Genomic DNA, 72089 nt, shown 5'->3' on the forward strand with positions numbered 1-72089 from the left:
CTAGTCTTTTCCCTCATTCTCACATGGCATTATCCATCCCCTCACTCAGGTCTCTGCTCAAATATTACCTGCTAAGAAAGGCCTTCCCTGACCACCTTATCGTCAATGCACCATCTTCTACTCATCATTTTTAATGCTTTACTCTGCTTTGCTTCTACCACTTATCCCTACCTGACAGCACATTATCTATATTTTTTTGGTTGGTTTATCTCCCACGTTAGGATGAGGGTATCCTACTAAGATACTGCTCTGAATCATGTGCTCTGTACAATCCCTGGCCCAGTGAAAGCCCTCATCCAATATATGTGGATGATTGTCTGGATGTCTGAGCCTAGACCCATGTTCTTTCCACTGTACCACTCATGGCTCCCAAACAGGGCTTGGGGAAGGGAGTACGGTAAAAATAGCAACAATGGGACTTCCCTGGCAGTCCAGTGGTTAAGACTCCATGCTTCCAATGCAGGGGGCGCGGGTTCTAACCCTGGTCAGGGAACTAAGATTCCACATACCCTGCAATGCAGCCAAAAAAAAGGAGGAACAACAAAGGTCAAGGTGGCGCTTTACTAAGAAGTAGGTGTGTGGGTCACGGAGACAAAAATCCCAGAACCTGATGGGGCTGAACAAAGTGGGGGCAGGAGGAGGAACCAGCATTGAGATTTTAGGATTTTAGCCTCTCTGATCTTTCTGCTTCCAAAAAAGATGAAAACCAAACTGACCAACCAGTTCCACAACCCTTAGATCAATGCCTGAACTTGCTCTCATGAACCTCAGGGGAGACAGATTTCACAACTGCCCTACAAAATCCCTTTCCCAAGTCTAATGACCATCAAAATAAGAAATCCCTGCCTTATTACAGGCATTAATTTCTCTTGCTGCAATTTAATCCCATTTCCTCCAAGAAACATACTGTGTAATTGAGAAATAAACAAGGGGGTAAACTGCTATGGAAATCTAACATCATTTACACAACTCAAGAGATTTTCTCCTGGATTGTAATTATGTGTCTCTTCTTAATTCCAGCTACCTCTCAGAAGCTAGCTCTTAGCGCTGAGCTTGGCAATCAACTTCCATAAAGATGCCACTTAGTGTATGTCTTTCCTAAGGGACACTATTGACAGAACCATTAAGAGGAGATATTCCTTGGTGGGAGGAAAGAAAACTCTTTTCTCAAACAATTCATTGCCCCTCTGCTAAAAGCACATTCACTATTCATTTTCACCATACTCAGTGATGTCCTTAGGAGCCCTGGGAGAACACTGGTCTGGCTACAAAACCCGTTCTGGTCTTCAAAAAGAAAGCAGGCTATTCTCCCTCAGCACCACTGAAGATGGATGAAATTCCATCTTCGTGGGTTCATTCCTTTTCAGTTAAACATTGCCCTCTTCAGGTTCTGCCTCTAAAATGTCAACAGCTGAAGATGAGAGAGACAAGTCCTTAATGTCTCAGTGTAATGGGCATGTGTGGCTTCTACTGAATCCTTCAGCCATCCTTCTTCTGATAGCTGCATCCATCTCATACATACATCTCAATTTTCTTGCAGTAACCATCATCAGTTGTATCAGTTAGTTTTTGCTGTAATAACGCTGCATAACAAACAATTACAAAACCTTAGTGTTCACAGAAGTAAGCATTCATTGGTCATAGTCTGGAATAGTGTATGTCTATCTCATCTGGGCTTGCTCACACTTCTGGGGACCACCTGGCTGTTTGGTCTTTCAGGGCAATTGGAGTGATTTGACTCTGTTTCATGTGTCTCTCATATTCCTGATATATTATTCTGTTGATGACAGAAATGCAGGAGAGCATGCAAAACATTCAAGGTCTCTTGAGGTCTTGGCTCAGAAGTGATACATTCTTACCAGCTATTGAATAAATGCAAACTTAAACAAATACAAGGTACTTTTTCCACTATCAAATTGGAAAGATGAAACAAATGTTGAGGCACAGGGTTGGTGAAATGGAATTGAATGTTCTCATATTTGATAGAGAAAGAATCAACTGGTAAATTTCCCCATATGGTGACTTGGCAAATGTTCTGTCCCTTTGATCTGGACACAACACTTCTTGGGGTTTATCCTAAGCAAACAGAGAAGTGTACAAAGATCGGTGTACAAGTGCATCTAGTACAATAAGTAAAAGTTGGAAAAGTTAAATGTCCAACATTAGGAGATTGATGAAACAAAGTATAGTACTTATATGCAATGGAATACCACATACTATATATTATATATGGCATTATAAATGTCAAGAGATATTTACTCTGCAGTTGGGTAAGTATCACACGTTGAATGATTCTACTTTTGTTAAGAAAACACACATATATGTAGATACATAGTCACTGAAAAAAAAGTTTAAAGGAAGTACCAAAATGTTCATTGCAATTATCTATCTCTGGGTGGAGAATTATGAGATATTTTATTTCTTTTTCTTGTCCATATTTTCTCATTTTTCTACAGCGGGCCTGTATTATTCACTTAATTTAAATCTTATTAGAATGTGTCTAGTTGCTCATTCTGCTGAGAGTTGCAAGCTCTCTAGCTTGCAACTTTTTCAGGAGTGTTTTGCCCACAGTGGACTCCAAACTCCCCTGTCCCCTTGACCCGGCTCTGATCACCAAGGCTGGCGTCATAACCATAACCCTCTCCAGTTTCATTATTGCAGTGGGTTTATAACCCTGTAACCATCTAATTCTGGGGTAGGAACTGTAGTGCCAGTGACCCCTGGCTCCCTAGCACCACCTGGAGTGTGTAGCCTGGTGACTACGCTTACGCCAGGGCTGTGGTTCTATTCTGGCTGCAGGAAACTAACCGGGCTCCTTTCTGCAAGAAGCAAAGTGAGCAGTGCCTTCCCAGCCCCAGAGCTGCCACTGACTATACCTTGGGAACAGGAGCCCTGTACAGAATGCACCAAGGAGCTCATTACTCAAATATGCCCAGTGGCAAACCATTTGCAAAGTGAGCAAGCTGTTTGTAGAGTGAATAATCACTCTAGCATTTGAGTTTCACTCACAAGGAATGTTAACAGCACGTTGTAAACATTACTCATGTTAATATTGTTTTTTCAATCCTTCATCTTCAGAATGAAATGTTCCTTCATCTGTCCCTGATCCAAAACTTATATGTACTTGAAAAAATGTATCTGGTTAGCAACTAATGTTTTTCAATTTGTATTCCAATGTCTGTATTGGCTTTGATTTGGCTTAAAGTCTTGGCTGAGCTCCCAAGACTGTGGGGTGACAGATTCTTTCAGAAACACAACTAGGATGAGCTGAGAGCAAAGATCAAATTTGAGGGTCATATGCTCTTCACTGAGATGTCCCGGGAGGTGACTGGACCTCTTTCTACTCTCCCCCTTCCATCTCTGTATGTTTTAATCCCTTTGACTGCCATTACAAAAATACCACAGACAGGGTAGCTCAAACAATGCACATTTATTTTTCATTATTCTCAAGACTGGGAAGTCCAAGGTCCAAGATCTAAGATCAAAGGCAAGGAAGGAGAGAGGAATCTCCAGGGTCTATTTCGTAAGGGCATCAATCACTTTCATGAAGTCTCTGCCTTCATGACCTAATCACCTCCCAAAGGCTCCACCTCCACATATGATTACATTGGGAATCAGGTTTCAGTATATGAATATGGAGGGGACACAAACATTTAGTCTAAAGCATTGTACCTCTCTGTATGGGATTCAAGGGCCCTAAAGTCCCTGACTAATTTTTGTTTTCTCCATCCATCAATTTGTGACAGCTCTGTATTAATATCTCCCACTAGGACTGGGGACAGTCTATTTCTCCTTGTAATCCTGCCTATTTTTAGGCCTTTTTATTAGGAGCATTAAGGTCATAATTATTATATCTTGATGAATTACACCGTTTGTCATGTAGCATCTTAATGCTTTCACCTTAAAATCTATTTTGTCTATTAGAACATCTCTTATTTTGGGGTTAGCATTTGCATGATATGCTATTTCCATCCCTTATTTTTAACCTTTCTATATTAATTTTATTTATGACTCTTAGACGCAGCAGATAAATGGATTTTAAAACACTGATTTGATTTTTAGTCAACATGATAGTCCCTGCATTTTAATAGGTTAGTTGAATATGTTTACATATGGATTACTAATTTTTAAAATTGTTTACCATGGTTTTCCTGTCAATTTTTTCTCTTTTCCAAACTTCTCTTTTTCCACTGATTTGATTGTTTTACTTCTCTTAACCCCCTGCCCTTTGTTGGTTTGATGGTTACAATATCTGTTTCTATTATTTTAAAGGTTGCTCAAAAAAATTTAACACATATCTTTAATTTTATATATTTTTTAACAAAGTCTGAAGTTCGGGGGTTTTGTACACAATTTCCTTCCTCTAAACCACATGAAATCACCTTCATTGTTGATACTGCTTAGAATTTCACTTCTACCTCTGTTGAGGAGCTAGGAGAGAGGAAGAAAACTGGCGGTAGAGGGTAAGCCCCTGACACTAGGCATACTAATAATACTCATTCACATTTCTTTATTTTACACAATTAAAATCACTTTATTGTATCTTTTATGATTTTTTAGAATATATGTTTATTGTGCAATATTTTCAAACAATACAGAAAAGTAGAAGGGGAAAGTAAAAGTTATCCAAAATACCTCTACATTGCAAGGACTACATTTGGGTAACCATTCACTCATGTATCTCTACATGCATATGTACCATTTCATAAATGGATTTATATATTCACTTTTTAAATCAAATGACTGGTTTCATTGAACTCTTTGAGTTTTGCTTACCTCTCTTTCTCTAATATACACATCTTATGTAGCCAATATATTAACAGCTTACCTAAATATCCCATCCTAGCTTTTTCTTCATTCATTTAATCACAGATTAAAAAGGTGAAAGAAAGAAAGAAAGAAAGAAAGGAAAGAAAGAAAGAAAGAAAGAAAGAAAGAAAGAAAGAAAGAAAGAAAGAAGAAAGAAAGAAAGAAAGAAAAGGAAAAAAAGGAGAGAGGGAGGGAGGAAGGAAGGGAGGAGAGGAGAAAGAAAGAGAGAGAGAAGATGGGCAAGCAGATAAGTATATAAAACTTCAGTCATTGTTTATTTTAAAACTAGGATTATATTACTTACACTTCTCTGAAGTTTGCTTTTCCCACCTTATAATTCATCATGTAAATCCTATGCAGTCAGCTCCAATAGACTTAACTCATTCTTTGTAGGCTTATATTATGGAAATTTTCATGCATACACAAAAGAAATGAGAAAAGTATAATGACCTCTCATATATCTATCACCCAGCTTCAACAATTATCAATATTTACATTTTGCGAATCTTGTTTAATTAATCCTTCCTGTGGTAGGCATAATAATAGCCCCCCAAAGATGTTCACATTCTATCCTCTGAGAATATCTTACCTTACAAGGCAAGAGGGATTTTGCTGGTGTGATTAAGTACACTGAGATGAGGAGATTTTCCTGAATTATCTAGGTGGGCCTAACCTAATTGTGTGAACCCTTAAAATTGAGAATCTTTCTTGACTGTAGTTAGAGAAGGAGATGTAACCAGGGAAGAATGAGTGCAACTTTGCTGGCTTTAAGATACAGGCAGAGGGCCTCGAACCAGGGCCTCTAGAAGCTGGAAAAGGTAGGGAAACAGATTCTCCCCTAGAGCCTCCAGAAAGAAACAGTCCTGCCAGCACCTGGACTTTAGCCTCGTGAGAACTACGTCAGACTGTTAATCTACAGAACTGCAAGATAATAAGTGTGTGGGGATTTTTTTGGCTACTAGGTCTGTGACAATTTGTATAGCAACAATAAAAACCTAATACACCTACCTTTCCTCTTCCTCTCTTCCTCCCTCCCTCCCTCCTTCCCTCTTCCCTTCCATTCTTCCTTTCTTTCTAGTGAGGGTTGCAGTATTTTTTAGCAAATTTCAAATATCATCATATTTTACCTATACATAGTTTACCATATATTTTTAACAGATGAGGATTTAACAAAAAATCACAATACCTAACCCATCTTACAAAACAAACAAGTGTTGAGTATCATCCAATAATAATCTATGTTCAGATTTTCCTTTTTGTCTTTAAAAAAAGTCTTCCTTTATACTTGGTTTGTTTAATCAGGTTCTAAAGAAGGTCCTTAAGTTACATTTCATTGATATTTCTCTTAAGTCACTTTTAATTCATAATAGTTTCCTCTTCTTCCCTTTTAAACAGGCCATTTTTTGAGTAAAGAACTGACTTGCATCACTCCCACTGACATTTCATTAGTTAAAGCAAGTCATGTGGCCAAGTTTTATGCTAATGGGGTGGAGAAGTATAATGCTCTTACGAGGAAGGGGAGCAAATAATGGAGAATAATACAAACTACCACTGTCACTCTCTGATGTGACAAAGAGAGCAGCAACCTTGGTGGGCCAGTTCTGGGGTGTCCTGAGAGTTGTTCCTGGAAACTCAACCTAGACCCTGCTCCTCCAGCCCTCCCAAAGATTGTGTACCTACCTCATCTCCCACAATAACTCACTTTATCCTCAGATTAACTGTAATTGAACTCTGCAGCCACATTACGGATGCATCATGGTTTATTCATTCCACGTTGATAAATAATCATTTTGTTTACAGGTTTTTAGAAAAAAAATTGCAACTAAATATAATGCTGTAACAAAATCCTTTAAGATATATACTCGAATGCTGTATCTTTACTCCTATGGGATAGCTTTTTAAGTGTGGGATTATAGAGCCAGAGAATATAGATCTTCTTCATTATAACAGCTATTTCCATATTTCTTTATAAAAAAGCTAAAATAATTATTCCAACTTTCTTCCTATATATTTACCAGGGGTATGTAATTTGACTGTGTAATATTTTGCCATATGATAGGTGACAAATATTATTTCTTAGGTCCTTTAATTTTCATGTCTCTGACCACTAGTGAAGCTAGGCATTTTTCTTTTTTTTTACATATTTATTGAGGTATAAATTACATACCATAAAATTTACCTATTAGAAAGGTACAATTGAATGATTTTTAGTAAATTTATAGAGTTGTACAACAAACACCATAATCTAATTTTAAAACTTTTTCCTCTCTCCAAAAACTTTCCTCATGCCTGTTTGCAATTAATTTCTGCTCCTTCCTACACCAGCTCCAGGCATCCACTGATCTGCTGTTGCTTTAGGTTTTGCCTTTGATGGCATTTTGTATAAATGGAATCATGTAATGTATAGTCTTTTGTGTCTGGCTTCTTTCACTTAGCATGTACTCAAGGTTCACCTATGTTGTGGTATCCATAAACAGTATTTTCCTTTTTATTGCTAAATATTATTCCCTTGTTTGGATATACCACATACTATTTATCCATTCACCAGTTGATGTACACTTGGATTGTTTCTACTTTGGGCTATTGTAAAAATGCTGCTATGAAAATATGTGTATTTTTTTTTTTTGTGGACATATATTTGCATTTCTCTTTGTTAGATATCTAAGTGGAATTGCAGATATGATAAATTTATGTTTAACTTTTTTAAAAGTGCCAAACTTTTCCAAAGTGGCTGTACCATTGATTTTTCCACCAGCAATGCATGAGGGTCTGTCTCTCCACAACTTTTGATTTAGAGCCATTCTGGCGGGTGGGTAATGATCTCCCATCGTGGTTTTAAATTGCACTTTCGTAATGATTGACGATGTTGAGCGCCTTTTCACATGCTCATCAGCCATTCGTATATTTCCTTTGGTGAAATGTCTACTCAAATCTTTTGCCCGTTTTTAAGTTGGGTTGCTTATCTTCTTATTATTGAGTTATAAGACTTCTTCACATATTTTAATATAAATCATTTATATATATACACACATATATATATAATTTACAAATATTTCTCCCAGCTGTGATTAAGCTGCTGGTGTTCATGCCCCATCCACCCTGGTAGAACCACTTGGGCAACGAAATTTAGATGGAGGGAAATAATGAGGAATAAGAACAGTCCAAGACAAGATGCCCGTCCTCCCTGTTCATACCCGAAGCTCAGCAGGTTTTCCACGAATAAACACTTCTCAAGATGTTGTTTGCCGCTGGTCAATTTCAAGACTTCTAAAATGGTTGTTTGGGCAGTTTTTCCCAATATTTTAATTGTTTTTTGAGGAGAGGATTCACCAATCCCTTCACTCCAACCTGGAAGTTGCTAGGCAACCCTTTTTATGTTTATGACGATTTGGAATTGTCAACAGTCCCAGCAAGTGTCAAGGCTGTGTTCTATTTTCTCAAATTGGGCCTGCGTCCTGCACGGATCCCTGAACCACTCACAGTAGCCAGGGGAATGCAACGCTGTGATTGGCCAGGCCTGAGTGCCCCGCCCACCCCCATCGTCCGGGAGGGAATGAATTCCCACAGCACTTAGCCTGAGTGTCGAGAGGGCTGGTCCTATAAGAGTGAGTTGGGGTAATTTTTCCTTGAAAGGTGTCATGACGCTAGGTGGCAAAAACAGTCACCGTTCACTACAGGCTCCCTTCAGAGTTGTAATTCCTGGGGTGAAGCAGTTACCTCACAGGCCAGGGACCAACACCTCCAACGTCTACCAGGTCCATAGAGACCCCGCTTGACCAGTCAGCCTTGCTGAGTTCTGAATGATCCAGACAGACATAGCCTCCCACGATTCAGGCACAGAAATCTGGCTTCGGATGAGAGCAGATTTCAGTGCCTTCTAAGCTTTCCTCCAGCCGGAAGCCTCAGAACCTAGAGTTCTAAATTTCTTTTTTGCTTTATATTGTATTTCTTCTCATGTTTCCTTGTGCCTTCTTTTCAACAATGTTCTATTTAAACATCCTTTACCTTTCCATCCTAAAAAACTTCCCTGTTCTCTTGTTTGTGTCTGGCATTCTCTGCCGCTCTGTCTCGCTCTCTTTTTCCATCATCAACATCTATTTGTTGAACACCCACAGCAGTCAGGCAGTGTGCACAGCAACATGGGTGCAAAAACAAAGATCTATTAGCTACAAACCCTTGCCTCAAGTTTTACAATGTCTCTGCCAGAAAGAACCTATCATTCATGGCGAAGCTTAACGCAGAAGTATAACATGTAAGTGCACATGAGGGATGCTGAAAGTGCAGCTTCTGCATTCTCCCAAGGCTGGCCTTGCAGACAGACAGCTTAGCTGAAAGCATCTGTAACTACAAGAAGGAATCTAAGCATCAGGATACATTCCTCTTCCCAGGGCTGGAAATTCCTCCCTTCGTCTATTAACACTTCTGAAAAATGCCCGTAACTCGAGAATCACTAGGATGCTGGAGGCCAGGCATTTAGAATGGAAGATGAATTCATTCCAAAAGGTAGGTTGCTTCTTAAGATGGGCAGTATCAACTTAAATGCAAAATGGCAGTTTTGATGTGGTGGCGGAGGGATTCTGGAGCAGGGATCCATGTTGGGGAGGGTGGCTTGCATGGGGCTCTCCGAGGGCATCGTGTGCCTGTGATGCAGGATAAGGTGGGTACAGAGGAAGGATGAGGACCCAGCGGAGGAGGGAACCTCCATGTGTTGATTCCACATTTCTGTGCCAAGGACCACTCAGAATTCCATCCATCTATTATCCCTTGGTTAAGTTTCTTCCTCCTTTCTTTTCCTTTCCCACTCAACTGCCAGTTGGTGGGCAGTAGTTTATATGTGATTTAGAGCTCAGTGACCTAGACAAGGCATTTTGACTTTTGTTGAAGTTTAAAAATTGCGCAATCCCTGTGATCGCTGGTTGCTAATGTCACAGGCTGGTGAGTAACTATAAAGGAAAGCAAAATCTTCCATTCCATCATGGGCTCCTTGCCATCATAGTGAATTATCACAAGAGCAATCCAAGGGCAGAAACACCCCTTTTGGAAGGGGAAAATGGAGAGGATTATTCATGCTATGGAAATTTTGAGATACTGAAAAAATAGACCCTGGAAAAGGGGGGGAATCACACAGTAAGAAGGGAAAAAACACTATCTCACCTTTGAGTGCGAAATTAGTTTACCTTCATTAAGACTCCAATCCCATGAAAACTATAAATATAGCATCTTGATTATTTAAGAGAAAAACACTAATTTTCAAGTTTGTGCTATTTCTAGTGATTCCAATCTGCTGTGCAGGAAGTGTGAGAGTGCTGATAATTAAGGAACACTATGTTAGGCGATGATAACACACCACCTCTGGATCCCAGCTCATGGTACCTTGTAAATGTGACAAAATCAGATTTGATACTGCTAAAATGTCAGAGCTACACATTAGCAATTCTCTTATTTCAGTACAGTTCAGTGATGCTTAACTTCACACTGCAATCCTTGTGTCGGTGTTCCTTGTCATAAATAATGCGAATTCAAGATAATTATTACAAGGAAATATAAAAAACCACAAGCTGAAATCATTTACAAATCACTTCTCCCCCAGCTTCTTGTCACTGACCTGCATAAATTGCACAATTCATAGTCAAGAGAATGAGGAGAGTTGATGGATCTCCTCATGGCCTTCGAGAGTGTGAAACATCAGAAAATGAACTCATGATTGTCTTTGCCCACCCACCCATCCCTAGACCCCTCTGATGACTCCCTAGAAGTCACCCAAGCCCCAACCTGGCTGTATTTCCTTATTCTTCCTCTTCTCATACCAATCTCCTAAATCCTATCAAGTTTACCTACTTCTCCAATCCCAGGTTCTGTTTCAGATCTTCCCCATCTTTTGAAGTCACCTCCTATGTCCAGGTCTGAGCCCTCCACCTGGCTGCCTGCGTGAGGTATCCAAAAAGACAAATCTAACTGTGCCTTGCTTGAAAACCCTGCAGTGGTCCCCTCTACCCCTAAGTTGAGGTTCTAGATCTTTGGCATGCCTACATGGTGCTCGGTGATCTGCTCTGCCCATCCCTCTGACCAGATGTCCCCCACCCCTGCTACCTGCTCCTTGTACTTCCTGCCCAAACCAGAAATACCAAACCATGGAGGGTTCCACACACCCCATGCTGCTCGAGCTGCACCCTTTTGTTCATGCCAGCCTTACCCACTACCTTCACCTAGACAGCTACACTCATCCTTTAAGACTGTGCTGAAGGCATCTCCTCCAGAAAGTCTTCCCTGAGCTCACAAAGAGGAATCAATGTGCTTTCTCAGAATTTCCCATCCCTCTGTCTGTCCCATCATATTGTTTACCTTTCCTTCAGCACTGATGGCTGGGAGGTCCCTCAGGACGGGGACTGGTTCTCATTCATCTTTCTACGCCCAGCACAGAACAGCAGCCCAGGGATGTTGGAGGCATTTTCTGAAATTTGAATCTGATTGTGGGTTTAATTAAATTATTGGTAAAAATTGTGCAAATTCAGATTCTATAAGGGGGGGGGGGAAATCACTTGCTTCAATCCCTGCAATTCCTGTATTAAAGGAGCATGACTGGATTTAAGCATTTATTCAAATAGGTCATAAAATTATAAAATCATGGACTGTGTATTTATCCATCTATAATATATATTGTTCTATGTTCTAGAACTTACATAAAAGTGTCATTCTTTATGTTTTGAGATATATCTTGCTTTTTTCACTCAGTAATGCATTTTTTAGATTTTACATTGAAAATCTAGCTCATTCATTTTCATTGCTGTGATATATTCCATTGTATGACTATATCATGACATGTATGTTCATGATTGTTATATTTTCTTGCTAAATTATTTGATCGATATGTAGGGCTTCTTTTTATCTCTAATAATACTTTCTCCATTAAATTCAATTTTCTCTTATACTGGAAACGCCACATAGCTTTCTTTCCTTTGATTTGTGTTCGTAGATATAGCTTGCCCCTCTCTTTATTTGCAAATATTCACTATGATTTTGTATTAGGGATGTTTTAATGAGAAACAAAAAGCTTGATTTTTATTATTTGTAATCAATCCGTTGTTTTTTCTTTTGACAGGTGATTTTAAACTTATGAATGCTGATATATTTAGATTTAGTTATTACCAGGTAATTTTTTTATTTACTTGTTTCTTTCAATTTCCTTTCTTGACTTTCTTGCCTTCTATTAAATTAATAAAATTTTCTTTATTTTTTCCTTTCTCCTCTTAACTGGTTTAAAAGATATAGACTATTTTTTTTACTCTATTGTTGTTTACTTTTTATGTTTTTAATAAAAAATTTATTGAGATACAATTCATATACAATTCACCCATTCAAAATGTACAATTCAGTGGTTTATAATATATCCATGGAGTTGTGCAACCATCACCTTAACGTCCCAATACACTTTAGAACATTTCATCACCCCAAAAAAGGAACCCATACCCATTAGCAGCCACTACCCATTTCCCCCAGATGCCTCCCTCCCAACCCCAAGCAACCCCAATCTACTTTCTTTTTTTTTTTTAATTTATTTTTATTTTTGGCTACATTGGGTCTTCGTTGCTGCGCACGGGCTTTCTCTAGTTGCAGCAAGCAGGGGCTACTCTTCGTTGCAGTACATGGGCTTCTCATTGCCGTGGCTTCTCTTGTTATGGAGCACGGGCTCTAGGCATGTGGGCTTCAGTAGTTGTGGCACGCAGACTCCGTAGTTGTGGCTAGCGGGCTCTAGAGCGCAGGCTCAGTACTTGTGGTGCATGGGCTTAGTTGCTCCGCAGCATGTGGGATCTTCCTGGATCAGGACTTGAACCCATGTCCCCTGCAGTGGCAGGCAGATTCTTAACCACTGCACCACCAGGGAAGTCCCCTGATCTACTTTCTGTCTCCATGGATTTGCCTGTCCTGGACATTTCTTATAAATGGAATCACACAATATGTGGTCTTTTGCGACTGGCTTCTTTTCTTAGTGTAATGTTTTCAAGGTTCATTGATGCTATAGCATGTCAACACTTCATTCCTTTTTATTGCCAGGTAATATTTCATTGTATGGATATGTCCTATTTTATTTATTCCTTGATCAACCAAATATTTGAATTGTTTCCACTTTGGGGCCATTATGAGTAATGTTGCTATAAACATTGAGGTACAAGTTATTGGGCAGACATATGCTTTTATTTCTGGGGTATTTCTAGAAGAGGAATTTGTAGATCATGTGGTAAGTCTATATTTACCCTGTTGAGGAACTGCTGGACTGTTTTCCAAAGTGGTATTTTGCATTCCCACTAACATTGTATGAGGGCTCCAATTTTTCTACATTCTCACAATATTTGTTATCTGATTTTTGATTCTAGGCATCCTAGTGGTTATGAAGTGGTATCTCATTGTGGTTTTGATTTACATTTTCCTGATGGCTAATGTTGTCGAGCATCTTTTCAAGTGCTTTTGGCCAATTGTATATCTTCTTTGGACAAATGTCTATTCAGATCCTTTGCCCATTTTAAATTGGGTTATTTCTCTTTATATTATTGAGTGGTAGGAGTTCTTTATATACTCTAGATACAAGTCCTTTATCATATATATAATTGGCCAAAAATATTCCACCTGTCTGTGGGTTGTCTTTTCATTTTCTTGATGGTGTCCTTTGCAGAACAAAGGTTTTTAAGTTTGATGTTTTTCAATTTACCTATTTTTCTCTTCTGTTGCTTATGCTTTTGGTGTCATATAAGAAACTATTGCCTAATTCAAGGTCACGAAGATTTATACCTATGTTTTCTTCTTTTAATTTTTAAGATGCATACTTAATTATGCCACCATTTCCTTTATTCTTTTTTTTCCTGAAAACCTATTTAACACACTTGAATGTCTCTTAGCTGATTTTTAAATTTTAATCTTCTTATGCTATATTCCAAATTAATTAATGTCTACTACCTTCCAATTTTTCAACTTCCAATCTAAATTTGATTCCTGTTTTAATTTTAATATTCCATGTGCCTATTTTTCCAGGATTTCAAATTGTTCTTTTTCATATCCACTGGTCCTGTTTCATTTGGCCTATTTAATTTCATAAATGTCTATTTTATTCATGGAGGTCATTTCTTTTTCTCTTTGAGGATCCTAAATATGCCTTTTTAAAAGTAATTTTCACATTGTCATTTTTATTTCATCTGGAGTCGATTCAGCTCACAATTATCCACCTTTCTTAGCATTAGATTTTTCTCTTAGGTTTGGGAATTTTTATATACAAACTCACGGGGAGTAAGGAGGTTTATTTTTTTCAACGTCTGTCTCTGAGCTCAAGACACATAATAATTTCTCACAGTCCCCCTCCAATGGTGATATTTTGGGTATTTCCAAACAGTCAGGCAGCAAATGTCAGCTTGGCTGGGACCTCCCTGTGCCTACATCCCTGGGCCTCACCTCCAGTGAAAGGTAGTTTTCATCAGCCATTGCTTCAAGCAGCAGGACTTTATATATCAAGTTTCTTTTTTTTTCTAAATGACAAGAAGACCCAGGCTCAGAGACATTGTGAAGCTAACTCAAGGTCACAAAGCTGAGAAGTTGTGAGAGTGGGATTTAAACCTAGTTCGCTGACTGCAAAGCACACAGAGTGTGCTCTGTGGCTCTGAAGGAGGGTGGGAGCAAGTCATCTTCACATAGCCCTAGGGTCCCAATCAGAGAAACACTCACGGCCCCAGGAAACAGAGGCCTGCCCCTGAGGGTGCTTTCACATAAATATTCTTTAGTTTGAATGAATCACCTACAAACTGGTTGCTACTCCCTTGAGCAGCTTGGTGTGCCCAGGAGACTTTGGAGTGAGTGGGTGAGTGACACGAGTTCCAGTCCCAACTCTGCCACTTACTTTCAGGGTAACTTAGATGATGTTACATCTCTGAGCCTATGCCCTTAGCTGTGAAGTAGGGACAGTAACGCTTATCTTCAGGTCGTAAGAAGGATTCTGCAAGCAGGCTCACAGAGTGGTACTCAGTCATGGTGGTTCATGTTTCCCTTTCTGTGGACGTAGTCAGTTTAGCATAGGGCCCTGAGTATTGCTGGGAGCACACTTCTTTTCCTCCTATCCCTAGAATCTGAAAAAAGCACATGCCTGGAAAATCCAAGGCACAGCACATTAGACTTTAACACACTCCTTGCTATGAGATATATTTCCCTACTCATCAGGACCATGGGGTGGGTAGGAGGGGGTAGTGAAACCGAGCAGGACCCTGTGGGGCTCCTGGACATGGAAACCTTTCTGAGTCTCCGATTTCTTGTTGGTAGGAAAAAGGTTTCAGCCTCCATGACCTTCCCTGAGCTCCAAAGGGCAGATTCAAACAGTTGCTAATCAGGGAAGGAAGGGGATGCAGAGACAAGGGAGGAGCAGCCAAGAAACAATAGTGCAGCCTTGGGGCAGCGTCCTGGTTCTGCCTCATGGGATACACATAACAATGTCTTTGAGCTCTTTACAGAACAAACCCCCCAAATGGAAGATGCAGCATTCTTAATTCCAGAGAAGACCACCTGAGGCCAAATTAAAGGAACCAGAGAAGCTCATCAAGAGATTACCTGAGGCCAACAGGAATAAAGATGCAGACGTAGAGAATGGACTTGAGGACACGGGGAGGGGGAAGGGTAAACTGGGACAAAGTGAGAGAGTGGTATGGACATATATACACTACCAAACGTAAAATAGATAGCTAGTGTGAAGCAGCTGCCTTGCACAGGGAGATCAGCTCAGTGCTTTGTGACCACCTAGAGGGGTGGGATAGGGAGGGTTGGAGGGAGACGCAAGAGGGGGGGGATATGGGGATATATGTATACATATAGCTGATTCACTTTGTTATACAGCAGAAACTAACACACCATTGTAAAGAATTATACTCCAATAAAGATGTTAAAAAAAAAAAAAGAGATTACCTGAGGCCAGATTAAAGGAGTGCAGGCCTTTCACACACCCTAATCTTATCAGCAACCCCACCCTTGAACCATTGTTATAAAACTCCTCACCAAATCCTCCCAAATTGGGACACACACAGTTTTTGAGGCAGGAGTGCTCTGTGTCCCCCTTTGCCTGGCAAAACAATAAATCTATTCTTTTCTACTTCACCCAAAACTCTGTCTCCGAGATTTGATTCGGCACTGGTTAATTTTGGCATCAATAGCAGAGGAAGGCAAGACCCATGAAGGCCCCCATTCTAGTCCTCATAAGAGAATATTTTCCCTTGATAACCTGGAATAGAACAGAGCCTCTGGGAGGCAATAATTCTGGGTGACAGCTCCATAGGCTGGTACAGGCTACGAAGAAAGTCTCAAGAGGATGCTTTTGTTTCAAAGAAAATAGGAGTAAATCAGAGACTTGGGATTTTCCCTGAATAATGCATTTGAGCTTCAATTTTAAACAAGCTTCGACACCAAAACCTCCTTAAAATAAGACTTATGCCTTGGGTGAGGCAAATACTTCTTAGATATCCCCAAAAGCACAGTCTATAAGAGGAAAAAAAATTAATTGGACTTCATCAAGATAAAAACTTCTGGGGGCTTCCCTGGTGGCGCAGTGGTTGAGAGTCTGCCTGCTAGTGCAGGGGACACGGGTTCGAGCCCTGGTCTGGGAAGATCCCACATGCCGCGGAGCAACTAGGCCGTGAGCCACAACTACTGAGCCTGCGCGTCTGGAACCTGTGCTCTGCAACAAGAGAGGCCGCGATAGTAAGAGGCCCATGCACCACGATGAAGAGTGGCCCCCGCTTGCCACAACTAGAGAAAGCCCTCGCACAGAAACGAAGACCCAACACAGCCAAAAATAAATTAATTAATTAATTTAAAAAAAAAGATAAAAACTTCTGATATTGTTAATAGAATGAAAAGAAGCAAAGACTGGGAGAAAATATTTGCAAACCATGTATCTGATAAAAGACATGTATCTGTAATATATAAAGTAAGAAGACAATAAACAATACAACTTTTTTAAAGGGACAAAATGTTTTAACAGGCACTTCACCAAAAGATATACGAATGGCTAAAAAAACACATGAAAATGAACTCAACAGCATTTGTCATTGAGGAAATGCCTATAAAAAGCACAATGAAATATTACCACACATCTATTAAAATGAATAAGCAAAATATATTCACTATGGCAAGTGTTGGTAAGGAACTAGAAGTTTCATACACTGCTACTGGGAATGTAAATAGAAGAATCATTTTGGAAAACACTTTGGAAAGAAGTCAGACTTAACTTACTGTGTGATCCAGCCATTGGACTCTTGGGGATTTATCCAAAAGAAAAGAAAGCATGTGCTCCTACAATGTTCATAGTAGCTTTATTTGTAACAGCTTCAAACTAGAAATGACCCAAAAGCTCATCAACAAGTGAATGGATAACAAATTACGGTGTATCCGTACAATGGAATACCACTCAGCAATAAAATAGAATGAACTTTTGATTCATGCAATATGGAAGACTCTCAAAATAGTTTTTGCTGAGTGTGAGAAGCCATACAAAAAAAAGAGTACATACTGTATGACTCCATTTACATAAAACTCTAGTAAATGTAAATGAATGTGTAATGACAGAATGTAGACTAGTGGTTACCTGGAGCTGGGTGGGCAGGAGGGAGCAGACAAAGCTTTTGGGATTGATCGTGGTCATGCTTTCATGGGTGTATACATATGGCAAGACTTACCAATATTTTACACTTTAAATATATGCAGTTTATTGTCCGTCAATTATATCTCACTAAAGCCCTTAGGAGAAGGAAAAAAGAGGAGGACAAGGAGCCTTGTGTTCAGTGATTCTCAGTGGTGCCCAGTCCTTCCAAGACACTAGCAAAAGTCCCAATATATGGGAATATCTTCTCAAATATGGAAATTCTTACTGGAAACTCAAGATCGCATAGGGTCTTTCAGGGTCTTTATAAGTTTTTGAAAATTGATGCTTAGAAAGTGTTTTTTTACATCGAACTGTTACCCCATCTTTTGGAGTTTTTGATGGAACTTTTTGATTCAAGTCTCCCCTCCATCTTTTTCCAGTCCCGGTCATTTTCCTAATCACCTTGCTGCATGCAGAGTAAGTGTGGAGTCTCAGCTTCCTGGTGGCTGTCATTGCAGACATGCCCTTTCTCATTCCAGCCTGCTCCCTTCAAGTCCGACACTGAAATCTTGTCTCTTCCTGCCCGCTAAGCTTCTGGATGCATTTGGCTTTTTATCTCTATTCTATCCTCTGTCCTCTAACCCATTAATCCTGGTCACCCATGAGGTCCTTGGCACTAGCTGTGGTCATCCAGAATTTAAACACTGACCAGATATACCTGGCACCTCTGTGTAGGGGCTGAGGGCAGAATTGTTGGGAGGTTGTTCTTCAGCTAGATTGTTCTTCAGATTCTCTTCAGCTAGATTGTTCTCTGACCTGCAGATAACATCTCAGTTTCCTTCAGCAAAGTGTAGACATTTCGCTTCCCCAGAGCATCTCCATGGAAATTTTCCTGGCTGGGTTGGGTGCCCTTCTCTCCTCTAGGATCCAATGTTTCCCTTTGCCATTCCACTTACTTGGTTTTCTTTGTATTTTCTTGTCTCTCTCCAATTCATATCCCTTTCCCAAAATGGGAAACTCTGGAGAAAAGGAATTTGTGTCTTAAACATCTACATATTCTCAGAACACAGCATAGATCTAGGCGCATAGGAGACAAACAGGAAACTCTTCATTTAACTTAGAACAGCTATACGAGCAGGACCTGAGTTGATAGGTCACGGAGGCATCTGTTTGTTTCAGCTTCCATTACAAATGTGGTTCCTTGACTTTCGATTTTTATCAGTGTGGTTTGAAAGGAAGCATTGACCCTGTTCTCTGATAAACTTTAAAGAATGTTTAAGCCTTAAAGACATATAAACACTAAAGAAGAATCAATTTATTCTTCCCAGATGAACTCTAACTTGCTTTCCAAATATATTACTTTTCTTAATCTTATCCAGCAACCAGAAAGCTATGTTAGTTACATTCTTTGAAAAGAGAGATGGCCAAGATTCGCATCCCAAGTCTCTGGACAATCTACTTCCCACATGTGCCCGATGGGTCCTCCAAGCAGAAGAGCAGAATGATCACTCCAGGAAACTTCACTTCTGAAAAATGCTGCTTCCCAACTACTCTTCTGCCTGGGGAGTGGGCTAGACAGCGGGAATCATCTGGGACCCCTCCTACCCCTCTGGTCTGAGGTCTATACCAGAGGCCCAACCAATTGGCCTATTCCTGCCCTGATTCCCTCTGGTTCCTGCTTGGATAATGTCCACTGAGCAGGAGGCATTCTCAGACCTGTCTGACCAGTACCCCTAAGAGGTGGACAATGGATGTTGTCCATCTTTCCTCCCTTCCATTTCTGGTCCTAACCCCTTTATCCCACCCTACCTCCCTGGGTGAGAAGGTGATGGCCCCTGATGGCCCTTTATCTTGATGGGTTTTGCCCAGACCTCAGCTCATCAGGAACAGAGCTGAGGGCAGAGATGAGGCCAACAGTGGGAGGGTGATTACAGTTACACATAAAGCAGGGTCACGAAGGAAATCTGAGAAATGGCAGCCCGAGCCCTTATTTCTGATGCCCTCTATCACCACATTTTCTGCAGTGGTAACTCAGGTAGAAAGCAAAAATGACAGTCTGCATGGGAGTAGCCCTGATGCTGAATCCTGAAGAAGAGCCAACACACGTTTGAGGTTTCAGGTTCCAAGGGACTGGATGGTGGTCAACTTCTGTTCCGTGGGACCTGTTTCAATCACTTGGAGGATGTAGGATCCAGTGACAAGGCCTCCTTTCTGGCCAAATCTGCGATGAAGACATCTGACCACCCAGCAGGATGAGCAGGCCCAAGACACCGAGCTGTGAGCTCCCAAAGGCACAGAGAGAGCAGCCTCTGCTCTCAGCACTGAGAGAAAACCACAGTCTCTCACATCCTCCTCCTTACACTCCAATCCTCCACAGATGCAAGACCCTCAGCCTGACCTGCTCATGTGCTAGAGGGACCCACGCCCACAGACATAGATGCAGAGTGAATGAGTACAAGTCAAGAGCATGAGGAGGGACCAGGAAAAAAGCCAGACCTCTTCTCAAGGAGGAGGTTTAGTGAAAGAAACAGAAGAAAAATTAAAGTTCATAGAAACTGCAGAAAGCTGTACAACTAGAAAATAAAAAAGGAATTTGAGGAAAATAAATTTTTTTTTGGCCACGTGGCATGTGGGATCTTAGTTGCCTGACCAGGGATCAAACCCGTGCCCCCTGTAGTGGAAGCACAGGGTCTTAACCACTGGACCACCAGGGAAGTCCTTGGGTAAAATTTTTTTTAATCTGAATTGAAAAATGCACTTGCAGAACTAAGAAATAGAATTGATTCAACTGAAAACTGAATTAGTAATATGAAACATCAAGTAGAAGAACAGTCTTACTACACAAGACCAGAAAATCTAAAGAAAAACAAGTGAAAAGAATAAGAGACACGGTGGATAGATCCAGGAGACCTAAGATGCGAAATGCACAGTTTCAGAAAGAGATAAATGAGCAGACCTAGGAGAAGCAAAAATGTTAAAAAAAAAAAAAAAATGGAAAAACTCTGAGTTGAAAAAGACATACATTTTTAAACAGGAATAATGAAAAAAAAGATATACATTTGAGAAAATTTCTAAACTTTGAGGATAAAGAGATTTGCTTACAGACTTCCAAACATGGCAAGAAGCTTCAACTGCCAGAGAATCAGAGCACAACAGATTTCTCATCTGCAACTTTGGACACTAGAAGACAGTGGAACAATATATATTTAGTTTTTCAAGAAAAGTATTGTGATCCAAGAATCTTACACTGTCCAATAAAATATTCATATGGGAAGAGAAAGATTGATTTTCAGCTCAAGAAGACTCATAATGAATGCCACCCAAGTATATTTCTAAGTAAATTACTTAAGGGAGTACTCTAATTTTTTAAAAAATTAGAAAAAAATCTCAGCATAAAATATTCAAAGAGTAGGAATTAGTAAAAAAAAAAAAAAAAAAAAAAAAATAGAAATGTTAAGTCCCTATTCTGTTCCAGGATAGAGTGGTGAGCAAGACAGAGCCCTGCCCTCCAGGAGCTCCTTTTCAGGTACTCAGTGTTGTGAAGATTTGGTGGAGTGATCTGGAGGACAAGGAACTGACATGTTGGTTCTGCTTTGGCAGAGTTGGGGATGACATTTGAGTTGAGAACTGAATTTAAGGAGGAGGCAACCTTGCATACTTATAGAAGAAGAGCATTCTGAGCAGAAGAAACACAGTCTCTGTGAAGAAAATAACCATGGCATGTTCTGCTCATTCGGAAAGAATGGGTGGCTGGGCATCAGGTACATGGACCGGAATGGAGGAAGAGAAGGTCAGGGAGGAAGTTAGCAGAGACCACCACCAACTCACTGAAATCTAGGTTCTTCTTATTCCAGGAAACGCTGTTAGATCAATCCTCCAATCTCCCGAAAAAGTGTGTGTGATCACGAGAGGTTCCAGCAAGCGCAATATGAACAGAAGTGCTATTCGATTCTGCCTCATAAAATCCACCCATATGCACTCCTCCCTGCTTTTTTCCCTCCTCCAGCTAGTTAGAATGAAAATGACCTCTGGGGTGACTTTGAAAGAGAAACACAAGTTGAAGATGACAGCAGCCTGTATCCCTGAACTTTACCAATCAGTGCTGGTATGTGAGCAAGAAACAAACGTCTCCATGGTTTGTGCCATTGTTGAGTATTGGGTAAATTTGTTTTAGCGGTTAACACACTGTGACCGCCACAGGCAGGCAGGATCTTGTGGGACCATAGTATAGGGTTTAATCTTCTCTCCAAGTGTAATGAGAAGGGCCAGAGGTATAATGGGACTGGGAAGGGGAAGAAGTTCAGGAAGGAAGTGACACAATCAAATTTAGATTCTTGGTTCTAAGGTCAGGGATCAATCAAGAGGCCATTGCCATAGTCTTGGAGAGAGATCACTGTGGCTTGGAGTGGAGCTTTAGAAATTGAGATGCCATGACGTGATTCAATTAAGAGAAATTTTGGAGCTAAAGTTGATAATTTGGATGCAAGATATGTGAGAAAGAGGAATAAGGGATGATTCCTGAGTTTGAGGTAATTTACAGAGATGTGGGCAATTACAGTAGAAAGAAAATTTGAGGAATGGGAAATTCAGATTTCCGTTTGTTCCTGTTAAATCTGAGGTGTCTATTAGACATCCAAGTGATGTGTGAGATATATGAATCTTGCGTTTCACACAGTAAATGAGAAACATCTGTGTCTCTCTTTCTGAAGCCTGTGACTGGGACCTCTTAGGGAGACTGTTGGTAGAGAAGAGTCTGGCATTTAGAGTTCTGGTTGGCAAGGAGGAGCTGGCAGTGAAGACTGAGGTAGGAGAAAGTCTTGCAAAGTGCAGATTCACAGGAACTTGGTGAGATTTTTCCCAGCAATGTTCGGCTGCACTGGTATAAGTGAGGAATAAGCAGATCATTGGTTTTAAGCAATTCAGGGTTTTTCCAATCAAGTATTTAAGCAGAATGCATAAGTTTCCTAGGGCTGCCGTAACAATACGGTGGCTTAAAGCAACAGAAATTTATTCTTTCACAGTTCCAGAGTCTAGAGGTCTGAAATCAAGGGGTGGGCAAGGTTGCATCCTTCTGGAGGCCCTGAAGGAAAATTTACTCTATGCCTCTAACCTAGTTTATGGCAGCTACCTGCAATCCTTGGCAATTCTTGGTTTTCTTAGGCTTGTAGACACATCACTCCAATTTCTGCCCCTATCTCCTAACTCTGTGTTTTTCTGTGTCTGTTTCCTCTTCTCTTGTAAATGGCATCTGTCATTTGATTTAGAACCTGTCTTAATCCAGGATGATCTCATTTCAAGATCCTTAATTACATCAGCAAATCTCCCTTTTTCCAAATAAGGTCACATTTAAAGATTCCAAGTGGGTGTTCCTTTGCGGGGGACCACTAGTCAACTCACTATAAAGTGCAAAGGTCAAGTGAATTAAAAAGATTTGCAAGGGGGCTATAGGGCTGGATCATGGAATCCAAGCTGGATGAGGAGGGAAAGAAGGATAGGAGAGGGTCCTGCAGAGTAAAGACTGGTGAGATCAGAAAGGGGAGTGTTTGAGCAAGAGAATCAGACAAGGGAGCTGGGGAGGTGGGGTGAAAGGGGGGGATGACATCACAATGGCAGACAGAGTTCAGTTATTGATGATGACAGAGTCTGGGGAATGGGCACCTAAGGGAGTGACTGTGGTGGCATCTGAGAACATTCCATTGGAGGAGAGGAGGGCATGGGACTCAGAGAGTGTTGGCTGGGTCACCAACATGGGTGATGAAGCCCTCAGAATGATGATGGGAGTAGAGAAGGGGGATCAGTAAGCCAGGTACCAAAAGCATCAATGAGTGAGGGACAGACAAGGGGTTAGGACAGCAACTAAGAGGACTGAGTAAGTAACAGTTATGGCTAAATCAGGATAGATGAATGTAAGGGATTAAAAGATGTAGGATATTCTATCAAAATGAAAAAACAAATCTGGGAATCAAAATTCCAAAGGATCCCAAGAAAACCCAGGAGTTGGTGGGGGGCGGGAAACAGAGACAATGATGAAGGAGACACATACTAAGAGCTTCATTTTGATGTGGGATGTGCGGCTGGAATTGAATTGAATGCAACTACTAAAAAGTCTTCTCTTGGGAAACTGGGATGGTTAGTATATTGATAAAGAAATACAGATTTGAATATACTCTTCAAAATATATGTATATACCCAATAAAAAATGAAACATCTAGAAAGGCATCCGAATCGCCAGAAGCCAAAATAGTAACTGAAAAAAAAGGTGTATCAATGAAGTAAAAATTGGTTAGGGGAAAAAAACAAAACAAAACAGGAACAAAAAATATATACTAGCACAAAAAGCACACAATAAGATAAAATAAGGCCAAACATGTCCTTTTTCAATTATGGGCAGTGTATTTAATGTCCCTGTTAAAAATAGTGATAAAAAATCATTAGGCAGTCATTAAAAACAATTACTGTGGTGATTATTTCATGGGTGTACAATTGTGCATTTTAAATATGTATAGTTTATTGTAAATCAATTATACTTCAATAAAGCTGTTTTTTAAAAAACAACAAAAACTCTAAGATTGGGTGAAAAAACAAATTCTAATTTTATGTTCTATGCATACACCTAAAAAAGGCAGAGAAATCTTGAAAAGAGGGGTGGCAAGTGCAAACAAATAGAAAATGGGGATGGCAATATTTACATCACATAAAGTGGCTTTTGAGGCTAAAAGTACTGTAAAACAATATAGGTATATTTTAATCATAAAAGGTGAAATCCACAAAGATGTTCTACAGACAAAAAGCTTTAATGCACCAATAACATAACTTTAAAATATATAAAGCACTGACTCCCAGAAATACAATGGAGAGGCAAATCCACAGTCACATTAAGAAACTCTAATACACCTTAATACACTTCTCTCAGAACTTATAAAATCTAGTAGATAAATATGAAATAAATCTGTAGAGGACTTGAATAACAATTAACAAATGACTTAATACACAAAGAGACATGAAACTTATACTCAACAAATAGAAAATGTACAATCTTGTCAAACACCTTAGAACTTTGCTTATATATTAGGACACAAGGTAAACATCAGCTACTTACAAAACAAATAGAAACCATAAAATAAAACTAGAAGATGTCAAGAAAAACTTAGCCCATAAAAAGTAAACAAACAAAAATCCACTTGGAAATTTTGAAGCCTCTTTTCTCAATCATCTTGAATTAAAGAAGAAATCAAAACTGGAATTTTAATTAGAAAAACATGAGAAAAATTACATGTTAAAAACTTATGGGAATCAGCCAAATAGTGATATTTAGTAGAAAATGTGTAACCTTAATGTTATGTTTTAGGAAACAAGGAAATTTTTAAATAATGAATTAAACATCTAATTCAAGAAAATAAAAACAACCCAGAATAAAACGAAATGAGATAGAAGGAAATAAAATTGAAAACAGAAATTGTTGAAACAGAAAACAAAAAGAAAACCCTATGGTCAAAATAATAAAATAAAAAGTTTGTTCTTGGGAAAAAGTTTCAGAAAATGGAGAGGTTATGCCCTTGACAAGAGAAAAGGCAGTAAATCCATCAGGAATGACCAAAAAAAGATAAAATTGCAAACAATAAGAAGGTTTTAAAATGTTAAGACAATGCACTATAATTACTTAGAAAATCTAAAGGTGAATGATTTCTTAAGAAAATATTTTTCTCAAGAAAAGTTCTTAAGAATTACCAAACCTGACTCAAAAAGTAGAAAACCTAAACAGTCCAAAAAAACAGAAAAAGTTGTCACCAAAGATATGTCTCTAAAAAAATGCTTTTATGCAGAAGCAGAAATATAATGTTGTACATATGAAACTTATATAAGGTTATAAATCAATGTTACCTCAATAAAAACAAAAGCAAACCCAGAATATTTCCTGTACCTTACCAAAAAAAAAAAAAAAAAAAAAAGCTCAGCACGTTTATAATTCACAGTGCAGTGGAGGCTGTTTATTAATCCTGGCTCTGCCACTTATTTGTTGTGTCATTTTAGTACGGTTGCCAGCTTTAGCAAACAAAACTACAGTACACCCAATTAAATTTGAATTTCAGACAAACAGCAAATAAATTTTCTGTATAAGGATTCCCATTCGTAAGTTGGAGCTTTTCCCACTTTAGATTCTGCCACCTGTGGCCTCGTTGAGGTGACTTTACTCTTTCAGCCTGTCTCATGTAAAACAGGCATTTAAAGAAGATGGTAAATGTATGTAAGGGTCTATCATACCTCGGGGACTATTCACTTTTTCTTCCACTGAAAGCACTGCTGTGGCAGTCAAGCCTTGGGTGGTTTTGCCTGCATAGGTTTTTCCCCGGGGTGAATTTTTATGTGTGCTCTTCTCTGGTGAGAAATGATAATTAAGACAGAGAAACTTTGCCTAGTTTCTGCCTCTGTCTCCTTTGGTTGCACCGTTTCCCTTGGTGGCCAGCTCTCAGAAACCAGAAGAACACTGCCTGCTCCCCCAGATCGTGCCCCCTCCCCTACAGGACCCTTGCCCTTTGAGCCCACTTTAGTGCCTCAGCCAGGCCTTTCTCCTTCAGCTGCCCAGGTGCCCACACCTGACCCCCTCATCTCCCTCCATTTCCAGCCTACACTGGGGCGTTTCTGCAGGGGTGGAAAGGGTCTACTTGGCCTTGTCTCAGTCTCTGGGTGACAAAGCCATTAGGAGCTGCTCTGATGATGAAGTATCCCCACATCCTCAGCCCCCATCTGCTTCCCCGCGCACTGGCCTCTGCTTCCGCTCACTGGAGCAGCTGGTATACAATCCCAGCGCTCCACACCTTCCTCGGGTGCCTTTTATTTACACTTTACAGGGGCTGCTAAACATTAAGGACTCTACATTAAGGATCGTGGAAGGAAAGGCTTTATTTCTACATCAGCTGAGTTCCTACTATGTGCCAGACACTAGGCTAAGCCTCTTGCCACGTACTTTTCTCATTTAATTTTTGGATTATGTCATTAGAGAGGTGCCAGGATCTCCATTTTACAAATTCAAAAGCACAGGTTCAGAGAGTTTAAGTGTCTTGTCCAGGGTTATGCACAAGTCAGTGGCAGAGCTGGAATTTAAATTCAAGTCTCTTTGACTCTAAGTTTATGACTCTGTCTTTTCCATGACCTCACACTGATTGCCAGCTGTGGAAACTTTGCTTTAATAGGTGTGAGTGTGTGTGTGTGTAAGACTTTTAAAATTCACATAGGTCTGGGTCAATTCTGTTTTCCCCAGCCTCCTGGTATCCTTCTTGCTCTCGGTTATGGGTTTGTGGCTTTGCCTTCCTATCTATTCAATCCCATGGTCAGCCAGCTCAGAAAGCAGCCCATGGACTAAGGAAAAGCAAGGTTGCCACCGTCTCTAGCTGCTGTGGTGAAACAGATCTCAGGATAAAAGCCTGAATCTCCAGGCAGTGTCTTGCCTGAAAGTACGGACCCTTACTGAGGGGGAAGCAGACAGTCTGGGTTGCACCTCAGCCTTGCCCCCTGCTCTCTGCACACATCAGCCCCCAGGGTCATGTTGCCATGCTGACCAGACCCCGAGCCTGTCTCCTCTTTCATTTTATTTCTCCCCCCTCTCCCCCTGCCCCCACCCCACTCTTTCTCTCTAGGGCTGCCATAACAAAGTGCCACGGACTAATTGGCTTAAACAACAGAAAGTAATTTTTTCACAGTTCCGGGGGCTGAAAGTCCAAGATCAAGGTGTCAGCAGGGTTGTTTCTTCTGAGGCCTCTCTCCTTGGCTTGAAGATGACTGTCTTCTCCCAGTGTCTTCACATGGTCTTCCCTTTGTGTGTCTGTGTCCCAGTGTCTTCTTATAAGGTCATTAAACCAATCACACTGGGAACTGGCCCATCCCAGTGACCTCATTGAACTTATTCACCTCTCTAAAGACCCTATCTCCAAATACAGTCACATTCTGTGGTGCTGGGGGTTAGGACTTCAACATACAAAATTTGAAGGACAAAAGGCAGCCCATAACACACTCTATCTCTCTCAGACACACACACAAATACACACCTATTAATACGTAAGACTGAGGCTATGCCTGTCTCACTGGAGATTCCTGTCTCCCAAGTTTTCTCTGGAAGAGAAACTCAGTGCCTCAGCCACTTGCTCCTTATTACTAAGAAGGAGGAGCCATGGGTGCTGGTCAAGGGCTGGGGATGGGGAAGGTTTCCATGAGTGCAGAGGGCTTGAAAGGATGCTAGAGATTTCAGGGAGGGCTGGTGGGCCCGGTGCATTTCTCACTTGTGAGTGTGAAAAGACTGAGAAGAACAAGGTAGGAGAATTGGGACCCATCATTGAGCAGTTTCAAGAACTGGAGTCCACGGTCATGCTCATAGAGTCTTCAAATCCTCAACAAGGGTAATTTTTCAAATTTGTGTTTTCATCGGAATGATCATGTAAGAACATTAACATAAGTACATCCTGAAATATCAAGATGACCACCCAGATGCAAGGGCTGCCATTTCAGTGCCCACGTTGTGTTCGTTTCTACCGTTGTGTTAGTGCCAAAGAACACTATTCTAAGAGCTCAGAGCCAAAGAGAAAAGAACATATTTGAATCTATGCATAAATATAATGTTGATGCAAAGTGAAGTCCAAATAATGGCACAGCGCATGGTATAAAATGGAGTTTAAGTTATTTACTTGTTAGAAGAGAAGAAGAGAATTGAATCATCACACAGCACAATTAAAAACCTGACATTCGGAGGTAGTCCTATATCTTAATCCATCACTCATCATATTAAATTAACAATAATTAATGTTACTGGTTTTTAACCAATTTTAAAAATTGGTTGAATTTGTTAATCAAATTTTTTTAATTGGTTTAAATTTCTTAATTTGTTTTGATTTTTGTTTGTATAGCCTATTGCTATAAGAGTTTGCATCTAGCTTTATGTTTATATGCATTTAAGAAATATATTAGGGCTTCCCTGGTGGCGCAGTGGTTGAGAATCTGCCTGCCAATGCAGGGGACACAGGTTCGAGCCCTGGTCTGGGAAGATCCCACATGCCACGGAGCAACTGGGCCCGTGAGCCACAATTACTGAGCCTGCGCGTCTGGAGCCTGTGCTCCGCAACAAGAGAGGCCACGATGGTGAGAGGCCCGCGCACTGCGATGAAGAGTGGTCCCCACTTGCCACAACTAGAGAAAGCCCTCGCACAGAAACGAAGACCCAATACAGTCATAAATAAATAAATAAATAAATAAATAAAAGAACATGAATTAAAAAAAAAAAAAAATGAAATATATTAAATTTAAGTCCAGACTTATACTTCTAGTTAAGATGAAGTAGATTGTATCAGACTAATTCTCTGGCTAAGAAAAACTGTAAGAGGATTTCCCTGGTGGCGCAGTGGTTAAGAATCCACCTGCCAATGTAGGGGACACAGACGGGTTCGAACCCTGGTCCGGGAAGATCCCACATGCCGAGGAGCAACTAAGCCCGTGTGCCACAACTACTGAGCCTGCGCACCTAGAGCCCGTGCTCCGCAACAAGAGAAGCCACCGCAATGAGAAGCCCGCGCACCGCAACGAAGAGTAGACCCCGCTCACTGCAACTAGAGAAAGCCGACGTGCAGCACCGAAGACCCAACACAGCCCAAAATAAATAAATATATATATATGTATATATATAAAAGAAAAACTGTAAGATAACAATCCAAAAACAGCTGTTTGATGGCATCAGAGAGTAAACAAAGTATACAAGATTTGAGGGAAATGCTTTGTGGTAAGCCCTGCATTCAACAGGGTTTTTCTCCTTGAATCATTTATCAATTCCTGGCTGGGAGCATAGAGGCAGAAAAAAACAAAAACAGTGTTCTAAAGCATCCAGTAGTCTCACTGGGCTGGACAGACACAACTTGCAGTTCAAACTACAAAGAAACCAAGACTTGAACCCCAAGACCCTGGAAAAAGAAGAACCACAGACAGAGAAAGCTAACATTGAACCTGAATTTTCCCTTGAGTCATTTTGATTTCCAAGCTACATTTGGATGAGACACAGTGAAACCAAGTGGAACGTAGTTGCCAAGACAGTAAAAATCTAAATATGGACTGTTGTAGACTCATGGGGCTGGCAAGACCTTCAAACCAAAATTGAAGTTTGGGGCCTGCCGTGAGCGAGGCCCTGGTAAACACTCAGGGCTTCAGGTGAGACCCTAGAAAAGCTATGTCTTAGGAGTAAGGGCAAATCAGAAGCAGAAAAGCCTCCCCTCAGTCAAGGTGATCTTGCCATATCCTATCTGCTTACAAGAAGCTTTATTCTCTTTCTGGTTCTAGCCTGGCGAGAGAAAGTGGTGGCAACATGGAGCTGCTACCCCATAACCTGCTGAGCTCACATGTGTGGAGGGCGGGGCCCCGTGGCTTCTCTCCCCACCTCCAGGCCACCAAGGTCCGTACCAACCCTGAGGAGCTCAACCCCGGCTTTGTGGCGCATATGATACCCAAGTTGGAGTGGGCGACCCTTCTGGATGTGGCCGACACCCCGCATCTGGCTGAGGCGTCCAAAGGGCCAATCCACAGTGTGAGTAGGATGAGAAATTTCTGAGAAAGATACACTACCAACTACAAATGTGTTGGAGGGAACTCTGCCATGTCCAGAGCCTGGGCGTCTGTTCCCTATCAGCGGCAGGATCCTCAATATGATGCTAAGTGATGAGAAAACTGAGACTCAGCTATACCAGGCCCCGGGTTTTCATTCTGTGACCATGTGTATCTTTGTTTATATGTATCTTGTGTTCTGGTTGGATCATGTTCATCCCCAGTCCTTGACCCAGTGACACACCGAACACACATTTTCTTGAGCTCAATATCAATATATATATTTTTTCTCATTAAAGGTTAAAAAAAAAAAAAGAAGGAAGAAGAGGATGATGACAAATACATATTCTTCTCTGAGGAAGAAAACATCAAGTCTCTAAAACTTTTTAAACACAATGTCCAGAATTAGATAAAGAAAATTACCAATCATGTCAGGAAACAAGACCAAATCAGTGAAATCCAAGAGAAAAATAGTCAGTATCAATAGGCCCACAGGTGAGCTAGATATTGAAGTTACTGATAACTTTAAAATAACTATATTATGTTCAAGAATATATATAAAATAGAATACATAAATAGAATATAAATATGAGAATATATAAATATAGACCATTTTACCAGAGAATTATAATCTAAAAAACAAAAAATCAAATAAGAATCCTGTACCACTAACCTCTCTAAGCCATTGCTTAGTCTAGAAACCTAGGCCTTATTCTTGATTCCTTCATCTTCCTCAGCCTATGAATACACCTCCGCTTCACTCTCCATTGCTACTGTCACTTCCCAGTTAAGGCCAGACTCATGTCTCACCTACATCCACACTCCATCCCACAGAATGAACTTTCTCTATCATAGATCTGACCGTTCCTCTTCATAAACTCATTCGATGGCTCCCCTCTTGTCTTGAGAATAAACTCCAAGCCTCTTCCTGTGTGCTACCAGGCCATACATTACCTGACCGTGGCTTTCCTCTCTAGTATGTATCTTGCTCTTCAACACTCCAAACCTCTGCAAGCACTTGTCCTTCAACTACAGGCAATTCATTTCAATTACCAAATGCACTGTGCTTTCTCCACCTCCTGAAAAGTACATGTACTATTTCTTTTCTGTGACACTTTCTTTCCCTTCACTTAGAAAATTCCTACCCACCCTTCAGAAATCTTGTCTTCCAAGGAGTCTCTCTCTGGTCCCTCAGGACCTCTTTAGCCCCCTCTCCTAAAATAACATGCCCTTTATCAGAGCATTTATGATGCTGAATGGTAATTAAATATCTGCATGTGCATCTCCCCCACCAGATTACAAATTCCTTGATGACAGGAACCATGGCCCTCTGAGAGTCTGCACAAGAGCTCACATATTATAGGTAAGCCTGAGGATGCCATTGCATCGACCAGAGAGATGGCATTGCAACCAGGGTTGCAATGAGAACAGAAGCTCAGCATATTTTAAAAAGGGATTCAGCCCACCAAGGAGCCCACCCAGGATCCAAGTAATGACCTTGAGACTGTCGTTGTTTGCCCCCACCCACATGGGTCCCTGGGGTGAGATCCGTCTCCATGGAGAGCTGGTAATTACAATCAAGCCCAGCGCCTCTGAAGCCCTACACCCCTTCACACCAACCCAGGGATAGCTAAACGCCAGTGTTCCATTTCCAAACCCCATGAAGGTCATGAGTATAAGGAATACACTCCCCAAGGGCCTGTCTTCAAATTACGAAGAGTAAAGCTAGCTGTTTTCTGGTTGCACCTGCTTTCCAAATGGCCTATAAACGTCTACGTTCTTCCCCAAAGTGATCTTTTCTCTTAAAGCCTACGTGGGTAACCAGCTCTGTCCTACCCACCAACTGGAGTAAGGAGCATGGGTTCAGAAAAGTCCATTCAGAGTGATGATACAAACATAACGAGCAGCTAATACTCTTCCGTGGATGTTGCACAGACCGGAATAGATGAGGCTTTTTTCATCAATAGCGGATCTGAGATGGTCTTCAAGCCCTTGCTCTTAAAACCCCAACACAGGGCTTCCCTGGTGGCGCAGTGGTTGAGAGTCTGCCTGCCAATGCAGGGGACACGGGTTCGAGCCCTGGTCTGGGAGGATCCCACATGCCGCAGAGCATCTAAGCCCCTGCGCCACAACTACTGAGCCTGCGCGTCTGGAGCCTGTGCTCCACGACAAGAGAGGCCGCGATAGTGAGAGGCCCGCGCACCGCGATGAAGAGTGGCCCCCGCTTGCCGCAACTAGAGAAAGCCCTCGCACAGAGACGAAGACCCAACACAGCCATAAATAAATAAATAAATAAATAATTTAAAAACAAAAAAACAAAAACCCCAACACACACTGATCTCTAGCACGGCCATGCGTGGTGAACATCGTCCAAGGTGGCAGCTTTAGAAAAAGCTGAAACAGTAATAATACTAGTAAATAAGTGCTACTAACATTTTTATATGGCTTACCTTTTCATCTTCACAATGAGCCTCTAGACTGAGCCTTATTATCTCCACTTTGGAGGTAAGGAAAATGAAGCCGAGAGGCTCAGTACTTGTCTAAGGTCACACAGAGACATGGAGCCTGGATTCAAACTCGGGCAGATCTGACGGATGCACCTATCTGATGACTATTTTCCCTGATGCGGAAATAACTGTTCCGGGCACAAGTTGATCCTGTTCCTCTGGGCTGCTCTGGACTCCTCTAGCAAACAATGTGCCTGGGAAGGGGCAAACACAATTTTGAATTCTAAGCTTATAAGCTTACACTAAAAAAGTTGTAACATCACAACAGGTCGAGAGTCAAAGCCGTTTTAACTCTAGGATATTGTCTGCCAAACAGGAATCCGTTTCTACCCTTTTTAAGGTCTCCCTTTTCAAGAGCATTTCTGCTGTCTGGACGACATTTGTGCCAAGCAAACTCTCTCGTGTAAGGAGCACCAGGGCCCCCCCCCCGAGACCAGTAAACCAAATGGTTGTGTGCCTGAAATCTCCTTCCGAGGAGCACGGGCCCTCATCCTCTGATTACACTTGATGGTACAAGATAAAGTAAAAAAGAAAGCTTCGTAATGATGATGCACTGCTTCCTGCTGCAGCCATAAGGAATGAAAAGCTCACTGCTGCCTAATTCACAAGACAGCCAGCAACAGCCCAAGTTCACTCCAAGGTAGAGACATTATTAACTCGTGACCCAGCCTAGGAGCCAGGCAGCTGTGAAATGTTTCAGTTAAAAAACAAAAAACAAAAAGAAAGAAAGAAAAAAGCCTCCAGAACATATTGCTGATAAAATGTTTACACTCAGTTTAACAAGTTTTATAGTAATGGTGCTTTAAAAATGTGTTTCTCATGAATGGCTTTGCGATACTGAATGCAAATAAGGAAATAATGAGTTTGGAATTGCAAACAGATTACCTCTGCCCTGGAGTTGATGGTATCAGCACATTTCCCACCCCAGCCAAACACACATGCATGGATTTGCCATGTGACTCCTGGCAGATCCTATAAATTTCATTTTGGCCACCTTGTCGAGTTACATGGTTACTGCTGGAAGGTTCCGTATGGCTGTAGGTGCCGTGGCAACAGACCAGACACGTCTAACCAAAAACATGACCAAAACATCCTAGGGATTTGGTAGTTGGCCATGTAAGCACCATGGAAACAAGAGAAACTGAGGAAAGTGCCATAGCTCCCAGACCAACCTCAGAATGTTTGGCTCTGTTTCATAAATCTGAAACAGAGAGAAGTGCCAGTTTTGCATGGAAGCATCAGAGATGTGATTTTAACCCAGAGAAACGCAGCACAACTTTGAAGCATGATGGGGCTGGATGCTGAAGTGAGAGCCAGGGCACAACTGAATCAACCTTTCAGGCAGGACCCTGCAGACCCTAGGGAACACCTGTGTCTGTGAGGCTTTCTGTCCCCATAGACTCTGGACACACAGAAAGGAAAAAGCTCAGTTTCGTGATCTATGATAACTCACACTCAGTAGTCCCAGGCACGCACCATCACGCTGCCTGCTCAGGCCTCAGCTGCTGGCCAGTGTGGAGGGCGAGAAGATAAAAAGGGTGACATTAGAGTGAGCAGAGAACTCTCATCAGGGTGCAGAGAACACAGCCGCTAGAACGTCAGGGCTTTAGGTGGAGTGACCAACACGCCTCCGATTGCCCCGAACTTTCCCCGTTTTAGCACTGAAAGTCCCCGTCCCAGGAAACCTCTCAGTCCCTGGCAAACCTTAGCACCAGGGCACCCCGTGTAGAGAGAAGCAGAAGTTACAGCCTCAGCAGCCGTTCCTGAATTAAACTCAAGGCAAATCACGCAAAGCTTGAGGGAGGGCTGCAAAGCCTCCTCAAAGGCTGTGCTCGTGATGGATGTGGAGGGCTTGCAGAAACAAAACCCAACAGCTTGGCACTGAACGTCTGGAGGGAGAAAGTGGCCGTCCCAGTGCAGGCAGCTCTGGAGCACAGGGACACACAGTCATGAATAGGAGGGGCTGGAGGAGGACCGGTCCAGGCTGGCACGCCGGCTCTCCAAAAATTCCTTGCAAGACTTAGAAATGGCGATTGGAGCTCACCACGTTATCTCTTATAATTTATGTACATGACAAGAGTACTTATTTCTCCTCTCTGTGTGTGTGGGCCGGGGTCCGTCATGTTCAATACATTTTTCTGTCCACCTCACAAAGCCCTTATTTAAAGAACCCTTCTGGGATCATGTCATACGTGAGCGGGCTTGGCCTGACCATTGGAGTAATATTCTGGTTAAAATTCTGCTTTCATCTCCCTGATCTGTGCCCACCTGCACATCTCCCTTGTAGAGCTCTGTCCTGACGAGGGTCCTGCAGTCTCAGTGTGTGTCCCTATTATGCAAATAGAATTTCACAGCCCAGGCAGTGATGGGGTTCAGGCAGAGGCCAGGGTGATTCATCTCATGGATCCGAGCGAGGGTTTACCCGTCATTTATTCCTGACAGAGGCCACGATATAAAATTACCTTTAAAAAAGACTTTGAACACCATAAGACCTCATGATGTTATCATATAAGGGACAAATATAATTATTAATGAGTATCATTGTAAGAAATTAGAGTGGAGTTTGATCCATTCTTCCTCTCACCCCTTCTGCCCTTTTAGGCCCTGGCAGACAGAGAACATACAAGAGATGCTAGCTAGAAAGGGACCTGCAGAGGTTATACTCATGGGTCAGACAGGTGCCCACTAACCCCCAAGGCACAAGAGTTCCCTGGACAGACTGGGCTGGAGAGGATGCTTTTCTTCACTGCCCTTCTGTGACTTGAAGACCACAGACTCTGAGAAGCTGAACAGAACAGTGGTCTAAGCTGGGCCTCCAGAGGCCGACCTCACCTAGTGACCCCTGCCCAAGTGGAGACTTTCAAATGCAAGTGCCCTAGAGACTGGAGGTTGGCCAGTGCAAGAACAGGAAAGGGTATGCAGGGCAGCTGTGTATGACTGTGCAGGTCGTGCACTGCACAGAAGCGCCCCCTGCCGGGACAGGTGAGAACTGCAGCCTGGCCCCAGCTCTGCTCACCAAATATCCTATGGAAGCAAAAGCGGTACATTTGTCTTTGCACAAACGTGTCATCTACTCACGAACCCCTGTTCCTGTTGGGCCCTGCCTGCCCAGATGGGCATCATTTTCAAATTCACAGAGAGGGGTTAGTCTGCTGTCTGCGAGCAGTACTCTGAACCTTCCCACTCTGCTTCCTGGTCAACGTGTGTCCTTCTGAATGTTAGTGGCGCCACTGTTGACGGAGTTAGCAGATGGCAGGAGGAAGCCTCTTCTCTGTGGAAACAGGATCCTGGCAGGATTGGGGTTCTGCCCTAACTCCACCCAGAGTTTGCCCACTTATGCAAATGGGCTACACAACCAAGTCTACGGTCAGCCCGGGGACATGTGTCCTCGCAGGGGCGGAGGTCAGCAGAGGAGCTATGCCCTCACAACTTCCGGCCATGCCACGCATCACTAACCAAGGGCCTGTGGGATGGGCAGTTCAGCTGTCGCCCCCAGAGGCCTCTAAAATGGTCAGAACGGGGTATTAAATAAAATCACTCCAAGTCCCCACTGCACCAAGGCCAAAAATTCACCCTGATTATATTTCCCATCTCAAATGTCAAGCCACACTCACTGTCCGATATAGCTCAGCAGAGGAAGCCTTATAACAAACACCACATGATAGCATAAAAATACCCCAAGGAGCAATTTAAAAATACCCTGAACTTGAGCTCTCTGGAGCCCTCTCCATTATTAAATTCTAGGAGAGAAATCAAAGTTCAAAACTGGAGTTCCCATCTTTTTTGCAAATTAAAATCCCGAGAAATGAAAGACCTTTCCTCCCAGATTTGAATTCCCCGAGTCTTGGCCAGCGGAGCTCCCCCAGCTGGAGTATGAGTGTCTCCCCACCACCACACCCAGGAGCTGCTTTATGCCTCGTCTGTCCGGGATGGATGTGTCTCTCGACGACAAGGAGGTGGGATTTATCCAAACCGAAATCGTTGTGTGTCCCACTTTTCAAAGAATTTGAAAGTCAATAGGGCACACAGGAATATCCCAGTGCCAGCCCCGCACCCACCAAATTTAGCCTAGCAACATGATGTTCTCAGAACCCATGTTTCTGCTGCCAGCCAGGGGCTGTAGCAGATGCTTGGGTGACATCTGCAGGAAAGGAGTTAGAGAAAACAAATGTGAGACATAAAAAGAAAATATTCTGGGTCTCAGACTCACTAGAAGTGCCAGGGAGACTGGCACGTGCCGAGGTGCAGCCCCCTGCTTCCAGGTCTTCTTTGAGGTGCCATCTCTTGTGCATCCAGCCCATGTTTGTAAAACCTCCAAATTCCTATTGCCCCTCTGAGCCTTCTGTTCCTGGCAACCCTGGGGCCGCTTCACTGGGTCAGTCCCACCTGCCCCTTCCCTCCTGTGATCAGGAGGCTGCCCAAGCCAAGCGTGTGTAGCTCTGCTCTTCTCACACCCCGACTCCTCTCTGGGACTCTCTTCTGCATCCTGGGTATTTCCTGCCCTGCCCTGAATTCCCTACTGCTTCTGCCTCCTTTCCAGGCCTTGTAAAACCTGTCTATTGGGGCTTTTCCTTCTCCTTTTGCCTTTTGACTCAGCTGCAGGAATGCCAGGAACCGAAGCTGCTGTTAAGGCTTCTGGAGAAGGCCATCTCTTCCTGCCGGAGGTTCCTTTCCAAAACCTCGCCTCCCCTTTCCTGTGGCAGTGGGATAGCCTCTGGGGTCTCATCTCCTTCTGGGGTTCCCTGACTCCTTTCGTGCCAAGTTTTACAATGTATAACCTGCCTCTTTGGTCTGCCCCGTTCCCTCTCTACCATGGGTAAGACTAGCACTGTTTCTGGGTCCTGGTATTTTCCTTTATTTTCTGATTTCTTTGTTTTCAGGCCCAGATGTTTGTGGTCCTGGCCTTCTCCTGAGCTGTCATGTTTGGCCGCACACAGGAAGAGAAGAAGCCGGAGTCAGAGGTAAAAGTATCCGTTACCCAAACATGTCCTGCCTATCTTTGTCACCTCCTCTCTGAGAAGCGGAAGTCCACCAGGATGTACCTTCTCAATAGTCATTCATCCGACAAATATTTATAGAGGGACTTCTGTGTGCTAGGAACCGTCCTGGATGCTAGGACACGGCGGTGAACAGTCCGTATCCAGGGATCACACTCAGGAGACCAGTCCAGCATCTAACGTGGACCTGACTCAGCCATGGATTTCCTACCTGCCCCCCTTGGCTTCCCTTCCAACCCTAACTCCACACATTATCTGACACATTTCTTCAAAACCTGTGCCAGGTCCCCTTTCCCACTAGTGATAAGTATCTCACCTTGGAATTTGCTTTAATATGCTGGAATCATTCTCCCGGGGTCATTCTCATTTTCCCTCTCAAATGTATGCAAACTTCTTTAACCCATCCCAGTCTTCAAGCAGGGGTTCCCCAGCTGCTTAGCAAAACTTTTTCTAGCTAAAGCTTTCAATTCCTTTCTTAGGCATGAGATCTGTAATAATTCCATTTAATTTTTTGGTACCTCAATCCAAAAAAAAAAAGGCATACCCTTGTATATCTGAATCCTTATGCCTCTTTGTCCACTCGCAGATAAAAATCTTCTGTTTCTCAAAGGAAAACCCCACATTTCATGTCCTTGAATCCAGAATCCTGTGCCAGATGCTGGACCAGGTGCTAGGTATGTAAAGACTAATTACGCTTGAGAAAGTAAGGAGTATACATATCCATTAGGGAAATAGAAACTGCTCTCCATATTTCAAGAGGGAGAAATTTATTGCAAGAGATTCAATATTTATAAAACTGATGGGAGATCCAGGGAAGTAATGATAATGGAAAACTGACGCTGGCTTTCAGGAAATGAGGGAGTGAAAGAACGACCCAAAGCCACTATCTGCCTATGCATGGATCTGCCATTCCTAGAAATAAATAATGACTTGTCTTCTTCTTTTGACTTCCAAATCTCATGCACCGGCCTCTCATTTGAAGAATTTAAACTGGAACTCTGCTGGCAAGGGAATCTGGGTAATGTAGTTTCCAGACTTCCAGCCCCCTTGATACAAGAACAAGCTTAGAAAGCCAGGGAGGGTGTTGCGTATCAGAGGACAATTGGTAGCATAGTGCACTAGTTCTAACTAGAAGGGTCAAGAAAAGTCTCCTGCAGGGTGGCATCAGCTGAGTCTTGAAATAAGAAAAGGTGGGTCCTCCAGAGGGAGCGGCGTAAGTGAAAACGCTGGCGGAGCCTCCTAAGGAATGTTAAGTTAACGAGTCCAATCAGAGCAAGGAGTGGTAGGAAATGGGGCTGGGCTGAGGCCAGGCAGTTAAGCAGACAAGATTCTAGAAGGCACAGTATGCCATGCTAGAGAGCCTGGAGTTTATCCAGCCAATAATAGAAAACCTTTGGAGGACTTTTAAGGAAGAAAGTGACAATCAGGTGAGTTAGTTTAAAAGATCCCTTTGTCAGTGTTGAAGAAGGTTTGTGGAGGAAATAGGGAGACCAATGAGAAGGCTTTGCTGTCATCCAAAGCCGTGGCTGTGGGGATGAGGACCAGGGGCTGCTCTGGGAGGCGGTACAGAGGTAAGGCTACATGATTCATGGGCTGTGGGCATGAGAGAGAGGGAAGCGTCAGTTGGCTTGGGTGATTAGAGGATGCTGAGATGGTTCACTGAAGTAGGAGCCTGGGAGAAGGGTCATGTTTAGGAGGTGGGGGAGGCGAGGATTGCTGAGTTCGGTTCTGCTCAGGTTGAGTTTGAAGTGCCTGAGTGATGGAAAGGATATTAACACCAATAAGGTGTGAGCTGACCTCCCATCCGAGGCCGGGCCCTATGCTCAGTGCCAGGAGCACACGGCAATCCCTGCCTTGGAGGAGCTCTGACTTCCCAGAGAATCCAGACGATGAATTCTTCACCCAGAGAAGCCTCGACGATGGAAATCCTTGCAGAATATTCAAACTTCACTTGAGGTAAATGTTTTCAGTTCTACAATGTCTGCAAGCAAAACTTCCCTAGAGACTTTCAAAAGCACATTGGAAATGGGTGCTCATTTGCCTTCCTCTGGGCCCCAAGGTGGGCTAGGAATCACAGGAAGGGCGGAGAAAGCTCTTCTGCCCTTTGATCTTGATGAAATCCCCAGCCCCTCTGAGTTCTAGTTTATCTATCAAACAAAATGATTGGGCTTAAGACAAGAAACATTTTTAACTAGGCACAGAGTGATTTAAAGATGGGTAAGACAAGGCTGGAGCCTTGGACAGCCAGTCTACTCAATGTGGCTGGGCTGAGGGCTCACTGGGGCTGGATTAGAAGTATCAGTAAGATGCGACTGAGGCACTGGTATAGCCTAGGCTGACCATTTGCCCCCATTTTCCTAGGTTTTAGCTCTGAAGCTCCCATGCCCTGGGAACCCCTCCACCCCAGACAACCCGGGGCAGCTGGTTGCCTTCTGTGGGGACAATGTGCTTCTCCAGCACTTGTCAACAAGGTTCCCCATAAGAATTGGGAAAGAGGTCTCAAGACATCCTGGAGCAATTTCAGCCATTCCCCCTAGACCTACCTACCAAACACCTGTCAACCAGGAGAGTAAAAAGGTACATAACACAATCTATGTCAAGTTCACTTTCTCATGGAAAACCTGTCTGACTGTCTCATTCATTGTGCGACATCACTACCCCCCAACTCTTAATCTCCTTTCCCTTGCTTTATTTTTTAAATTTATTCCATGACATTTTTCCAGCTTCTGTCATACTAGGTAATGTATGTAATTATTGTGTTTATTATTTATTGTCTGCCTCACCTGCTCGTATGTAAACTCCTTGAGGGCAGAAACCATTCACGATGTTTGATTCTCGCTGTGTCACATTTGTCTGGAACACTGTAAGCCCTCCATCTACGTTTGTGGAATGAATGAATGAGTTAAACGTGCTCTTGATGTATAGCATTTTAGACAGAACACAAACCAATCTTGACTTTTTTTTAATTCAAATGAGACTAAGGAGACCTTTGCATTATTTCATATTCAAAGCCGACTGTTGACACATTTAATCTTGCTAAACTCGCCAAGTGTGGTGTCTTTCTCCTGCCAACGGGTTACATAATCTTCCAGGCACACATTTGAAGCACCCAAGCTAACCTTTGCACATGGCAGCTGTGGAGTGGTAATTGCGAGGGGGTGTCTCTGAAGGGCTGGAGAAGGCAGGCCATCTGCCGCGGCGTCGGGGACAGCCAAGGGCGAGGATGCCAGGCCTCCCGCCGTGCCTCATCTGTCAATTAGCTCTCCCCACGCTGGCTGAGTGCGGGCTGCAGGCTTGGCTGGCCGGAGCCGTGGATGGAACAGAAAGGTCCCCGCTTAGGGACCCGTCAGCCCACCTGTGCTGGAGCCCACATGGGACTGTGTGGATGTCAGCATCTCCTAGGGAAGCGGGTAGGAAGCTCCTTCCATATTCCCATTCCACAAGCCTGAGATGGGAAGGACTGAGATGTCCAAGGCAGCAGTCGGTCAGGCTAGCAGGGGGCTTCACGGCTCCTTGACCACCCCACGCTGAGCCTGGTCCCTGGCCTTTGGGCCCATGGGGATCTCAATGCCTGTGATGCTTCTCGCCCCGAGGATGGGCCCAGTGAACATCTTTCACTTTCAAATCTCTGCAAAGATCTCACCTCTTCCGTGTGATCTTTCCTGACCCGACTACCTGCCAACAGAATTGATCACTCCTTAATCTGAGCTACTTCAATAATAATAATAATAATAATAACAACGGCCGCAGTAGCTGCCGGCACTAGTCACTGTGCTGTGCCTTACACGTGGCACTCTGCTTCCTGCTCCTCATGTCTCTGTCTTCACTTGGTGGCAGGGTGTCTCCCCATTGGCTCTCACTCCTCTGGGTCTCAGCTCCCAGGAGACAGGATCTGTGTTCCTTTGATTCTTCTCTATAGGCTAGGCCCTACCAGTGTTTGGCATGTAGTAGGTGCTCAGAAAGCATTTCCTGAACTGAGTAATAATATAGGTAAAGAGCTGGTACTGTGGTAGCTTGACCCAAATTGATCTCACTAATTAAGTTAATTGGGAGTATCTGGAAACTGTGATGGTCTTGAATCTGCGTCTACCACGTCAACCTGCATTTTCTTAGTTTCCTGGGACGTTATGGATCTGTGAGAAGGGCCCAGCTTCCCCAGGAGGAGGGATGCCAATGGCCACTGCAGCCCCAGCCTCCTGTGGGTCCTTGGTGTCCTGTGATGCCCAGGGCTGCATGCTGAGTGGGAGTCAGGGGTCCAACGGCTGCCCCCAGAAGCTGGCAGTTGGATTGTAGATGTACGTAAATGCAAGTGCCACTGAAAGAATGTCCCAGAAGGACCAGATCTGTGTGGGAGCCCAGCTCAGGGCAGTAGGGACCCAAGCAGTGAGGATGGAAGTTCATGTTACTACATCAATGACAGTTCTCCTTTCCCCACATTTCCTTGTCACATGGCCTGTCCACAGGGCACCAAACCATCCAACTAAGAACCAAAGGATGTGACGAGACAGGACCCGGGTACATAAGAGGTGAAACCCAACAGTCAGCTGTGTGAGCCATTCAATCCTTCCCCCTCAGATGCAAAGAATGCCAGAGAATCCTCCCCTCCTCTTGCTACCAAAAAATAATGTCCAGCCTGCCTCAGCATCAGCACCACAAGAGGCCTGTATCCCAGGATGCTGGGAAACACCAGAAGTGGCCTGGCGGGGAGGAGCTATCTCACCCGTGCTTACCCAGGGCTCCTTGACTCCTCTCTCTGGCAGCCAAGGTCTGGTTTCCCAGAGGAGTCAGAACAGGGGAATGCAGATAGCACCTGCTGCTCTCCTCTTGGGAGCCCACCTGCTCCCCCTGTAAGACACGCTCCCCCAGACATGCTGGAGCTGGACGCCAGTGCCCAGACAATAATGACTGTGATAATAATCAAATTCACGTAACACCTACCCTGTCCCAGGTGCTGTTCTAAGCATTTTACACACAGTAACTAATTTAAACCTCCCAACAACCCCTGAAGTATGTATGTATTACTACACCCATTTTATAGGTGAGGAAACTAAGGTACAGAGAGACTAAATATCCAAGATGCCATCCAGGGGCCCTAGGAAGGTACTCAACTCAAAACACCTCTTCCACTAATAGCCGCTTTTACAGTTAGTACATTTCTTTGCAGAACAAAAATTAGAGCTCTTTGCTATGAAATGTCCCTAGTAGAAAAAGCCTGGAGTAACCACTACATGGATAAAGGAAGTGGTTAATATGTTAGGCTCATGAATTTATTTCCTTTCCCACCATGCATCAGCTGTGTGACCCTGGGCAAGTTGCTGAACTTCTCTGAGCCTCAATTTCTCTTTATGTGAAATGGAGATAGAATTGAGTTGCCCCAAGGATAAAATGAGACAATCCCTGTACAATGCTTAGTACACGTGAACATTCAGTAGATGTTGACTGCTTTCATTATTATGAATACTGGTGTTACCTTATTGAGAATTTATTTCTCTGTTCCTTTTCACAGTGTCTTTAGCAGAAAGGAAAGTCTTGCCGAGGCTGGAGGGAGGCAGTTTTAATGAGAGGTGAGCAGGCAGAAATCATTTCGCCACCTCGGTTTCTGTCCCAGGAGGCCTAATATGAAGCAGGGAATGAGAGAAGGGTCCCATGAGGACACGGGTGCCACAGAAGTGGTGCCAGAGGCTAGCAGGATCCCACAGAACATGGTGGGATGGTCCAGACAGAGAAGCGTGGCCAGACGAAGAGGTGTGCAGTCGTGTCTGAGCTTTCTAAGCAATGGAGGCACCTTCAGCAGCCTGCAACGCTGCCAGCTTTTTGCTCCCAGCCAAGCTGCAGATGCAGACAGAATTACCCCACCTCGGTAGCACCAGGAGCCTGAAACAGCAGCCCCAGGCAGAGGAGTCTTCTCCGTTCCCACTTCCAGGCCTCGGGGGATGTTTTTCTTTCCTTTGAGAGGGAAGTTCTTCCAAGAGATGGTTGGGCCATGAGGCCAGAGAGGAGGTGGAATTGCCCAGATGGCACTGTCTCTTCTGTTACCCGCCGGTTCTTATATAATGTAAGGCCCTCATGACAGATTTCCTCCTACAATTATGAGCCAGGAATGGGGCACGTGCCAACCAGGCACCCTGCTTACAATAATCGCCTTCATTTTCCAGATATGAAACCTCATGCTCAAAGAAGCTAATATCTTGTCCAATGTCACACCTGGATCTTAGGCCTTTGTTTGTCTCTGAGGCACTATTGTCCCCTCCAATATGGCGCATCACTACACTTCCAGAGATGTTTACTTCTGTGCTGCTTGCTTTTTTCAGGTACAGAAAGCTAAATAAACAGATGTGCTTCCCTTTTTTCTAGTTTGAGCTAAATTTAGAGATCACTGTCTCTTATTCTGATTTCCGGATGCAATTTCCTCCTTTCCTTCTCTGATGTACTTTCAGCAAGCTCTTTTAAAAATCTTTGTCTTAACTGCCCTAATGCTTGGGTAAGCTGCCTCAGATTCCTATTGGGAATTGGTATAGAATAAATAACAATTTTTAAATATTTACATTTAAACGTAATGTCTACCTGGCCCCCGACACAGAAAATGTGTGTTTGGGAAATGAGATGTTCTGATTATTAGGATATTCTGACGGATGGAGAGATGGGCGTGCCCTATTCACAAGTGGGGCGGGAGGATGGCAGCTCGCCTGGTGTGACCTGAGGGGTGTGTAGAGGCTGGATGTGTGGGGATTAATACTTCCTGTACTCCTGGCTGACCCCCGATACCCCACAGTAAGAGTTTCATCCTCCAGATGACCATGTTCCTTACCTGTTAAACTTGAAATCCCTCAGGAAATGTAGATGGTCGAAAGAAGGGTCCCACGCAAGCTGGTTCCAGGCATGACCACCTTCGTGCACCCCTGTTAATCAGATAGTCTCCCAGGGCGGGGGGCATGGCTTACGGGGGACGGGGCCACCCTGAATGGGTCACCGAGGCACCCTGCCTGCACTGTGCCATCTGCCAGCACCACCCCAAGAGCACAGCTTGTCTCACTAATGCCAGTAGTGTTCTCTCCTCTTGGCCTCGCTGCCCCTCCGCCACCCCCAGCCTGCTCTCACCCTCCCAGTTTCTGACCCCATGGCTCAGGCGGCCATGCCTGCCACCATCAAGTTGGTGAGGCTTGCCCTTCCCCCTCCCGGTTTCCTGATTCTGGGCCCCCTTTTCCATGCCTGCAGCTCTCCTGTCCACCAAAAGCCCTGTGCCTGACCTCAGGCTTCCCCAGGAATGTCCCTCCCCTCCCCAAGCTGCTTCCCAGAGCTGTGGATCAGAGGGGTGGGAAGACTTAGAGTGGCTGGGGGGTGGCACGAGGAGGTGACATCGATCATCTGTGGGACACAGGCCTGCCACTACCCCTCTTGGAGCCCCATTGGTACAAGGATCAAGTTGGATTTAGCATCTCTGAAGCCCTCCCAACTGAGACATTCTCTGGTTTTCTAAAGTTACTGTAGTCAGGGCTGTGGTTCAGCTTGAAACACCCTAATGGTGCCCATCTCACTTCCCCAGACTACACAGGGCTGCGTCCCACCCCCCCGGTTCTGAATTCCGAGGTGACAGCACACAAGAAGGGGGCTCACAGGACCATCAAAATCCAGCTTTGAAGCATTTCCATTGCCTGGAATCCGAAGCCCAGGTCCCTGTGGCTAATTCCTCCACCAGCAGAAGAGCTAGGTAGACTGAGGTTCTGGAACCATTAGTGCAGTAGGCTCCCAGGAAGCCCGTTGCAGCAGACAGCCGGGAACCTCATCCCCCGACTGGTACCTCCTAGGAGGGAGCGGTGGGGCAGGTGGTCGGTCTGAGAAGGTGGGGAGGAAGGGGCCTCCTCTGGTCCTGCGGCTCTAAGCTATCACTCTACCTGCATCTCCGGAGCAGCCCGCAGGCTCTGTTCCACACCTTCACCTAGCAGGTGGACACCCTTCATGGGCCCAGCCAATCTCTGCCCTCAAGAGATTAATTGTAAACAGATGATTATTTCTGCCCTGCCTCTAACAGGTGGAAGACATGGAGAATGTTTCTTCTAGGGCTGCTTGCCAAGGGCTGGGTGGGTGCAGAGGAAGGGGGCTTTTCTTTCCAGGTCATTGCCCCCCTCTAGGTGTCAAGCTCCTCTCTGGCCCGTGGAGAGCCGAGTGTTGGCATGGGGTGGGTAGGATGGAGACTTAGAAAAGCCTCAGGGCCCAGGGGGGCATCACTCCTGCTAGTTCACCAACATTGACCTGCTGACCCACACTGAAGGGTGATCTCTGTGGCTGCATCTTAAAGGATAACTAGCAGGGCTCCCCAGCTGGGGTAGTGTCCTCTGTTCATTCACAAAAAGCCCCATAGCTTCCCTGGGGTCACTGATGACCCAGCTCAGATAGGGCTCCAGGCTCGGGGTTCTTTTGCTGACTTGGGGGTAGCTTCACAGGGCCTCCCCTTCAGAATCTTCATCTAGTTTTAGGATGTGTGTGTGTGTGTGTGTGTGTATGTGTGTGTGTGTTGGGGGGGGCAAGGGCTGGATAGGAAGGGGAATGAAACTTCTTGGAACCACAAAGATTGCCTTTTTGTGTGGGCCTGAATTTTGAATTCCAAAGCCAAGAATTTGACATCTCCTGTTGTTCTCTGAGGTCCTCCTTCCCCAGGGCAATGCGATTCCAACTTGGTTGCCTGAAATGGGGAGAAAGCCTCAAGACACAAGGAAGTCAGGTTAGGATAGAGCTGGTTAAAACAATATGCTATTTTAACACACGATCCAATCTGAAGTTAATATGCATAACTCACTACACTACAAGGCATGACTAATTATTACAGAAACATTTATTGAGCATATACTATATACTTTATGCCAAGTAATATGCGAAGTTCTTGGGGGAACGGGGAGAGATGGCATAAAGATAAATAAGACAATTTCTACTCTCAATCTACTAAAGGCAATGAAATATACAGACATTACAATAATTCAAGACAGGCTATAAAGGCAATGAGATAAATTATAGAGTGTTTGGGGGGGAATAAATGCATAAAAGGAAGAACAGCTTAAATACAGTAGGGAAGACAATCTCATTCCTTACCTAGAAAACTCAGGCTAGTGCACTGAAGAGCCATAAAAACCAAGTGAGTGGGGGCTTCCCTGGTGGCTCAGTGGTTGAGAATCTGCCTGCCGATGAAGGGGACACAGGTTCGAGCCCTGGTCTGGGAAGATCCCACATGCCGCGGAGCAACTAGGCCCGTGAGCCACAATTACTGAGCCTGCGCATCTGGAGCCTGTGCTCCACAACAAGAGAGGCCGCGATAGTGAGAGGCCCGCGCACCGCGATGAAGAGTGGCCCCCGCTTGCCACAACTGGAGAAAGCCCTCGCATAGAAACGAAGACCCAACACAACCATAAATAAATAAATAAATAAACAAAAAAAAAAAAAACCAAGTGAGTTTGGGAAGGTGATTGGATACAAGACCATACAACAACCAGGAGCTTCCTCTACCCCAGTAATAGCCAGTTACCAAATGTCATGGGAGGAAATACCTTATTCATGTCCACAACCAAAACTGTAGTACATCTAGGAATAAATCTAACAAGAAAGGTGCAGGACCTGCTTGAAAAAGCCATAAAACTTTACCAAAGGACATGAAAAAGAATTGAGTAAATGGAGAGAATCTCAAGTTGTTACATAGAAAGATTCACTCTTGCAAAGATGACAGTTCTCCTCAAATTAATTTGCTATTCAATATAGTCCAATCAAAAGTCCAATAGATTTCTTTTTGGAATTTGATGAGTAGATTTCAAGTTTATCCCAGAAAAGAAAATATGCATGAACCACCAAGAAAAATGTTAAGAAAAATAAGGAGGAAAAAGAGAAAGAGAGAGAGGGGACCTTCTTTGCCATATATTATAACATATAATATTATTATATTATAGCTAAATTAATTAAAGCAGCATGATACTCATGCAGGATTAGATAAATAGATTAAATTGGGGAGAAAAAAATATTCCAGAAACACACCAAATATATACTTTACATGTGATAAAGGAGGTATTTCACTATCGGAATAATGGACTACTCCAATGAATGGCATTGTCCTTGAACCCATTGTTTTTCCCTTGAGAAAGGCATTGGATACAGTGGGGAGACTCCTGGCTTGGGAGTCAGAGAAGCCTGGATTTGAATCCCTGCTCACCAGTTGGGAGCAAGCTGTATCACACTGAACACATTTCTTCAACTCTCTGAACTGTCTTTGGAAAATAGGGAAATCAATTCCTGTCCATCTACATCACAGGATTGTGATGACAAATGAAACGATCTGTATATATAAACAGAGCTTGTGTGTTGTAATTCTCAGGATTCTAGGAATGAAGGCCCTGGCGTTAAACAAAATCAAACAAAAGCAAAACCAAAAAACCTTCATGCATCTAAAGCCTGAAATGTTACCATAAGAACATTTTCCCTTATTTCATGGTCTTGGTCCGCGTTACAGTGTAAATTCCCTGAGAAGCTGTTTAAAGAAACTATCGCCAACCATGGACATCTAGAGGAAAGAAATGCTCTGAGAGCAGGCTTAAATGAGCAAGACAGCATGAAAGAATCAGCAGAGGACAAGCCCAGGGGCAAAAAGGCTAGAAAAACTAAAGACCATCTTGACCAACTCCCAAGAACTATAGCAGGTCAACTCTTCAGCCTTCATGAAGAATATTGGTCGTTGGCTTGTTTGCTCTAATATCCATTCCCTTCACTTTGCCTTCTCTGCTCGGCATGTACAGAATTGCATTTCCCAGGCTCTCTTGCCAGCCTACTCCCAAGTAGGTTCAGCTAATGGGAGACACTAGCAGAAGACTGGAGGGTGGGAAGAACGTCTTGCATCACCTCTGGTGGTATCTTAGCAAGGGATAGCAGCAATGGTTGCTTTTTTCCTGTGATCCCAGCTCCAGAGACACAGATTCTTCCTTTATTGTCTCATTTCTCACTGTACAAGACCTCACTAACAGCAGTTTCCTGTTGTTGCTAACCCCTGGGATTCCCCACTTTCCCATGGTTTGGCTTCTCAGCTCTTCTGTTATTTGCAAGGCCAATTCCCTGTGTTAAATTCCTGTATTTGAAAGATCTTGAGTGCTTTCTGTTTTCCTAACTGATAGGTAGCATCTTGGAGAAACTATTAGATACTTACACTAACATTAATACCAACAGTAATCTAAAATTTATTTAGTACCTACCTATACATGCCAAGCATTGTGGCTTGAGATTGTTTTATTTATTCCTCATGTCAGCTCCAGGAGGTAAGCACCTTTTTACTATGATATTACAGGTTATACAAACGGAGGCTCACATTCAAAATTGAAATCCTGTCTTTCTCTGGAAATATTTCTTATTCGTGAGTGGATAGCTGATTCTGAAATAGAAGAGATCTGAGTCAACCCATAAGATCCTATAACCCACAACATTGTCATTCATGTTTCAAGAGGCTCTTGGTGGCATCTACCCCCTTTCAAGACCCCATGTTGCTGGGCCCACCCTAAGTTACAACCCCCCTGGAGCTTCTGTGTGTGAGTGCAGACACACTCTGGCTACCTCATCAGCTGAAGTAGACACTGATTCTGGCCAGTGACTTTTTGGCCAGTTCTTCTCTGAGTAGGAAAGCATGGCCATGACCAGCAGATGGTCATCTGTCCTCTTCTAACAAACGTCTGTGTGGTGGCTTTGATGAAGAGGACTTGGACTGACGCCTCAGCCATTTCCAACTGCAGAATCTTTTATCACCAGCCCAGAGCCTTTGCTCAAGTTTAAGCTAGTTGGGCCTTTTCCTTCCTGAATCTTGTCTTTTATCATTTGGCACAGAAAATAAGAGGTATTATTCAGACTGCACAGAAAAGGCTGCAAATTGCTCTTCTTGTCCTAATGCTTCTCAAAAACATGATTTTCCCCATCACTCCCCTTCCCATCTCTTCCCCCATCACCACCACCTATTATTTTAATATCCTCCCAAGGTAATGACATTGAAAACCCATGAAGGCTGACTTCTGGGAGGTCTTCTCTCTGCCTCAGCTCTCTCCTTCCAATTCAAGGAAGGCATTTATTATTTTCTCATGTGCTCCTAGACACATCTCTCCTCTTTATCACATCTTGAGGTCAAGAGTTCTTGGACTCAACATGCAAAAATTCATCAGACTCTTTTCCTAATACATATGCCTGTCCCCTTCTAGAGAACTCCATGCCTTACCTGCTCAGTGGAAGTACTTAATTCACTTCAGCTGATTAAACATTAAAAAATAGATAGATGATAGATAGATAAATAGATAGATAGATAGATCATGTTCATGAGGACCACTTTCCCCCAGATTCCAGCTCTTGGAGAATATAAAGAATCAACAGAACAACAGCAGGGTGTGCCTGTTTTTTTTTTTTTTTAATTTTTATTTATTTATTTGTTTGTTTATTTTTTGGCTGTGTTGGGTCTTCGTTGCTGCACGCAGGCTTTCTCTAGTTGCGGTGAGCGGGGGCTACTCTTTGTTACGGTGCGCGGGCTTCTCATTGAGGTGGCTTCTCTTGTTGCAGAGCACGGGCTCTAGGTGTGTGGGCTTCAGTAGCTGTGGGTCGCAGGCTCTAGAGCGCAAGCTCAGTAGTTGTGGTGCACCGGCTTAGTTCCTCCGCGGCATGTGAGATCTTCCCAGACCAGGGATCGAACCCGTGTCCCCTGCATTGGCAGGAGGATTCTTAACCACTGCGCCACCAGGGAAGCCTTGTGTGCCTGTTTTTTGTTCTGAATTTTTGTTTTGTTTTGTTTTCTGAGGGAAGGAGGTCCCCAATGTGTTCTACAATTTGGTTTAATAGCAAGAGACTAAGCAACCAAAAGTTTCTTTTGTTCAGAACAGACATCTCCTTTTTCCCATTACCCTTGGGACCAAATGGAAAGTAGGTGTGGCTCTAGATAATCATTCAGCTTCTTATAAACTAGAAGTCACTCATATCTGCTTATAAGAGGATCCAGCTGGAGAACAGACTCAGTGTTTATAGCTCTTCCCTTCTTGAGTCCTATTCACTTTTAGAAGCAATTAAGCAGAGCGATTTGAACAGTGTAAGCAATTACTTTAAACTAATGTAACTTCTTATCATGTCAAGGGATCTATTTTGTAAAGGAGGACAGTTGCTGGTGAGAAATCGGAAATGTAAGGCCATCTCTTCACCATCAGTCAATCAATCCATCTCAGAGTTCAGGTGTGAGCTTAACTTCATGCTGGGCCCTGGGAGGGGACAGGAAGTGACTGACCCAGCCCCTGTACTCTCTGGATTTACTGTAAATTTGGGGAGACATGGTTAGTAAGGGTCACTCCTTGATCCTAAAATGTGTTCCCTTTAAAGTCGTCAGGACGGCAGTTGGGCTGTGCTCAGCAGGGGCACGTTTACATGAGGGACCTGGAAGCCTCCTAGGAAATGTGGCAGAACACACAAGTTTGGGTGCAGGATAATGAGCTGGTTTGGTGCTAAGGGAGAGTTGGTGAGTAATTCTGAGTGTAGCCTGACTCAAGAGTCTGGTTCCTGCTGTGGAGATAACTCACTCAGAAGCCTAGGTAGAGAGGGCTTAAAAAAAAGGCAAGGTGTAAATTAAAGGAGGAGTTCTACCATGTTCATCAGGACTCTTTGGTGGCAAGTAACAGAAACTCGCTGACGCTGCATTAAAGAGAAAATGAGAATTTATTTTAAGGGTATGGGTCAGTTCACAACATGCAAAGATCAGAAGGCAACTGGAAACCAGAAAAGTCTATATAACCAGAAATGGAAAACTAGCAGGAGTCCAAGAGTACTGTTTCTCCATCCATCTTCTCTGCTTCTCTCAGCTCATGGGGGACACTGTTTCTCAGAAAGCTGTCATTTAGCTACAAGAGTGTAATCTAGAAGATGGAGAAGTCAGCAATGAATGAGAGTAGAAGAAAATTCTACAGAAACACTGAGTCAGAGCCCTGAGGAACTGCACCTACCAGTGGACGTTTTTACTTATGTGATGCAGGAAATCCCCTTTCTTTTATAATCCAGTTTATGTTGGCTTTTTCATTAATTGCAACCCAAAATATCCTAACTAATACACAGCCCTGTCCCCCAGGAAATTTTATTATTTCCTTACATCTGGACAGAAGTCAAAGAACTGATACAGCTCTTATGCCATGTGTCCTCCCAACAAGCATCTAGAAGCAGCTTGACGACTCTGTCTTTACTCTGTCTTGTGTTGAGGAGGAAGGATGATTGAGTTTCTTGGGGTTTTTTTAATTGTGGTGAGGTATATATAACATGAAATTTACATTTTGACCATTTTGAAGTGGCATTAAGTACACTTGCATTGTTGTGCAACCATCACCGCCATCCATCTCCAGAAGGCTTTCATATCTCCCAACTGACACTGTACCCATTAAACTAAAACTCCCCATTTGCCCTTCCCCCCAGCCTCTGGCAACCACCACTCTACTTTCTGTCTCTATGAATTTGACTATTCTAAGCACCACATATAAGTGGAATCATACAATACTTGTCCTTTTGTGACTGACTTCTTCCACTTAGCATAATGTCTTCAAGGGTCATCTATGTTGTGTTACATGTCAGAATTTCCTTCCTTTCAAAGACTGCATAACATTCCATTGTACATATATGACACATTTGTTTATTCATCTGTTGATAGACACTTGGTTTCCACCTTTTGGCTATTGTGGAAATGCTGCTATAAACATGGGTGTACAAATATCAGTTTGAGTCCCTGCTTTCAGGTCTTTTGTGTTTATACCCATAAATGGAGTTTCTGGGTCATAAACGAATTCTACATTTAACTTTTTGTAGAACTGCCATACTATACTCCACACTAGCTGTACCATTCTACATTCCCACCAGCAGTGCATAAGTGTTCCAATTTCTCCACATCCTCTCCAACATGCATTTTATTTTGTTTTATAATAACCATCCTAATGGGTGTGAAGTGTGTATGGCTTTTTCATCATTAATAGTCCAACCATCAGCCAGGCACGTGCACCTAGGAGACATCACACCTTAGGTATCAATTGATGATGCTATTGGAGCACAAAGGTAGGACCCCTAACTGAACATGGATCAAACAGATAGGAGTTGCTCAATAAATAATTGTAAAAAGAGCGAGAGGGTAAGCAGTTATTTGAAGGTGACTCTCCCCCCAAAAAAACCCAGAAAACTCTACTGTGGGGCTGGGAAAGTAGAATGGGTGGGAGGCTAAAGGCAGGAGGTATAATGTGGGGCACCGAAGTGAGGGATGACAGTAAGAACAAAGGGTGAGCCCAAGCTCCCTGTATAAGGACATCTGGTCCTGGCACCCCAATCCCCTCTGTACCCGTTTTCCCTAGTGGTTGTCTTTGTCTATGTCTAGTGCCCACCTTTAAATTTTTTAAAGCCCCTGTCTCCTGGAGTGGTACATTATAATAAGAACATCAGTGACAGCCGTGCTTTACACCAGCCATATGTGTTGTTGTGAGTACTCAAATTGGGCGTCCCTTTTCAATCCATATCCTTTCAAGCTTTAGCTGGAGAAAGGATCTGTAAGGGTCTGAATCTCAGCAAACTTACCTGAAAGCAGCTACGGAGATTTGTCCTTAGGACATGAGACCAGGGTTGATTAAATCAATACTGTTTCCACTGGGGAGAGCCTGGGGGATTAAATACTGAGAAGTTTCATGTAGCATCAGGAACACTTCAAAGCATCTGGAAATTTTGTCTCACCAAACCCTTAAAAGTAATCAGATATTTCTCTAAAGCTTATCCAAACCACTTTGGTCTGGACATGAGGTTGGAGATCTCCTGAGAAGCAGCCTCTCTCTAAAGTTTGCTTTTTCTCTTTCTAGGGAGGATGAAAATAGAAAATGAACAACAATGTGACCTTGATGATGTGATTTTCTCCCCAATTAACAGACCATGAGGAGGTTGGAGACATTTTGTTTTCCTGTTTTCTGTGCTCTGTTCTGGAATCCCTGAATGCCATTTCCCTGACATTTCACTCCTCCCACCAGTTTCTTCCCCGAGTCACTGATGAATCTTCATCCTTCTCTCTTCCCCTGCCCCCGCCCTGCACACTCATCTACAGCCCAGCCAGCAGCAGCTGGTGGGTCTCCCAAGGATATATGGACACCCCAGTCCCTCCTTGGTGAGGGAAGAAAGGGCAAAGTGACCATGCACCCAAGGTCAAAGTATCCAAAATATCCAATGAGTCCTTGTTCTCTAAAATATACCATTCTGACTCTATGACATAAATCACAGCAAGATCCTTTCTAACCCACCTACTAGAGAAATGGAAATTAAAACAAAAATAAACAAATGAGACCTAATGAAACTTAAAAGCTTTTGCACAACAAAGGAAACCATAAACAAGACAAAAAGACAACCCTCAGAATGGGAGAAAATATTTGCAAATGAAGCAACCGATAATGATTAATCTCCAAAATATACAAGCAGCTTATGTAGTTCAACATCAAAAAAACAAACAACCCAATCCAAAAATGGGTGAAAGACCTAAATAGACATTTCTCCAAAGAAGATATACAGATTTCCAACAAACACATGAAAGGATGCTCAACATCACTAATCATTAGAGAAATGCAAACCAAAACCGCAATGAGGTATCACCTCACACCAGTCAGAATGGCCATCATCAAAAAATCTACAAACAATAAATGCTGGAGAGGGTGTGGAGAAAAGGGAATGTAAACTGATACAGCCACTATGGAGAACAGTATAGAGGTTCCTTAAAAAACTAAAAATAGAACTACCATACGACCCAGCAATCCCACTACTGAGCATATACCCTGAGAAAACCATAATTCAAAAAGAGTCATGTACCACAATGTTCATTGCAGTTCTATTTACAATAGCCAGGACATGGAAGCAACCTAAGTGTCCATTGACAGATGAATGGATGAAGAAGATGTGGCACATATATACAATGGGATATTACTTAGCCATAAAAAGAAATGAAATTGAGTTATTTGTAGTGAGGTGGATGGACCTAGAGTCTGTCATACAGTGTGAAGGAAGTCAGAAAGAGAAAAACAAATATCATATGCTAACACATATATATGGAATCTAATAAAAAAAAATGGTTCTGATGAACCTAGGAACAGGACAGGAATAAAGACGCAGACATAGAAAATGGACTTGAGGACACGGGAAGGGGGAAGGGTAAGCTGGGACGAAGCGAGAGAGTACCATTGACATATACACACTACCAAATGTAAAATAGCTAGCTAGTGGGAAGCAGCTGCATAGCACAGGGAGATCAGCTTGGTGCTTTGTGACCACCTAGAGGGGTGGGATAGGGAGGTTGGGAGGGAGACGCAAGAGGGAGGGGATATGGGGATATATGTATACATATAGCTGATTCACTTTGTTATACAGCAGAAACTAACATAACATTATAAAGCGATTATACTCCAATAAAGATGTTTAAAAAAAAAAAGAATGAACACAGGTTTCAGGGATGTATTATTTCAAACTGGATATTAAAAAATTGAGTAAGGAATAAAAATAAAATAAAATAAGATATACTGTTCTGGCCCAGGTGGCTTCACTGGAGAATTCTACCAGATGTTTTAGGAAGAAATAATATCAATTACACAAATTCTTCCAGAAAATAGAAATGGCAGCAATAAAAAGGAACAAACTACTGATACATGCAACAATACAGATGCATCTGAAAAGCATTATGCTGAGTGAAAGAGCCAGGCACAAAAGGCCTCATAGCGTATGATCCAATTTATATGACATTCTGAAAAAGACAAAATTATAGGGAGAGATATAAGATCAGTGATTTCCAGAGGCTGGAGGTGGGAGGAGGAGATTGGATGCACAAAAGCACGCAGGATATTTTTGGGGTGATGAAGTTGTTCTATATATTGATAGTAGTGGTGGTTATGACTGTATACATTTGTCAAAATTGCACTGTACACATAAAATCGGTGGATTTCACTGTATTAAATTATACCTAAAAAATGCTGACTTAAAAAGAAAGAAAATCCTAGCTTTCAAAGGATTAAATTTCAATTTATTGAAAACTAGTTTAAAAAAACCACATTTACATTTATTATTAAATATATATGTATGTATGTGCATATATACACATATGTGTACATATGTATGTTCACATATCCACATTTTTTCCTTCTTATGTTGTCATGTTACCATAGCATCACCAATGCCAGGAATAAGAACAGCTTCTCCCCTGGGCTCTCTGTCTCTAGTTGCCGTTACTCTCACCCATCTCCTTTGTCTCAGCCAAGTGGATCTTCCGTGAGCTCAGCTTTGTGCATAGACACAGCAACAACTCAGCCAAGGGCAGAGTTAGGTCCTACCCTCAGGAAACTCACAGCTTGGCAAGCTCTGAAGGGATCTATGCCACGGATAGGCAGTGGGCTTGTGAATTATGTTGTCCTTCTAAAATAGTAGGCATGCTTTGAGGATTCAAGTGAGAAAATGTATGTGAAGAGCTAAGCACCTAAGAAGACCCCAACGAATATGAAAGATCAGTGATATTTTTATCAACATTTCTACTCTTTATTTCTTATCATCAGGCTCCATTTGGCTTTCCTGTTGTTAGGTACCATTTGCTGGAAATTAACCCTGTCCCAGTCATCTCCTCACCGGCAGACATGAGCAAGGGATGGGAGCAAATCTTACATTGTATATTGAAGCATGAGGACCCTCGAATGATAATCAGTTAATTCTTCTGACATGGGTTCTGGCATCATCTCCACTGTGTCTAGGTCCAGGAAATGCTGCCACCAGTCTTACATGTTTCAATTATTCAACAAATATTTACTGAGCACCTAAGGTATGCCAAACATTCTTCCATATACTGGGGATACAGCAGTGAACAAAACTCCCTGCCCCATGGATCCTGCTTTTTCATTCTAACCCAAAGTGACCTAATATAAAAGAAACACTGTCTTCACACCAACAGTCATTCTGCTAAAAGAAGAGGTAAAGGGCTGTAGGATATCTTCTTACCTTTGACTTTAAAAGTTTTCCAATGTGAGATAGAAAGGATCCTAAAAGTATAGAGGAGAAAACCTATGAGAGATGCAAAATTGGAGCAATGGGATAAAACTAAAGAATAATTTAATGAGTTAAGAGCAGTAGATACAAGATGCTTATACATATACAACCTTCAAAATTCAACTCTTTTAGTGTGCAAAAGAAAACAACAAACAAACAGGTAAAAGGACTCAACATAATGTCCCATGAGGAATAGATTAAGTTTAGCCCAGAACTGAAGGCTTTGGTATCTCCCCTCACGTACTTGAAGGTCCAATTGTACAAGAGGGATGAGGCTTGTTCTATATAGCCCTAGAAAGTAGAAGCTACAGGGAGATTCTTTGGGCTCAAAATGAAAAAGAAGATTTTTACCATCACCGTAGTCTTAATATGGAAAGGGATACCTCAGTTTGGAGTGAGTTTCCTATCCCTGGAGGTGTTGAATTAGGGGCTGTGAAATTATTTCTCAGGAAAACTGCTTTACCTTGACTGGGAGGCTAATTAACATCAACTTATTAGTATGCAGTGTGCATCTACCATGTTCTGGGCACATGATCCTGGCCCTCAAGGACCACTGGGGCCAGTGAAGAAGACACACAGTTACCCAACTCTGTGAGTAGTGATCAGTGTAGTGATAAAATGGACAACGGAGCTCAGGGAGCACAGCCCTTAACTCAACATAGGGGTCAGGGAAAGCTCCCAATAGGAGGTGACCTGGACTTAGTTTCAAATGATAAAAAGGAATTAAATAAGCAGTGAAGGGCCAGGAAAAGAATCAACTTAAAGTAGTGGTTTTCAGGCTTGCACCATGGACCCATAGGGCATCCACATAGAATTCAGAGGGCCTTCCTGGGGGGTAGGACCATGTGGCCGGAGTTTCAGACACTTCCTCCACTTCAACAAAGGCAGGGGATTTTAATCTATTGTATATCTTGGGAACCAACTTAAGATTTTCAATCAAATATTCTGCATCTAAAAAAAAATCTAAAGACATTAAACCAGCAAACCATATACCAGAGTCTGTGCCTACTAACTTGAGACAGGCTTCATGAGCTTGTGGGTTTGTATTAGAAGTACAGAGGTAGTTTACGATAGGGAGAGGTCCCATGGAGCCCCAGGCTCAACAAGGGTATCCTTGTTTCTGCCATTCAGCCATGCTGGTGGGTTCTGGAATGATGCAGTGAGGTCAGGAGGAACTGATTTAAATTCTTTTCCCAGAGGGAGCCTGTGACTTTAGAAGAGAAATAAGGACCCAACTTATCCAAGGTGCTAAGCCATGACATGGTTTTCTGAGCCCTCCCTCACCACTCTGGGGGAAAAAAATTCAGCACCAAGGACAGTGCCAGGATGTTTCAGCTCTGGGCTGCTCACCACAAGGGGAGACCCAGCAAGAGAATCCAGCTTCAACTTTCCTCAACATAATAAAGGCCATATATGACAAACCCACAGCCAACATCGTCCTCAATGGTGAAAAACTGAAACCATTTCCACTAAGATCAGGAACAAGATAAGGTTGTCCACTCTCACCACTATTATTCAACATAGTTTCAGAAGTTTTAGCCACAGCAATCAGAGAAGAAAAAGAAATAAAAGGAATCCAAATTGGAAAAGAAGAAGTAAAGCTGTCACTGTTTGCAGATGACATGATACTATACATGGAGAATCCTAAAGATGCTACCAGAAAACTACTAGAGCTAATCAAGGAATTTGGTAAAGTAGCAGGATACAAAATTAATGTACGGAAATCTCTTGCATTCCTATACACTAATGATGAAAAATCTGAAAGAGAAATTAAGGAAATGCTCCCGTTTACCATTGCAACAAAAAGAATAAAATATCTAGGAATAAACCTACCTAAGGAGACAAAAGACCTGTATGCAGAAAACTATAAGACACTGATGAAAGAAATTAAAGATGATACAAATAAATGGAGAGCTAGACCATGTTCTTGGATTGGAAGAATCAACATTGTGAAAATGACTCTACTACCCAAAGCAATCTACAAATTCAATGCAATCCCTATCAAACTACCACTGGCATTTTTCACAGAACTAGAACAAAAAATTTCACAATTTGTATGGAAACACAAAAGACCCCAAAGAGCCAAAGCAATCTTGAGAAAGAAAAATGGAGCTGGAGAAATCAGGCTCCCTGACTTCAGACTATACTACAAAGCTACAGTAATCAAGACAGTATGGTACTGGCACAAAAACAGAAATATAGATCAATGGAACAGGATAGAAAGCCCAGAGATAAACCCACACACATATGGTCACCTTATCTTTGATAAAGGAGGCAAGCATATACAGTGGAGAAAAGACAGCCTCTTCAATAAGTGATGCTGGGAAAACTGGACAGCTACATGTAAAAGAATGAAATTAGAACATTCCCTACCACCATACACAAAAATAAACTCAAAATGGATTAAAGACCTAAATGTAAGGTCAGACACTATAAAACTCTTAGAGGAAAACATAGGCAGAACGATCTATGACATAAATCACAGCAAGATCCTTTTTGACCCAGCTCCTAGAGAAATGGAAATAAAAACAAAACTAAACAAATGGGATCTAATGAAACTTAAAAGCTTTTGCACAACAAAGGAAACCATAAACAAGATGAAAAGGCAACCCTCAGAATGGGAGAAAATATTTGCAAATGAAGCAACTGACAAAGGATTAATCTCCAAAATTTACAAGCAGCTCATGCACCTCATTATCAAAAAAATATACAACCCAATCCAAAAATGGTTGGAAGACCTAAATAGACCTTTCTCCAAAGAAGATATACAGATTGCCAACAAACACATGAAAGACTGCTCAACATCATTAATCATTAGAGAAATGCAAATCAAAACTACAATGAGATATCATCTCACACCAGTCAGAATGGCCATCATCAAAAAATCTACAAACAATAAATGCTGGAGAGGGTGTGGAGAAAAGGGAACCCTCTTGCACTGTTGGTGGGAATGTAAATTGATGCAGCCACTAATGGAGAACAGTACGGAGGTTCCTTACAAAACTAAAAATAGAACTACCATACGACCCAGCAATCCCACTACTGGGCATATATCCTGAGAAAACCATAATTCAAAAAGAGTCATGTACCAAAATGTTCATTGCAGCTCTATTTACAATAGGCAGGACATGGAAGCAACCTAAGTATCCATCAACAGATGAATGGATAAAGAAGATGTGGCACATATATACAATGGGATATTACTCAGCCATAAAAAGAAAGGAAATTGAGTTATTTGTAGTGAGGTGGATGGACCTAAAGTCTGTCATACAGAGTGAAGTAAGTCAGAAAGAGAAAAACAAATACCATATGCTAACACATATATATGGAATCTAAAAAAAAAAAAAAAAATGGTCATGAAGAACCTAGGGGTAAGACTGGAATAAAGATGCACACCTACTAGAGAATGGACTTGAGGATATGGGGAGGGGGAAGGGTAAGCTGGGACAAGGTGAGAGAGTGGCATGGACATATATACACTACCAAACGTAAAATAGATAGCTAGTGGGAAGCAACTGCATAGCACAGGGAGATCAGCTCGGTGCTTTGTGACCACCTAGAGGGGTGGGATAAGGAGGGTGGCAGGGAGGGAGATGCAAGAGGGAGGAGATATGGGGATATATGTATATGTATAATTGATTCACTTTGTTATAAAGCAAAAAGTAACACACCATTGTAAAGCAATTATACTCCAATAAAGATGTTTAAAAAAAAGAAAAAAAAAAGGAATCCAGCTTCAGATCCTCTACACACCCCACCCATGTGAGAGCTGTGCCTGCATCTTTCCAGTTGATGAAAATCCCAGGTCTACATTTAAGCTTCTTCGGGACCCCATCTTACTAGACTCCACCACACTTAAATCATTTCCCATCTAATTTGAACAATCTCCTTTGATTTAGAGGTATAATTAATCTTAATAGCATGCTAAATACAAAGGTACACCACTCACCTCCAGAAAATGACAAAAGAAAAGAGAGCTGAGGGAGGGACCCTAATATTTTCTGTGTTCTCTACTAAATGCTAATAAACAACCAATAAACCACAGCTGGGGATGATGGGTTTTTGATGGTAAGGGGGGATTTTTGAAGAAAGAATCATCTCACAGGTCAAGGTGAAAATCTACCCCCACCATGCAAGAAGCATAGGAGGGAAAAGGACAAATTCTCCTTGGTCATAGGAGACAGTCAGGAGTAGGTGAGAAATCAGAGTCTGAGCCCTGGCTTCCCAGGACACAGTATGGTTGGCCAGAAGCAGGAGCTTTGTACACCTGGCCTACCTCTTGGGGGAAGCATGTGTCAGAGGCTTATCTTTGACAACTTTTATTTCCCCATCTCTTGAGCAGACACTATGAAACAGTGTGATGGGCACTTGGATCTAGCCTCAAACATTCCTCAGTGTCCTAGCCACACACTTGGCAGGTCACTTTAGTTCCCCAAACCACAGTTTTTTCCTAAGTAAAGTGAACATAATATCTTCCTTCCTCCAGGATCATAGGAGGACAAAATGAGAAAACTGGTATGAAAACATCCAGCACAGGGCTAGTTGCATAGTAGGTATCGTAAATATTACATTCTATCCTGCACACTTGGAAGACATTGTTTCTCTGCAGAGTGGATTGATATGGTTGCTAAGTGGCTTATTAATGACTGTTCAGAAAGCATAAGCCTCTCCCTCCATCTGCTGACTTTCTGCAAAGGCAGGCAGATGGGTTTGTGCCAGGTTCTCAGCTCAGTCTTATCTAAACTGGCCCTTGGCAGCATCAAGTCCACATGCTCCAGTCAAGTCAAAAACAGGTCAGTAGGTTTTGCATAGGGGTCCAAGATATCTCTTCCAAATCACCAGTTTCTCAATTACAAAGGAAATGAGCCTGAAAAATGTCTATACCTTAATCATTACAGGTGCTTTAGCTGAGAACCAAAATCCATAGTTTTCCTCCTTTAACTAGAAAGTGATGGCAACGCATTTACTACATTGAGTATTGTGCTTAGTTCATTCTGAAATGACTTGTATTGACAATCATGGCTCCTACTGGCCTTGGGTCTTTGTCTGGTGGGATACCCCTTGTTCTTAGAGACTCATCTCAGGTGTCCCTCCCTCCAGGGAGCCTTCACTGCCTCAGGATGGCCTGGGTGCCCCTCTCTGTGTCCTTCTTGTCTCCCTCACCCAACCAAACTCCCTAAGAACGGGACCTGAGCCTGATGTGTTTGTGGCTCCAGTGTCTGGCACAAAGCCTGAGGCAGAGTTCAGCTACAGGTGGTCTGTTGGATGCTGAATGAACATGTCTGAGATCTCCTAGTTAAAAAATTTCCAAAGTATATTCCACAGAATCCTGGTTCCAGGGGTTATTACTAGCTGTAATATGAAAAAAAAGTTTTTTGTGGTCAGTTAAATCTGGGAAAAGGCAATGTTGAAGAAGTTTCCTTGTTGCGGAATTCTGAGAACTATATGACATGTTCATGTGCCCTGTGAATGTCTAAGAACAAACTAGCAGCAGGGCCTCCCAAACTTGTTTAAACTTGAACACCGAGGGGGAGGTGGAGATTAAGAATGGAGAGGGGGGGAATGTCAGGTGACTAGATGTCCGTGGATCATACTTCAGAAAACACTGCCCTAGACTGGCTTGCAGGAGGTTGCATCTCATAAATTTAAGAATCTGAAAAAGGAAGCAAAGCATGCGATCCCCTGGAAAGATGGCATTTGGGGAGCTTGAAGAGATGGACCATGCATCCCAACTATCCCTGCTCTATTGGAATAGCAAAACACAGGCCCTTCTGTTACAGGAGCCTGTAACCAAGGAGTTGGGTTCCTTCTGCCTGCGAGTCTGGGGTTTCATTTGCACCAGCTTCCCTGGAAATGCAAATTGAGAGCAGCTGGCAAGTCCCCATCAGCTGCCAGACAGCCTAGTTGCCCTACAGCTTCCTTATCAGGAAAATGCTTCTGGAGGCATTTAAGCCTTCTAAGAAACCTCCTTATCAGAAAAATGCATTGCCGTTCAGAGGGAATGTGTGGGAAGGGAAACTCAGGTGTGGAAGCCTGGCCATGGTGTCTCTGCTGCCATTCCTGCTATCCTGTCCATCTTTCCCACTAGACTCTGCGCATCTCCCCTGTGGCCTCTCATCACGCGTATGGGCCAATTGCATTTGCATCCTCCAGGCAAAGCTTTGCAGGGAAGCTGCTAATGGGCTCAGCTCACAACCATCCCCATTGTTGGGTCAGACCTTTATTTCTGGCCACCTCTGGTCACTGGGCACCCTATAAACAGATCCCTCCTGGATCAAGGGCTGATCCCTGGTCCAATCAGCAGCAGGAGGCGAAACACCACATTGCTTCTTCCACCAGGAGTAGGACAGAGCCCCACTGGCTGAAGAAGGACTCCGGCCACACAGGCACCAAGCTGGGCATGTCCAGGAGAAATCCCCTCTGATAGCATTGCTGGCTGCACTGATGGGGGTAATGCAGGCAGAGTCACTTTGCGAGTCTTTCACATCAACACAGAATGAAGCTCCACACGACAACCCTCCGTCTGAAGACATCTGTGTTTGCTCACACATGTAGAGTAGGGCTTAAGCGCATGGACTTTGCAATGTATTGCCTGGGTTCAACTGCCAGTTGACATCCTAGACCGAAAATATACTTCAGTCTTCTCATCTGCAAAATGGGGATAACAATTAACCTGATTCAATTGATCAACCACGTGCAAAGCACTTAGAAACAGTGCCAGGCAATTGATGAACTGACTACTATCACTACTCTCCTGGGAGGCAAATCTCCTGAGCGGAAAATCTCCGGTGTGTCCCTCACACCCAGTACTCAGCCTAAGGGGAGCAGGTGTCAGGTATTTGGAAAACACTTGGTTGGTTAAACCCAAATCCAGAAAGCAAATGTTAGCCTGCAGACACTGAGCCCTCATTTGACGAGGCCTGAGGGTGCAGCGGGGCCAGCAGGCTTCTCTCTGGAAAGGGGAGTGATCCGCAGCACTTAAGAAAGGAAGAGCAAATGTCATTCTCCACCAGGGACTTTGCTTCCGGCAGCAGCATTTCTTGGTTTATCCCGAGCAGTAATATGTAATGGAAACATACTGTAATCATCGTGTCCAGTTGGCTCTACCTCCAAATATATCTTCTGACTACTTTTCTCTCTCTCCACTGCCCCACCCTTGTCCTTTCTCCAGCCTCTCTCATCCGGTTTATGGTCACCATCTCCCATTTATTCACTCGTTTCCTCCACAGTCAGCATTAGGGGGACATTTGAGACACATTAATCAGATCAGGCCTCTCTCCCGGCTGAAATCCTGCCTCGCCCCACCAAGGTCCCTGCCCCCAGGTCTGTCGTTTTCTCTCCTGCTCCTTCCCCAGGCTCCCGGCCTGCTACTGTGCAGCCCTTCGCTTCATCATCAGGGTCCTCAGCCTCATGTAGCCCTGTAAGCACTGCTCGCCACCCACAAGTCTCTCCCTACTCATCAGCTGGGTCTCCTGGGCCTTCTCTGACCACTCTCTCGGGCTAAATCTGACGCCCACTGCATTCCTGTCTCCTATCTCTTGCCTTTCATTCTTGGCATGTATCATGAGTTATCTTGTGTTTATTAATGTGATTAGGTGTCTGTTGTGCATGCCTCCCAGTATACTCAGAGCTCCTAAAACCATAGATCGTGTCTGTCCTGTTTCCCATTGTATCTCCTGTGTTGACCTCAGCTAAATAAACATCGATTGAATGAATAAAACCAAATATGATCTCTGAAATCAGAGGCAGCAGCAGACACAGCCCCCAGGGCTCCACGCACAGCAGCCAGGACCACCCCAAAGCTCCCCAGAGTGGGTGGAGCTGGTTTGAGGGGAAAATCTAATTTTATAGGAGTTATCGAGCTACTTGGTGCATAATGTGGCCCAAAAGATCTTTGTGGAGGTGACATGCTGGTGGTCTGAGGACCCAGTGAAGTCCACAGACATGTTTTCTCCTGCCTGCAGTGTTAGCAACTAATTTTTTTTGTTTACTTCAATATCCAGATTTCCAGATAGTGATGAAAATCTGGAAGATCCAGCAACACCAAGCCCACGTTCCCACATGGCATAGCCCACTGGACCTATATTACCTACCCTCCCCGGGTGAGTATGAGCTCCCCACTCCCGCTGTTTTGTCTCACCCACCCCCGGCAGCTCGGCCCCCCTAGGCATTGGAGTTTTTGACCTGGGGGCTGTTGTCACCGGAAACACTGAGACCGCTCTGATGATGAGTGAGAGGCACAGAGGCCCTGGACAGCCTGTTCTCCAAGTTGGACCTACAATTCCCCTGACGTCATCCAGGTGGGATGATCTCTAAACCAGGGGTCAGGCAGCCCTTGGCGGCAGCTCTTCATGCAGTGGGAGCCCAGGACCTGGTCCTTCATCCATCAGGCTTCAGCTTCTCCATTTGATAAACAAGACGACTGCCTTCACAGGGCAATAGGGCCCCAGCCTCACCTCCATCCTGTCGTAGCACGCCACGCCATGCCGCTTCCTGCACATCACCTCCAGTTTGCTATTCTGCCTCAGCAGGCCCTCACCTGCATCCCCATCTTGCTGTCACCCAAAAGTTGCTCAGAGGAATCAGGCACTAATGGTCGGATGGCAGGCAGCAGTGGTGTCCCCCTGGTCTCCATACACAATGGTGTGGAGTGGGTTACCTTCTCCAGTCCCGAGCAGACCGGCCCGCTCTCCCTGGTGGGCTCTCTGATGCTCCCTTGAAGCACTCCATTTACAGCTTGTGAATTCCAGGAAGAACCTAAGTAAGCCAGCTCAGGTTAACTGGGTAACTCTAATCAGAAGAGCCCCATCCCCTGCCAGGTATTCCACTGCACATCCAAACACCAATTCTCCACTTCCCTGCAATAGTATTTTAATCCTTACTGTCACCGTGGCCTCATGATGGGACAGTGTGCTTCCCCAGCCCTCCACTCTAGGCTGAGCTGTGTGGCTTGCTTTGGTCAAAGGGATGTTAGCAGACTTGAAGCTGGCGATGTGCTTGAGTGGTTGGTATTGACTCAGTGTGCTTTTGCCATCACCGTGAGAAAAACATGCCGTGTCCGGCCACTGATCCAAGCGGGAGGAGAGACACGTGACACTGACCCAGACCATCCGCAGCCTGGAGCCAAGTCTGGCTGAGCCAGGCCCAGCCCGGCTAGATCAGCCAGTCTACCACCCTGCTGACCTTCAGTTATGTGAGTGAGAATTAATGTTTGTTTTATAAATGAGTTTGGGGTGGTTTGTTATACACGAAAGCTAGCTGATACACATCATCCTGTCACTGGATTTTTGTGCACTGCTCTGTGACCCAACACTCCTCTCTTCCCTGCCTGCTCCTCAGCCTGCCCTGGGTGGGCGGTAAGTCTTGTTAAGTCACAGATGTGGAAACCAGGGATGCCCAGGAGCACTGTTGTGGTCCTGCCTGCGTGGATGTACCTGCAAGCAGGAAGACTAGGAAGGACCATCTGAGCCCCAATCCTGCTGGCTTTTATAAGCATCTCTGATTTTGTGCTTACATCATCTTTCTTTCCTCTTTCTCTCTCTCTCTCTATCTCTCTCTCTCTTTCTCCCTCCCTCCCTCCCTTCCTTCCTTCCTCTCCCTCCCTCACTTCTCTCTTTCTTCATTTCTTTCTTCCTTCCTTCCTTCCTTTCCTCCGTCTTCCTTTCTTTCTCTCTTTCCTTCTTTCTTTCTTTCTTCTCTTTCTTTCTTTCTTTCTTTGTTTCTTTCTTTCTTTCTTTCCTTCCTTCCTTCCTTCTTTCTTCCTTTCTTTCTTTCCTTCCTTCCTTCCTTCCTTCCTTCTTTCTTTCTTTCCTTCTTTCTTTCTTTCTTTCCCTCTTTTTTCAGAGTTTAGATTTCAAGTGTAATGCTATCGTAGAGTTTTGGGTTTTTTTTTTTTAAATTGAGGTGTAATTGACATATGACATTATATTAGTTTCAGATGTAAAACTTAATGATTTAATATGTTTATATGTTGCAAAATATCACCACAATAAGTCTAGTTAACATCCGTCACCTTACATAGTCACAATTTTTTTTTCTTGTGATAACTCTTAAGATCTACTCTCATTTCAAATATGCAGCTATGAAGGGTTATGCCAGTCACATTAAGGACATTTACAGTACTCTGGCATTTTCTAAACAAGAGGAAATCACAATTTATTTAACACCTAAGCCTTTTTTCTAGACTCTATATTATATTGTTTGGGTTCACCACAGCAAATTCTTCAATGTTAACTTTTCTCTGTTTTCACATTTGAACAATTTTTGGGGTTTGTGGATTTTTCTTGTAGCTCTTATATAACTCTATGTATTATATCTATATCATGAAATTTCAACTGTCAGCTACATGTTGGTAAGACACAAGCAAAGTACTACTGTAAATAATTTACTTTTTAAATTAAAAGATATTTTATGTGCCTTTGGCTAAGTATATATATACATATATATGTATGTATATGTATATATATATATATATATAGAGAGAGAGAGAGAGAGCGCATATATTTCAAATATGCAATATAATGTTATTAACTGTAGTCAGTATGATGTACATTACATCCCCAGGACTTATTCGTCTTCTAACTGTAAGTTTGTACCTTTTAATCCCCTTCAGCCATTTCATCCCCTTCCACACCACACCTCTGGCAAACACCAATCTGTTCTCTGCATCTATGAGGTTGGTTTTGGGTTGGGGAGGTTGTTTGTTTCTTTTAGTCTTTTTTTGTTTTTGTTTTTAAACTCCACATATAAGTGAGGTCATATGGTATTCATCTTTCTCTGGCTGACATTTCACTTCACGTAATGCCCTGGAGGTCCATCCATGTTGTCAAAATGACAAGATTTCATTCTTTTCTATGGCTGAACAACAGCATATAACACACCTTCTTTATCCATTCATCCATTGATGAACACTTAGGTTTTTTCTGTAGCTTGGCTATTATAAATAATGCTGCAATGAACATTTGGGTACACACATTTTTTCCAATTAGTGTTTTTATTTTCTTCAGATAAATCCCCAGAAGTGGAATTGCTGATTCATATGGTAGTTCTATTCTTAATTTTTTGAGGAACATCTATACTGTTTTCCATAGTGGCTGTACCGCTTTACATTCCACTAACAGTGCACAAGTGTTCCCTTTTTTCCACATCCTCACCAACACTTGTAATTTCTTGTCTTTCTGATAATAGTTAAATGTGAGGTGATGGCTCATTATGGTTTTGGTTTGCATTTCCCTGATGATTAGTGATGCTGAGCATCTTTTCATGTACTTGTTGCCCGTCTGTATGTCTTCTTTGGAAAAATGTCTATTCAGATCCTCTGTTCATTTTTAAATCAGATTGTTTGGGTTATTTTTACTACTGAATTATGTAAGTTCTTTATGTATTTTGGAAATTAACCCCTTATCAGGAATATGATTTGCAAATATTTTCTCACATTCTCATAGGTTGCCTTTTCATTTTGTTGATGGTTTCCTTTGCTATGCAGAAGCTCTTTATGTTGATGTAGTACCACCTGTTTATTTTTGCCTTTGTTGTTTTTGCTTTTGGTATCCAAATCCAAAAACATCATCACTAAGACTGATATTAAAGAGGTTTACTGCCTTTGTTTCCTTCTAAGAGTTTTATGGTTTCAGGTCTTATGGTCAAGTCTTTAAATTATTTTGAGTTAATTTTTGTGTATGGTATAGGATAGTGGTTGTGTCATTTTTTTTTTGCATGTGGCTATCCAGTTTTCCCAAAGCCATTTATTTTCCTTTCCCCATTGTATATGTTTGGTTCCTTTGTCATAAATTAATTGACCATATATGTGTGGGTTTATTTCCAGCTCTCTGTTTATTCCATTGATCTATGTATTTGTTTTTATGCCAATACCATACTGTTTTAATTACTATAGCTTTGTAATATCATTTGAAATCAGAGAGCTTAATGCCTCCAGCTTTGTTCTTTTTTCTCAAGACTGCTTTGTCTATTCAGGGGTCTTTTGTAGTTCCATACAAATTTTAGGATTGTTTGTTGTATTTCTGTGAAAAATGCCACTGGTATTTTGATAGGGATTGTATTGAATCTGTAGATTGTTTTGGATAGTATGGACATTTTAACAATATTAATTTTTCCAATCCATCAATTGGAATAAATCTTCAATTTATTTGTGTCTTCTTCAGTTTCTTTCATGAATATCTTATAGATTTTAGTTTATAAGTCTTTCATCTCCTTGGTTAAATTTATTTATTTATTTATTTATTTATTTATAAAATTTATTTATTTTATTTTTGGCTGCACTGAGTCTTTGTTGCCGTGCATGGGCTTTCTTTAGTTGCGGCGAACGAGGGCTACTCTTTGTTGTGGTGTGCAGGCTTCTCATTGCAGTGGCTTCTCTTGTTGCAGAGCACAGGCTCTAGAGCGCAGGCTCAGTAGTTGTGGTGCATGGGCTTAGTTGCTCTGCGGCATGTGGGATCTTCCTGGACCAGGGCTTGAACCCGTGTCCCCTGCTTTGGCAGGCGGATTCTTAACCACTGTACCACCAGGGAAACCCTCCTTGGTTAAATTTATTCCTTGGTACTTTATTCTGTTTGATGCAATTGTAAATGGCATTACTTTCTTATTTTCTCTTTCTGATAGCTCATTATTAGTGTATAGAAACACAATAGGTTTCTGTATATTGATTTTGTATCCTACTCTTTTACTGAAGTCTGTTATTAGTTCTAACAGGTTTTCTGTTTGTCTGTTTTGTTGTTGTTGTTGTTTTCAGTGTATGTCATCTTTCTTCACCCCTCTTTTCTTTTTCCCTTGATGCCATGGGCACAACTCAGAAAGCCATCACCTCACACCACTTATTTTGTTGAGTAGATATAAAGCCAGGGACTCACATTCTAGCTCCATTATTTATCACAGTGTGACCTGGGGCACAATACTCAAACTCTCAGACTCTACCTCATTATTTGTAAAATTGCCTAACAAAGACCTTGGGCAAGTTGTTGAACCTCTCTGTGCCTAAGTTTCCTTATCTATAATAGTATCTGCTTCACAGGTTCACTCTGAGAATTAGGTGTTTTAATACACATAAAATTCTTCAGAGAGTGTCTGACCAGCAGTAAGCTCTCAATTTTTTTGCGAGGATTTTTAAATTAGATAATACATGTGAAAGAGCCCAGGACAGTGCTGAATACATGGTAGGTGCACAACAAAGACTGCCTTTTCTCTATATCTCTCTCTTTCTCTCCCTCCCTACTTTCCAATGAACCCTAGAATAGGCTATAGCCCCTGAGCAGGCAAAGTCCAAACCATTAATAACCAAAGTCACTTTAATTAAGCCCTAATTAAAAGTTATACGTTCTGTGGCCAGGGTTTTCCACTTCTTATATCTTCAACTCAGATGTCTTATTTGGGCCTCAAAATGCCTTCTAGGAAAATCATTGTGATATCCCAGAAGCCCCTCAAAATCCACCTGTTCAAAGCAGACCCTTCTGCTACCCCACCCTGGAACCCCAATGTCCATTAATGGCACTTCCATCTACCCAGACATCTAGAAAGAAGAAAAAAAAAAAAAACCTTGACTTTGCCCATCCTACATTCAGTTAGTCCTCAAATCCTGTCACTTCTTCGATATGACACCCATGTCCACCCACAGTACCTGGGGAGAGCCCCTTCAGCTCTAACACAGATGACCACAGTGGCCTCCTGGCTCATCTCCCTGTCTTGTATCACTCATGCTGGGTCAACCCACATTATGAGGACTTTCAAGCAACCTTGTGAAGAGTTATGCCTAGCAAGGGACAGAAGCCTCCTGCCAACAGCCATGTGTGGGACCCATCCTGGAAGCAGATCCTCCAGCCCCAGACAAAGCCTTTCAGATGACTGCAGCCCCAGCAGAGTCTCGACTGCAACCTCATGAGAGGTCCCAAGCCAGAACCACCTAGCTAAGCTGCTTTCAAATTCCTGACCCACAGAAACTGTATAAGATCATAAATGTTCACTGTTGTTTTACTCAGCTAAGTTTTGGGTTAATATGTTACATAACCATAGATATCTAGTACATCTTTTTTCTTCTTCTCTGCCTTCCTGACTCTTAGGCATCCTTCAGGACTCTGGTCAGCTATGAGCTCTTGCAGGAAGCTATTTCTGGCTGTCCTTGAATGAGTAGGCATCCACACTTGTCCTTGGAGCATACCTGCCAAAATGCAGTTTTCTCTTTACTTTTCTTTCTTCCCTACCAGACCTGCAGTGCTTCAGAGCAGCATCTAGACTTTACATTTAATCCCCTTCATGTTCCAACACACAGTGGGCCATCCACTTGCTTCAGTGAATAAATGGGTGGAGGAGACCAGTTAATGAAGGAGCCAGGAGTAGAACAAAAGTTTGTTATTCCATGCCCAGTGGTCTCTCCCTTACTCTCAGCAGCTCTCTAGGATTTTCATTCTCTTCTTTTTCAGCAAGGAGGTACCTTTTGGAAAACTCTGCTTCTCTCTTCCTATCATTGTAGGGATTGCATTTGACCTCCCTCATTCAGACTCTACTTGACACAATGAGAAGCCCCTCCCTAGCACAGCCCCACCTGGTGGCCTAGCCCTTTGCTGGAAAGTTTGCTGACTTTTTTCCCTCTTCCTGTCACCTCTTTTCTTCACCATCCACTGATGAGTCAGGGTGGGAGGACATTTCCACAGATACTCTCCATCCCTGTGCTAGACTCTGAAATGAACCCTTAGCTCACCTTCTTCTGACTGCTGTGGCTTAAAGATGTAGATGAGAAGATAAGATGGTTTGATGCAGGACAGAGCCCATCCTCAGGTGTGGAACCCAAGTGTCCCACACAGGTATCCAGAGCAGAGCCGAATGTTGGCTGCTCTTTGGGTCCTGGAGCCCCAGCAGATCTTGGGTCTGTCTGATCCTCCCCTGGCTGGTGGAGACAACTAGCCAGCATCAGTTAAGAAGACTTGTTAATCACAATGCTCATGGGGGGGCGGTTATTCAAAATGGGTGTTCATACATCTGGAGGATGGATCAGAAAGGAAACCACTTCTTTATCTTATTTTATTTTTTTAATTTAATTTTACTGATTTTTTTTTATACAGCAGGTCCTTATTAGTCATTAATTTTATACACATCAGTGTATACATGTCAATCCCAATCTCCCAATTCATCACACCACCCGCCCACACCCCCCCACCGCTCCCCCCACTTGGTGTCCATACGTTTGTTCTCTATATCTGTGTCTCAATTTCTGCCCTGCAAACTGGTTCATCTGTACCATTTTTCTAGGTTCCACATATACGTGTTAATATACTATATTTGTTTTTCTCCTTCTGACTTACTTCACTCTGTATGAGAGTCTCTAGATCCATCCACGTCTCTACAAATGACCCAATTTCATTCCTTTTTATGGCTGAGTAATATTCCATTGTATATATGTACCTCATCTTCTTTACCCATTCATCTGTCAATGGGCATTTAGGTTGCTTCCATGTCCTGGCTATTGTAAATAGTGCTGCAATGAACATTGGGGTGCATGTGCCTTTTTGAATTATGGTTTTCTCTGGGTATATGCCC

General features: G+C 42.9%; 1 pseudogene; it reads left to right on the forward strand.

The window, feature by feature from the left end:
• Window positions 1–29750: 29750 nt before the first annotated feature.
• LOC132365122 (multifunctional methyltransferase subunit TRM112-like protein) lies at window positions 29751–30225 on the forward strand (annotated as a pseudogene).
• Window positions 30226–72089: the final 41864 nt, after the last annotated feature.

Source organism: Balaenoptera ricei, chromosome 4 (genome assembly GCF_028023285.1).
Source record: "Balaenoptera ricei isolate mBalRic1 chromosome 4, mBalRic1.hap2, whole genome shotgun sequence".
Classification (NCBI taxonomy): Eukaryota; Metazoa; Chordata; class Mammalia; order Artiodactyla; family Balaenopteridae; genus Balaenoptera; species Balaenoptera ricei.